This window comes from Tiliqua scincoides, chromosome 1 (genome assembly GCF_035046505.1).
Source record: "Tiliqua scincoides isolate rTilSci1 chromosome 1, rTilSci1.hap2, whole genome shotgun sequence".
NCBI classification, from domain to species: domain Eukaryota; kingdom Metazoa; phylum Chordata; class Lepidosauria; order Squamata; family Scincidae; genus Tiliqua; species Tiliqua scincoides.
The window spans coordinates 130945345-130998394 of NC_089821.1; the positions used below are offsets into that span (position 1 = coordinate 130945345).

At 42.4% G+C, this 53050-nt stretch overlaps 2 protein-coding genes across 4 annotated transcripts; both read right to left on the reverse strand.

The window, feature by feature from the left end:
- Nucleotides 1-1752: 1752 nt before the first annotated feature.
- On the reverse strand, nucleotides 1753-17049 carry ASB1 (ankyrin repeat and SOCS box containing 1). Its single transcript, XM_066636995.1, has 5 exons — nucleotides 16853-17049; nucleotides 12936-13077; nucleotides 11170-11472; nucleotides 4377-4762; nucleotides 1753-3221 (listed from the first exon to the last, which is right to left on the reverse strand). Exons 1-5 carry the CDS (start codon nucleotides 16986-16988, stop codon nucleotides 3091-3093), a joined length of 1098 nt encoding a protein of 365 aa, XP_066493092.1. The 5' UTR covers nucleotides 16989-17049; the 3' UTR covers nucleotides 1753-3090.
- A 7228-nt stretch (nucleotides 17050-24277) lies between these two features.
- TRAF3IP1 (TRAF3 interacting protein 1) lies at nucleotides 24278-51339 on the reverse strand. Of its 3 annotated transcripts, XM_066637055.1 has the most exons (16): nucleotides 51196-51339; nucleotides 48140-48208; nucleotides 46658-46819; nucleotides 45744-45869; nucleotides 44939-45400; nucleotides 42357-42434; nucleotides 40166-40241; nucleotides 39771-39872; nucleotides 37749-37769; nucleotides 36905-36995; nucleotides 33654-33737; nucleotides 32778-32895; nucleotides 32044-32080; nucleotides 29739-29809; nucleotides 27898-28121; nucleotides 24278-26797 (listed from the first exon to the last, which is right to left on the reverse strand). In XM_066637055.1, the coding sequence occupies exons 1-16, from the start codon at nucleotides 51316-51318 to the stop codon at nucleotides 26638-26640; spliced, it is 2004 nt and encodes a 667-aa protein (XP_066493152.1). In that variant the 5' UTR covers nucleotides 51319-51339; the 3' UTR covers nucleotides 24278-26637. The 3 variants fall into 3 exon arrangements, with proteins under 3 accessions (XP_066493152.1, XP_066493163.1, XP_066493172.1); XM_066637066.1 differs by lacking the exon at nucleotides 39771-39872; XM_066637075.1 differs by lacking the exon at nucleotides 51196-51339 and having other exon boundaries at nucleotides 46658-46758; nucleotides 48140-48205.
- Between the last annotated feature and the right edge of the window lie 1711 nt (nucleotides 51340-53050).

A 53050-nucleotide genomic window follows, 5' to 3' on the forward strand; every position in this document is an offset into this window, starting at 1 on the left:
TGAATTGTATAAGAAACATTAATAATTCAACCCAAACAATTTTTGTGTTACACAGTGTAATCAGGCAATGTAATCAGGCAATCAGGTTTAATTAAAAAACAAAAAACAAACCTGGGCTCCTGGTTTAACTCTAATAAGAAGAGTTAAGAGTCATCAACTAGCCTCTGCGCGTAACCCAAGTGCAGTTAAGAGATCTGGAGCACAATCCAAAAGAAGTGTTCAGCCAGTGCAAGTCCCTTGTGCCAGCCTGGGAGGGTCGCAAACGTGCTGTAAAGTACGCTTGCGCCTCCTTGTGTGTTGACTGGGCCAGCGCAGGATGCAGGAGGGGACAGGTAGGTCCATACCTCAGCCAGCACAGGGACATGGGGGGGCGTGGGGAGCGCGGGAAGGAGACATTTTGGGGTGGTGGAAGGAGGGCAATGGGCAGGCTTGTGGGCAGGCAGGCGGGGAGCTGGAGGCAGGGCCAGATCCAGCACTTGTGCGGGATCACATCCCTGATCCCAGGCAGCCAGAGGCAGTCCCAGGCTGCTTGGATTTATGCCACCTCTTTAGGCAGATCCTTGTAGCCCTATTGGGGCTGCTGCAGCTTTCCCCGGGGTAAGGGGAATTATTTCCCCATGCCTTGGGCCAAGCCACAGCCAGCTTCAAATGGCTTGCCTGCCCAGCATGATTTAGGATTGCACTGCTGGCCATCTAGTTATAGTAACTAACCTTTTACAAAATTTTAATCGATGATGCAGTGAAAAGGGCCCAGGGAAGAGATTCTGACTATAAATGGTTGCTTCCAATTTAATCATCCATTCCCAGTGTATGCTCTATGCAGAGACTACACTTCTGTATTTAACACTGCTAGAAGTGGAGGACAGCTGATTGAAAATTAAACATATACTCCAGAACTTTCCATAAGATTTCAAGCCCTTATAATTATCAGAGAACCCATGCCACTTAATGGTCAAGCACTCCATTTGAAATGGAAAAACGTGTAATGGGGAATGTTGTGTAGATTTGATCAAATACCCAGTAGTACCAATGATTCATCTCATCTATTAGTGGAGGCCTACAACATATGAAATGAAGGAATTGATCTGACTCATAAAGCCATGTTAATAGCAAGGAGGTCTAGTTTTTATTATGATGTACCAGTAACTGACACATTTTGGACATGAGAAATTCTGAATTTACTAGTGATAGTATTTCTAGAGACTTTTTAAATTTCTGGATTTCTTAAACATACAATGTACAATACATCAGCAATGCATCAACAAACTGTGACTCCCATGAGGCAATAATGGACAAGAATTTCAGTATGCCTTCCTCCTGTCCTCAGGTGCAAGAAAGCAAAAAGATATGCCACAATGACTGCTGCTCACAAAGACTGCAACCTTTGTCTTTTCAATGGAGGTGTGGAAGCAGGAGCCAGTGTGGGGAGACAAAACACCTTTGCCATCATGTCTTTTCAGTGGGCATGCATGATGATGATACAGACTAGAAAATTTTCAGTGAGCCAGTTTCCAGTCCATACAAACTTTCAGATTGTGTAAGAGTCTTAACCGTTTTGGGAAACTCTAAAACTAAGCTTTCTATTTCAGTAATGCAATTTAGTTCCAGGAATAGGAATTGAATAGGACAAAAGTATTCACATATGTACATGCTACAAGAGACTGAGGGCCCATTTCTATCCAAATTTCCAGCACCGGTGCAGCCCCAAGGTAAGGGAACAAATGTTCCCTTACCTTGAGGAGGCCTCTGCCTTCCCACCAGTGGATGCAGCGCATGCCCCATTGGCACAACTACACCGGCACTGGAAAATTGGATAGGATTGGACTCTAAATGTGGTATGGCTTGGGGAAGATTAAGCTGGGCTAAGGAAATATTCATTAGGAGTAAGGGCCCAATCCTATCCAACTTTCCAATGCTGATGCAGCCATGCCAACAGGACATGTGCTGTATCCTGCAGTGGTAGGACAGTCACAGAGATCTCCTAAAGGGAAGGAAGCATTTGTTCCCTTACAAAGGCTGCATTGTTGCTGCATCTGTGCTGGAAAGTTGGATAGGATTGGGCCCCAAGGCAGGCACTGTTGAAAGGGACCTGAATTGTGTGAGCTTGAAGCAAAGTACCCTTCATATGAAACGACTGCCATGTTGCCCAGAATGGCATCCATGTGATATTTGTTCCCAGTACAGAGCAACTTTCCATGTGGTTTGTTTTCATGAGACTGTGGCACATTCCAGTTGTCCTATAATGGAAACTGCACAGCTTTATCCAATCCACATGTCAATTGCTGTATAGATAAAGTCTGCTGTGTGGATAAAGCTGCTGCCACAGTGATGCGATTTCAACTACAACCATGTGGCAGCTGTTTCATGTCAAGACAGTTCATGACTGAAAGTCTGGAGTGAAAATTAAGAGAGGCAATTGTATTGTACTGCAAAGTTCTAATGCAAGGGTGGGTTAGGTTGCTTGGGTGGGCTATTATGAAGTTATAATTACTTCCTCTTGCTTACAAGGCTTATCCTGAGCCCTGAGGAAAGAAAATGCTATAAATCTACATAAACGTATTTGAGCTATCTTTGGGAAAGCACTATTTTTTTTTTATTTTTCATATTTTTACAACACACTTCCTCGAGCTCAAGGTGGTGTACATGGTTCCTCCTCTCCTTTTGTCCTCACAACAACCCTGTGAGGTAGGTGAGGCACAGAGATAGTGACAGGCCCAAGGTTACCCTGGAAGCTTCACAGCTAAGCTGAGTTTTGAGCTAAGATCTTCCAGGTCTAAGTTCAAGTCCCAAACCACTTTAACATCCTGGCTCTAAATGAAATCAATATCTAAATGCACTGTCTTCTCTAATTATAGAGCCATTCATACCCTATACTGTTATCAGATCATTCAACAATAAACAGAGCCGTTACCATCCAAAAAGCACATTGCAAAGAGTGACAAAAAAGCATAATGGCAAAGAACTTTTATGATATTAACCTAACAATAAATAATTGAACAGTACTAAAAAAGCACTTTCTCTTTTTAGCAGCTCACTCTTTTTCAGAAAACAAGACTGAAAAAACAAGGAAATGTCAACACCTAGATCTCACTATTGCTCATGAAGCAAAAATTTTACAATAGGCTCTGGGACTGGAAGAGTATGTATCAGATGCAGGCGGAATTTTCCAAGTCCCCTCCGGACTGCTACACGGCACAAACGCATCAGACTTCTAGGGCAGCCTGAAATAAAGCACACAAGTCAGATAATCAGGAGATAAAAGAAACCCTAATGCCAGATGTGGCACATGCATGTGTCCAGTTGAAAGCTGTATTCCGCTAAAGGTAGAGGGTACTTTTCCCTTGATCTTGATCATAGATCAAGAATCTATGATAAAAGTTCCAATTAAACCACCAACATACTTTCCAGAAGTGAATCTCTCAGAGCAGAACATTAGCTTTAACATTAAAAGAAATATTCATCAAAGAGCTTGCTCCCAAATTTTGATTATTTTATCATCCAGCCTGATCCTGTCCATTTTACTTATTAGCATGCTCTGTGACATGTAGCCAAGTTTACCCACTTGTTACATGTGCGTAAGAGTGCAGCCTGCACTTACCTTTTCCTACCCATAGGAGCAAGATTCAGCATGTCTATTTCCATAAGATCTCTTTCCTCCATTTTCCTCTTCTATATCTAAAGGTTCTGGCTATGCCTGATAAATGCTTTGCACTTTCACAAGCCACACTATGTGTGTGTCAAGAAAAGCATACTTTTGTTCATATACAAGGGAAAGCTTCTGAGGTACAACAGCTGCATTGCTTGCTCACATAGAGATGTGAAAAAGTTACTTAAATAACTGTTTTTAGCAATTAGGGGCTCAATCCAGCACGGGCATAGCGGTGCCAATGGGACATGTGCTGCAACCTGCAGTTGGGTGTCACTCATGGAGGCCTCCTCAAAGTAAGGGAATGTTTGTTCCCTTACCTTGGAGCTGCATTGCCCTTATGTCAGTGCTGGAAAGCACTGACATAAGGGGTTAGGATTGCGCCCTAAAATAATTACTCACGTTGACCTCAATCCTATTTTTAATCTGAGCTGAGAAGGAAAATCGAGTACTTGTTGCATTCAAACAAATCTATATGCTTAGTAAAGGCATTTATAATTCCAGCCAACAAGTGGGTTTGTCCAAGTTGCCCCCCTGAATTCTTGTATTGAGATAGTTTTCTAATCAAGTATCAGAAAACATTGTTTAATTTTTATCATTCAACAAAGAAACCAAAACTGTTCAACAAAGAACCCCAACCAGTAGGCAATTCTCATCCACATACATCCATTTAACCAATGACACCTTTTCTGGACAAAAAGTTTTAAGTCAGAACAATTGTTTCACTTACTCTTGGCTTTTTTGAACACCTCCACAGCTTCTGGATTCACTTTGATCCTTCCTGTTGCTCTTTCCCCCAGTGTTTCCCATTTCACCAGATTCAGGTTGGCCCCAAAGTCAATCAAGAGGCTCACAAAAGCCACGTCACAGCCATGTCTCAAGACTGCATCCATCACACACACTGCAGAGCCTCTGGAGAAGCCCTGGATGTTTACAGGACCGCAGGAGTTAAAATCAGGGTTGGCTCCTGCCTGTAGCAGCAGCTTGAAGCATGGCAGGTTGTGATATGCTGCACTAATGTATAAAGGGCAGACTACCAGGGATGTGAGTGGCCGGGAAGATGGACTAGGTAGTCCTGCGGTCACATGGTGATTAACATCCACATCAGCACCGTATCTGAGGAGAAAGAGCAAAACACATTTGGAAAGGTTGTGGTCTTATATGGTCTTATATCCTCATTTAAGCAGCTCCCTCGTGAGGATACCATGGCATCAGTTCAGGTGGTTATGTCGTACTTCCAAAACTAGAGCCAATCAGGGAAAACCAATGTCATTTTTTAATTCAGCACCCCCCAAAATATCCTAAATTTATTCAAACATTCTTGGCAACTAAAAAAAGTTTTTTTTGTAGGCCTGTCTTTTATAGATTATATTGATCTATTTATATGGCTTATAGGTAGAGGTTGCACAATCTGGTAAAGATGGAGACTGCTCATTTGAGCATATTAACATCATTGTCAAGTTTTGCTATCCATTACCACACTGATATACTATTGCTATACTGATTTCCTGTTGTTTCAAGCAGCCCAACCACCTTACTCTTTTGTATCCCAGTAACACTAATGTAGAGTCCTGCCCACTACAGATGACATCTGTTACAAGTTGCCAGGGAGCAAGAAAGCATTTTCATACTAGTGCTGTCACATGAGCTATTTAAAGGTACAGCAAGTGGGTGTTAGGCTGTGAATGCAGCATAGAAGTTTTGTTAAATTGCTCTCCAGGAAAAATCACAATGCTCTGCTTTTTACTATGACTGGTTACAAATGAGAAGAACTGTTTTCTAGTGACAATACTACTAGCAGCTAGCTTGCTAGGGCAACTTTCACATGGAGCAATGGAACAGCAAGTCCTTATTAATCGGAGCACATGATGCAATACAAAAGACCCAGGAATGAATTACAAGAACAGAATTCTGCTGCCCTCTATGGGGAAAAAATTGGAAAACAAGTCAAAACACCCACTAAATCCATGTCTGTGTGTGCTGGAGTGTTTCAGGCAGCATAGGACTACATGAGTGGTCTACACTGTGGCCAAAGAGAAGAATTAACTGATGCCTTAAAAGGGCAAGACAAATATGTTGAGTCATAGAATCTCGAAGCTGGAAGTGACCAAATGTATTGTGTCCCAAGCTCCTACACAAAAGAAGAACAAGCCACAGATGACCAGCCTACAGAATCTGGACCGTTGTACATCTTAAAGAGAGATAGACCCGATTCATCACATGGCGTTATTGCTAAATCTAAATTTGAGAAGTATCTTCTCAACTAGTCATACTGCAATATATAGCACTCTGCATCTTTCCTCCTCTCCCTTTTAAAATGGACATTGTGTGGGCTTAAGCCGAATCTCATGTTTAGATGAAAGAATGCAGAGGGAAAGGTTCCCGATCCATTTATATTCAAGCAAAAATAAGACGTATGTGCATAAGTGAACATGTTTGTGTTCTCTTGGTGCAACTGGGGTCTCTGCAAAAGGCATGTTGTCTCTGTTCACCTGACTGTGAAGAAACCAGGGTTTATGGCTAGTGGACACAATCTTGCTCTTCTCCTCCAAAGATTCATGGCAAACCATGTGACAGATTATTAGAGGTCAAACTTTGTAATTGCCCAAGTTTAATTGTCATGTTTCATTGCTCAAGAAAAAAGACAGTAGAAGGGATTTTCCATTTTTTTCTGGGCAGGGGCTGAGTTGGTGCTAATGTTGATATAGACAACTGTGTCTTCAATGTGCATGCTATGTATGAAATTTCATTTCAACAGCTGATTGGTCATGGGATACTGTTTCACAAACGCACACACAACCAGAAAAGAGAGAATTCCAGAAGAATAGGCTGAGGCACCCGATGTGTTCAGACTCACTGTGTATACCAGCAAAGGGAGCCCAACTCTGAGCTCAGGTGACCTTTGATCTCTTAGCCCTCAGCTTCCATTATTGCAGTATGGAATAATACCGGCATACATTACAGAGCTACTGATTGCCCAGAGCGTTTGTATGAAGTGTTTTGAATATGGAAAGCAGTGTATCCATGCCAAATACTCTTGATATTGTGAGGATCCTCCTTTCCCCATCACATTCCAGTTCAGATTTCCCTATGGGTCATCAGAGTGGGAATAAAGGTGATCAGGAGTGCCACTATCAGGCAGTCAAGGATGGATCCAATGAGTCAACAAACGTCCTGGCTCTTTGGCACTTTAAATGCAACTCTCTCACAAACACCATCTTCTTATCCCCTGACCTTCCAGAGGCCAATCTTCAGGCAACAGGGACATACATACTGTAAGAAACGGCATGTTTCAAGATAACAAGAATTGACAGGCTGAGTAGCAAGTGATGCGAGCAGCAAGAGGTGGCAGCTTGGTGGCAAATAGCCAAGAAAGTCCATTTCTTGTTTACTACTCAGAAGGCACCAGCCAAATCCCTGCACATCACTAAGTGCAAATCAAGTCCATTCTTCTCCTTTTGCTCTCTGATATTTTTTCTCTCTATGAAGGGGGCCAGTTACCCAGTCATGATGGCAACTTTTAGTGATATGTAAGCCTTAATGTTGAAAGGGGTGTTGGGGAGAGGATAGGTGGCAGGGGACTAATGGACTATGGATTCTTATTCAAGCAGTTGGAAAATGAATGTTTTCTGCTTTCCTAATTATACATTTCCATTTTTTTTCCTAGTTAATATTTTAGGCCAAGTCATTCTTGTTTCATCTACAGTACAAACTTGCCTTTACAAAGTTGTAAAATATTTTTGAGGAGCAAGACTTTCACACACTGTCTTACTTGATCTTTGTAGGGTTCAAGATAGAAAAAGAGGAAGCACATCTCAGAGCTGTCTGCCAGAACTCATAGTGTGAAAAGGGCTCATGGGGGGAGGAAGGAGTAAGTGCACTGAATTTTCTCTTGCTGTCCTTTTAGTTTGTTGTATGTGTATTATGATCAAGTTGAAGCAGTTTGCTAGGTAGTAGTTCCACCTGCTGCTTGCTTTGTGCTATGGTTCAGAGAGTGAAATGAAGAAACAAGAAATGTAGAAACTATAGGTGTAGAAACTAAATGTAGAAACTATAGAAATCACAAGGGTTTGGGGCTCAGGGGTGAGTGCTTGGCTATGGAGTGGGGAAGAACAGGCCAAAGCAAAAGGCCAGGGTATAAAAAGGGCTGAAAATGACTCCACTAAGTCAGCCACTACGATGTAATGAAGAGGGTGTTGTATTCTGGCTGAAGCTCATCTTTCTTCTAAAGGCCAAATTCTATCCTCGAGATAAGAACATAAGAACAGCCCCACTGGATCAGGCCATAGGCCCATCTAGTCCAGCTTCCTGTATCTCACAGCGGCCCACCAAATGCCCCAGGGAGCACACCAGATAACAAGAGACCTCATCCTGGTGCTCTCCCCTACATCTGGCATTCTGACTTAACCCATTCCTAAAATCAGGAGGTTGCGCATACACATCATGGCTTGTACCCCATAATGGATTTTTCCTCCAGAAACTCGTCCAATCCCCTTTTAAAGGCGTCTAGGCTAGACGCCAGCACCACATCCTGTGGCAAGGAGTTCCACAGACCGACCACACGCTGAGTAAAGAAATATTTTCTTTTGTCTGTCCTAACCCGCCCAACACTCAATTTTAGTGGATGTCCCCTGGTTCTGGTATTATGTGAGAGTGTAAAGAGCATCTCCCTATCCACTCTGTCCATCCCCTGCATAATTTTGTATGTCTCAATCATGTCCCCCCTCAAGCGTCTCTTTTCTAGGCTGAAGAGGCCCAAATGCCGTAGCCTTTCCTCATAAGGAAGGTGCCCCAGCCCCGTAATCATCTTAGTTGCTCTCTTTTGCACCTTTTCCATTTCCACTATGTCTTTTTTGAGATGCGGCGACCAGAACTGGACACAATACTCCAGGTGTGGCCTTACCATAGATTTGTACAACGGCATTATAATACTAACCGTTTTGTTCTCAATACCCTTCCTAATGATCCCAAGCATAGAATTGGCCTTCTTCACTGCCGCCGCACATTGGGTCGACACTTTCATCGACCTGTCCACCACCACCCCAAGATCTCTCTCCTGATCTGTCACAGACAGCTCAGAACCCATCAGCCTATATCTAAAGTTTTGATTTTTTGCCCCAATGTGCATGACTTTACACTTACCGACATTGAAGCGCATCTGCCATTTTGCTGCCCATTCTGCCAGTCTGGAGAGATCCTTCTGGAGCTCCTCACAATCACTTCTGGTCTTTACCACTCGGAAAGGTTTGGTGTCATCTGCAAACTTAGCCACTTCACTGCTCAACCCTGTCTCCAGGTCATTTATGAAGAGGTTGAAAAGCACCGGTCCCAGGACAGATCCTTGGGGCACACCGCTTTTCACCTCTCTCCATTGTGAAAATTGCCCATTGACACCCACTCTCTGCTTCCTGGCCTCCAACCAGTTCTCAATCCACGAGAGGACCTGTCCTCTAATTCCCTGACTGTGGAGTTTTTTCAGTAGCCTTTGGTGAGGGACCGTGTCAAACGCCTTCTGAAAGTCCAGATATATAATGTCCACGGGTTCTCCCGCATCCACATGCCTGTTGACCTTTTCAAAGAATTCTATAAGGTTCGTGAGGCAAGACTTACCCTTACAGAAGCCATGCTGACTCTCCCTCAGCAAGGCCTGTTCGTCTATGTGTTTTGAGATCCTATCTTTGATGAGGCATTCCACCATCTTACCCGGTATAGATGTTAGGCTGACCGGCCTATAATTTCCCGGGTCCCCCCTCTTTCCCTTTTTAAAAATAGGCGTGACATTTGCTATCCTCCAATCTTCTGGTACCGTGGCCGTTTTGAGGGACAAGTTGCATACCTTAGTCAAGAGATCTGCAACTTCATTCTTCAATTCCTTAATAACCCTTGGGTGTATGCCATCAGGGCCCGGTGACTTATTGATCTTTAATTTATCAATGAGGTCTGAAACATCTTCTCTTTTAACCTCTATCTGACTTAACTCCTCGGTCAGGAGGGGCTATGAGAGATAGCTTAACTCCTCGGTCAGGAGAGATATGACAGCATACTGCAGGTGCAATAACAGCCCTGCTGGCACAGAAGTCCTAATGCTGTTCCTTCACTGATACAGCTAAGTAAACAAATTTACAGCTAAGTATACACACTTCCTGGATCACATTTGGTATCTGTGTGTTAGCAGATAGGGAACCCCTATCTGTTCAAGCAAGACATGTTATTACTTTGTAGAAATGTAAGGAAGCTAAACAAAGGTAACGGAGCACAGGGAACAGCAGAGATCAGGTTCCTCCTTATCTGTGGTTTCTGGTATCCCATGCCAATATGGGGGGGGGGGATGCCTATACACAAATCTGTAACCCTCATGTTTAATATGAATTGCCTCCACTGTGATGAACTTCAGACACAGTGCTATTTAGATACACACAAAGATATCTATCTAATTACACATGGCAAACAGGTGTTATATAGATACACCAGTCAAAAAGCTGGGATTCACTTTGGCTGCCTGGAGAAGTACAGTGTACTGGTAGTAAATTTGGGTTTCCTTGTGTGACATGGTCCTGCAAACTATTGGACAATATGAGCAAAAGTTAAGTGCTCTTGACTAACACTGACTTCAATAGGGGAGTTATGCATACACTGAAATCTCCTCAGTGAAAAGAATCAGTCCTCCCCTATCCCCCCACCCCACTCATTTGATGCTCTACTGCATCCCAGCATCAGCTGGGGGTACAGCAGATGGGAATATGGAACTCAGCCTTCTATGGAGCTGTGGATCTAGATCCAGCTAGATCAGTTTGGGCAACTCTGAATGACAGCAGTTCTCCAAGTTTTCACTCAGGGGTTTCTCTCAGCCCTACTTGGTTATGGCCTGAATCTGGGGCCTTCTGCAATGCAAAGCATGTGCTCTACCACTGAGCCTTAGCATTTAGAGAGATGGTACCCTCTATAAAAGGGCATGGTTTAGCTAGAAAGGCAACTCATTTCAAACACAGTATAGCTGTTAGAGAGGATCATGAATTCCTATTACAGTGAAACAAGTCTTTGCATCTCTGATAATTCTTCTCTTGGAGAAAAGAAGACTCCCCATAGGTGTTTGCTACAAAGGAGAACTCAAGTGTTCCCAAAGCAAGCAGTTTGCTCCTTACCTGCTGCCCACCTTGCATTGCTGAATTAGAAATGTGAAATTAAAATAAGAGCGAAATCCTAAGCATATTTACTTGAAATTTACTGCTATCAAAATAATCATGAGTTACTTCAGCAAATATATGAAAGTCAATGCAAACTATAGTTATTTCTCTTTCAGAGTGGGACAAAGTTTGTCCTACCCAGAATGTACTTTGTCCCCATATATTCTGGAGCTGGTACTGACAGTCCCCCATCATACCTTTCCTTTCCACTGCCAATTACTACTTGTTGTAGCCTACAGATTGAAATAGCTGACAGATTTCTGGAATAGGATATATCCTAATTACCAGATAGGCAACCAGATCCAAAACCAAAATGAAATGAAAACAACCTGCCTTTACCTTATCAGTTCTTTCAGGAGGTCAGCCCTGCCCACCCGGGCAGCATGATATACTGGGGTGCTCCGATGATGGCGGCTCCCATTGGGGTCAGCACCAGCTTCCAGAAGGATCCGTGCACATTCCAGGTGCCCGTGCACAACAGCTACATACAGCGCAGTTTGTCCCTTCACATCCACCAGATCAATCTGTGCTCCTTTCTGAATGAGAAAGTCCACACAATGTTCGTGCCCTGCTGTAGCAGCAATCCGAAGTGGTGTGCAAGGCAGCCAACCACAACACCAAACCGATTTCTCATTGATGCGTCTGGAGACAGGGAAAAGTAACAGTTACATTATCCACTAACATGCTTCTGCCTCATTTTTATCCTGAGAACCTGCACTGCTCTACATAACTGTGGAGTAAAAAATAAGGGCAACCTCCAGATTTTCTCTCCCTAGTTGCGTAAGATGTGTGCCCTCTCTTTTCCTCAAGGTAATTTACAGAAAAATTGGGGAAACCACTGTGTTAAACTAGATACATCACACAGCCCCAAGATTTATTGTGCCTTGCATAGTGCAGGCATGTACACCTGAGCCTACTTACAATTGTTATGTACCCAAACCATTATCACAAGGAACCTGTGCACAGCCTGTGTTCTGCAAAAACCTGAGAGCACAGAGACTACATAAAGTCTGCAGCCTACAGATCAAGCACACAGAACAAACAGACCCAAAACAACTGGAGAGATACAGGCCACTGGGGGTGATCCTTCTTCTATGATTCAAATCACTCTTCTCCACTTGTTGCCTTCTGCACAGGGCTAAAATATACATTTTAGAGCCTTTGAGCCATAAAATAATTTTCTTCAGCTGAATCTCAGTTAGGCTAAGGGTACCACTCTAAAGTAAATAGTGGATATTTCTAATTATTTTATTTATTACTTTAATATCCTGTCTTTCCATTTCCAATTACAACACTCAAGGTAGGCCACATCAACCAAGAGAGGAGACAATAAGATGAACAAATAAGAGACAATAAGATAAGAGATAAGATAATAAGATAAGATAAGACAATAACATGAGAGACGATAAGATGAACAATGAACAACAAACCTAAGCAAGTTTACTCAAAAGTAAGTCCCACTGAGTTCAATGGCACTTACTCCCCAGTAAGTGTGTTTAGGATTATAGGCAAAAGCAATTACAAAAAACGAGGAGCAGCAGATAAAATAAATTATAATGAAAGAGCTAAAAAATGCCTAGACAGAAATGCAAGTTGTTTCACTGCAAGGTAGTTAGTGATGGCTGTAGATAACAGCCTGAAAAAAAGACCTGACAGGCAGCTGGTCCCATGAACCAATGAGCTCCAACTCATTCAGGGGCAGAACAAGGGCGAAGCCTCAGAGGCACCTGCTCCAGGCACTACACCAAGGGGGTAGTGACTGCATCTCAGACTCTGACTGCCCCTCAGGCTCTGCCCTAGATATAGAAGGGGTGCTGGTAGTTTTGTGCCCCCAGCTCCATCTCCTGTGGCAGCCGCCTCCACAGGAGAAGGAACAGGTGGCACAAAGCCATCACAGTGAGCAGCACTTTCTCCAGGGAAAACCTGAAAGTGATGTCACATGATGGGTAATTGAATATGCCATGAACCTACATAAATACTGATCCTTCAGTGGTCGACTACCAATCAATTTTGAAAAATATATTTGTGACCTGGGAAAGAAATCCATCACATGATGGGTAAATTTATGACTCGAGTTTCTGTTTAGCTTTAGCAAAATCACCTACCTTTGGAAGGCCTCTTCCTGCAACAAGCTTCTGATGGTCTGCAAGTCCCCCACATAGGCAGCATCATGCAGTCGGGTGTCCTCACAGTGCTCAATGGGATGGTCACAGAACTGCTCCTTCAACCACTCCTTCAGATTGCGACCTGTGCTAAAGAGAGCGTTGTTGTTGTGAGATCATGAACCTTAACAGTGGCATGAGTTAACCTTAACCCTCAGCATGGATTTTGTTACTGGAGTGACCCACTGATGAAGAGAGGGCTGCACAGTTCACTAGCAGGCAGATCCTCAGGCAAAACATGGTACAGACACATCCTTACCGATGATAAATGTTGCGATTGTCTAGTCTAGGTGTACTGTGGCTGACAGCATGAACAGTCCACAAACCCAGAACACTCAGAAATCATGTGGGATATTGGGAAAGCTTGGAAGATACAGATACCAACTGCTCATAAACACAGCTTTTTCACAGCTGTGCTGGGAAAACACAGTTCTTAATTTTTTTTTACAAGAAATGTAGTAAATGAAGCATGCTTACAAGATCATCAAAGTCTGGTGTGATGAAGAAATATAAACAAGAGAATGGATTAGCAAAAGGACAAGCTTGATGTGCAGGCTGGAGTCACTGCAGCTACCAGAGGTGGGGGAGCAGTGGCTTCAATAGGATTTGTTACCAGATGTGGGAGACCAGCATATCACCCCCATGATGCACCTTCTCACATGCAGTGGGCAGGGCAATGCCATGGGTGGTGCCATAGTGATATAACATTACCCTGCCCTCACTGGTTTTTTGGTTATACCTTCCGATAGAACACAAATATTTCAACGGGGTTTGTTTCATTGCATTTGACATGAAATTTACATATTGACTGATATATAACATGAAGTTATTATTCCTACAAACCATGATTATAGCTATTTTGGTCACTAGTGGTGTCACTCCCCCCCCTCCCCGAGAGTGTCACTATACTAACACCTTATTGATTAGTATAGAGTATGCTGTGTTATAATACAGGTTGAGCCTCATTATTTGCATGAGTTCCATTCCAAGCACTCATGTGGATGGCAAAAAGCGCACTATAGCAAATCAATTTAAAAAACAAAGTTTCTTTGCTCCGGTGATTTAAAAACAGCCTTGCTGAACTTTGTGATGTAAGATAAGAGTCATTAAGAAGAAAATCCATCAATCAGTCGTCCTCCAAGCACTTAGAAAGAAAGGCACTTCAATCAGAGCCCGATGCCGCAGACCTCAGCTGCAAACGTACCACAAGGCATGTTTGCGGGGCTTACCTCCGGGCTCCCACCAGTGTTAGCCTAGCTCTGGCCGGTGCTGAGCCAGTGCGCGGTGGGCACCTGGGAGTGCTGGGGCATGGGGGAGGCGTTCAGGGGAGGGGGAGGTGTGGCCGGGGGCGCGGGGGAGGTGTGTCGGGGGAGGGGGAGAGGCGGGTCTGTGGAGCAGAGCTCCACAGGATCCAAGGCGCTCGGGTAGTGCTGCTCACCCTAAACGAGCGCCTTTACTTTAGTGGTGACTAAAAGGTCGCCGCTAAAGTGAGTAGCCCCATTGCGGGGCTGCTTCCCTTACTTGGGGGAAGGGGACAAATGTGCAGGTGCAGGATCCGGCAGGAGCCCTCTGTGGAGCCGCCGGGTCCCGCAGCTCTGGGCAGCTCAGGATTGGGCTGCCCACCCCTCCCTTCACCAATGCAAAGCGATCACCTTTCTTTCAGGAAAGAGAGAGAAGGATGATGGATTATCAGCCAGCTGCCCCTCCCCCCTCATGCAGGAGGCTATTGTTAAAGGACAGTTCAGTTTTTAAAACTGATTTTAAAGGGATGCATTTTTCCCCTCCTCCAGTGATCAGCACATTCCTTCTCATTTGTAGGGGCCATTTGTGTTGAATAAAAAATCCATGTATAAATAGCCTGGACCTGTACTGTGTTATACTGTGTATACTGTGTTAACACCGTATGCTGTGCTATAATAACATCTAATTGACTGTCAATCAGTCTCATTGGTCCATTTTGAATTAAGGAAATGTACTTTTTTTGTTATATAAGACAGCTGAATTTTTGTTTTCTGGTTTTTTGGCCATAACATTTGATAGAATGAAAATATTTCACTCTGGTTTTTTTCATTGCATTCTTCTGTAAATTACGCATCAAATTGTATATAACATGATGGTATAATTCCTAGAAACCGCAATTTTAGTTATTTTGGTCACTAGAGATGTTACCCTCCCTTTGCGCATCACCTGGTGCAGCCTGCAACCGCCATATCCCCCTAGTGACGCCATGGGGGCGGGGGGAGGTTGTTTCCCAGTCCAAGTGAACACTTTATTTTTCCTCATAGGAATGAATGACCAACCATTCACTTTTTATGGAAAAGCTCACAGGGTGCACTGTCACTAAATGCACCCTGTGAGCTTTTCTATAAGAAGTGAATGGTTGGTCATTCATTCCTATGGGGAAAAATAAAAAGTGTTCACTTGGAAACATGGTTGTAGTAAGGGAAAAACCTGATCTTTAACCCAACCAAGGGTCCTCATACAGGTTGGGCATCCATTATCTGAAGTGCTTGGGACCAGCAATGTTTTGCATATTGGATTTTTCCGTTTTTCAGAATACTTGCTTATACGTAATGAGAGATCTTGGGGATGGGGCCCTAATCACAACTCAAAATTCATCTATATTTCATATATGCCTTATGCACATAGCCTGAAGGCAATTTTATACATTACTTTTTAAACATTTTGTGCATGAAACATGGTTTGTGGCATGAAACACAGATTGTGATTTTATTTCATTAGGCAAAAAAGTAAAAGAAGGAGAAGTCATATTGCACTCAAAAAACTTCCATATTTCAGAAGTCTGCATAAGGGGTACTCAATTGCAAATAGGTATTCAGTGAGGAAATGGGATGCAGACTTGCATGTATGCAATGTGTCTCTGTACTGCCCTCTACTAGTACTATCTATATTGAAGTGGGGTTTTTTGTTTGCAGAAAATCAAAGCACCTGCCAGTGCACAAAGAGATCATTATATAGTGACAAACAGCAAGATAGAGAAGAGCATTTCCCCCAGATTCATCTGGCACCTGAGTTGGGAAAACAGCTCCAGTCTCATGACATGACAGGTGCTGAGTGTTTTAAAACAGTTAAAAAAACATTAATAGCTTCTTGGTTCCTATTATGATATACAGCTTTCTTTTTCGTCACAATCAAACCAGCAGCCACAGAGAAGAAGAATAATGAATATTAGCATAGTGCTATTTTTCATGCTGTTGAATAAATCACATGTAAAGAATTAATTCCTATGGCCCCAACTGTGAGTGCCTGAAAAGGGTAGTTCAACAGGTTTGGAAATAATGAAGTGTAATTATATAAAGAGATTGCAGAGAGTGGTGGTGGACTCTCCCTCACTGGAGACATTCAAGCAGAGGCTGGACAAGCACCTTTTGGAGATGCTGTAAGAGGATTTCCTGCCTAAGGCAGGGGGTTGGACTAGATGATCTATTAGGCCCCTTCCAACTCTATGATTCTAAAATGGCATACATCTTAAACAACGTGAATATCCAGGGATCTACTAAGCCCTCTTAAGGATCCTAGTGCCTTCTCATAGAAAAACACCATTTGTTCTGTTTTAAGGTTTTTAAAATACTTTTGTGTTGTTGCTGCATAAACATAAGACTGACCACAACCTACCTGACAGCTTCTTGTGAAAAAGCCCACCCACTCAGATACAGCCCACCAAGAAAAAGTTTCATTGATTTTCCCTTCAGTATCAGACCCTTGTAAAAGCACATACCTGTATACTGTACATACAAAACCCAAATCCTTTGGATATTGGCAGATCAGAAATGAAAGGGTGGGTGAGCCCTGCCTCCTTTCCTGATGGATTTCAGGTAATCCTGAACTCCTGACATTACCTGCATTCCCACTTGTGGCACTGAGACGAGCGCTGTGCCTGGCCAGGCTCTCCCTAGTGTCATTTTCAGGTGTGTCAGTGCCTGCATGCTCCTGACTGCTGGGTGAGTTTGCATCAGCCATCAAATGCGAGCCCATCTACCTTCCCTGCAGCTACCCTGGCACAGTCACAGTATCAGAGGGAGACATCTTTCCTTGTCCTGGCTTGCGCAGTAGTTCTCCCAGCCCATTGGTGGAAACCACCTGGCCTCTGGGCTTCCTGATTCTAGTTAAGGTGGTTTGGCAGAGAAAGTGTTTGTTAAGGGTGCCTTTAGCAGCCTGGCTGGCAGCAAAGGGCACAGCGTTCTGCCAACACATAAGGGCTCTGGGGGCTTCTTGGTTTGGAAAGATGACCCAGGGCCAGGGAGCTGTCATTTTGATGCATGGTGTGGAGCTAGGCTGCAGGCTGAGGATGTTTCCCCACCCTTTGCGTTAGTAAAATTGATTGACAGGAGGTTAGGGAAAGACAAAAAAAAAGCACCTTCCCCCACTCACCCAGGGTGACCAAATGTCATGACCGCAAATGTAGGACATCCAAGAAAAATGTAGGACATGACAAAGCTAAAAACACTTGTATATTGATTTCATGTGGTTAATTTAAACACTATATTACTTGTTATTAAATTTAAAACTATATTACGTAGAATTTATTACAAATAGGGCACAATCCTAATCAACTTTCCTGCACTGACATAGCTGTGCCAGTGTGGCATGCACTGCATCTTGCAGTGAGGAAGCATTCAAGGAGGTCTCCTCAAGGTAAAGGCATGTTTGTTACCTTACCTTGGGGCTGCATTGTGGTTAGGTCAGTGCTGGAAAGTTGATTAGGATTGCACCCATAATGCATTAATTACATGAAGGATATGCGCTGCCTCCAGGGGTCTGCTCACAGGGAAAAGGAGAACATTTAAATTCTTTTCCAGGACACAAGGCTAAAAAAGAGGACTTGTCTTGCAAAAGAAGATGCCTGGTCATCCTGCCAGCTCCAAATGTGATGATGGACCCTGGGATAGCTCACTTTGAGACAAATGTGCTTTGAGACAAATGCAGACTCTCCCTAGGAAGAAGCAAGCACACTACTGAAGGGCCAACCCTAGGGAAAGGACTGGACTTCACTTGAATGGGCAGGGAGACCAGATGTCCTCGTTTTCCAGGACATGTTCTTTTTTTAGCCTTCTGTTCTGGAAAAGAACTTAAATGTCCTCTTTTTCCTTGTGGGCCGGTCCCTGCAGGCAGTGCATAGCCTTCTTGTAATTAATAAATTATACATAATATAGTTTTAATTTAATAAGTAATACAGTGTTTACATTAACCACACGGAATCAATTTATGATTGTTTTTAGCTTTTATTTTGTCATGTCCTACATTTTGGGGGGCCTGGTCCTCTTTTGCTGTTAAGACATCTGGTCACCCTGCTTCCATCTCTAGGACATCCTGGGAGATTTTATTGTCAGCACTGAGGAGGTAGCTGACTGCTGCCTGTTTGGTCCAGCGTGTCCGTGATATAATGTATGCTTCGCTCCTTCCTTCTACTCAGGGCAGAAAGTGCTGGCACATTTTGGGGTGAAAAAGGCAGCTGCCATACAAAGAAGTCAAGCTTGTGCATCATTTATGATAGCAAGAACGGGACCAAGTATCTCTGCAACCTGTATCATTGCTAAAGTTCATCTTTGCAGTGCCCACTCTCTTCAGTAGTGTGATGTGCTGGAGCTGGGATCAGTCTGCCCACAACAGCCCTCTTCCTCAAAGAGCTCCTAGTAGAATGTTGGTGTGCTGTGGCCTCTGGCTCTGATTTCCCAAACATGTTGCCAATGTTTGTGGAAAAGTGTATTTGATTTTTGTTTTTATGATCAGTGATTAACAAGAGTTCATTAATATAATTAATCATTTCTCTAATTAAATCATTTGATTGTTTGAAACATGTCAGACATACTGTGTATGGTGATCATGTTGTGATCCCTACAGATCCTTACAGTTTGATAGTCACATATTGCAGAGAAGAGGCTAAAGTGAAAGATGGAGCTTGCCTAAGCTAAGAATGTCTAGTGAGATCATCTAGTGGAGCAAGATTTGAATCAGGAAGTAATCAAATTTACTTCCTTTGTCATGGAGTGCTGCACAATTCTATTTGCTTTTCAAGTCAACTAGCAGCCAGGGAGAGCAAGATTTGGGACTATAGACTATGTAGTTTGGGAATGTGTGGAGGGGAGCGGCCGCTGTCATTTGCTTTCCTACGCATTACAGGCCTGATGAAAATGGCATCCCTAAATCACACAATGAGAGACACCACCTCTTGGGTGGTGCTTGTGATAACAGAAAAGAAAAGTCCACATAGGCGTTTTCTGTGACTGCAGAAATCAAGGCATTTCTCTGGGGTGCGTACAACTGGAAGAACCAGGAACAGGGTTGATGAAAGAGCTCCTTTTCCTGGACCCTGGAGCCCTGTGCAAACCTGTGTCTGTGTCTATGGTGCAGTCAATAAAACTGCATCTCTGTAGTGTTGTGGAGTGTGCAAGTTTCTGACTGTCACCGGACTATTTACCAGACACCACAGCCTTGCAAGCTGACACTTGACACTTTGGGCAGCTGAGTTGACTTCTTTGCCAGTTCATTTTCTGGCCGTTTTCTTTTGTGTTGTATCTCTCAGACTGTACATCTCTAAGTTTAAGTTGGTCATTTTTAAGCACTTTGTAAATAATAATGATGTATTCTGTGGAACTCAGAAGTGGGCATGCTCTTGAGTCCATCTAAATCAGTCCAGTGCTACCAGCTTCCCTCCTTTGTCACTCCAGAGATCAACCTTGAGATCAGTCACACAGTTGCTCTCAGTTAAGTATCCCCTGGCACTGCCCACTGCTCCTACCTGCCTGCCAATGCCCCCCCCCAACCCTTGAAGAGATGCACCAGATGCAGCATGAGACCTTCACCTTCAAGGTCTTCCTCTTCTCTTTAGACACTTGGCCCAGGAGAATTGACCTCAGAAACCCACTTTGTTCAATTTCCCGACCCCCTGGGACTTGAACAGAGATTGGGGTGTGGGAGTCTGTAGGGGGGGGGCCACATTGTCAGTCTGTGTCCACCTTGTTTCCACTCAGCTGACAAGCCTGTGTTCAGTCCTTGCTGGCTTATACCCTGGGCTATATGTACTATCTTAAAACCTCTTTTCACTTAACAGAAGCGGGGCCTAGCCTCCACCTGTCTTCCCATCCTCAGGAGCAACTTTCAGAGAGCTTTCTTGGTAATCACAAAGGTGCCTCACCCCCTTTTCTGGGCTGCTGCCTACTGGTGACCCTTTGCCCAGCAGCTCTGCAAGGCTCCCATGCCACGTGGCCTCATTTGAAGTGTGTTGCCTTCTTCTGTCTGGGCTGGCAAGTCCTTTTCCCAGAATAAGCATGGAGGCTCCTGGCACAAACCTCTTTCCAGGATGGTTGGGAAGGTTTCTGAATCAAAACAGCACCTCTCTTCTGGTATACAGAGAAAAATGCCTACTGCTGGTTAATTCCTGCAAAAAATGTGTCTATTTTACAGGATTTGCAGCTACCCAATTCCCAAACACCCACACACTGAGGAAAGAATTGGTGGGGAAGCTGGATATAAGAGAGCGTATGTTTACCAAACATCTGCACCATGCTCAGGGTGCATTTGGTTTCAGGTCAAGTGAGGGTACCTTCCATATGAACTTCAGTGACTTTTTGGCATGTGTGTTTTATCTCATTTTGGTTTCTCAGTTTGCAGGCCAAGTTGGGGAAAGGTGAGAGAGCCCCCTGCCCCCCCAGGTGCTTGGTTGCCCTCTCCATGTGTGATTGCAGAAGGAATGCTCTGTGTTGGTTGCGCATTAGAATATGCCCCCCCCCACAGCTCCTTGTTTCCCTCTCCCAAGGGTGAATGTTCTTTTGAATGGCAAGCACCCATCTCTGCCCAGCATGTGTGTTCACTCCCCTCCTGCTCTAAAGAGGATCCACATCAGGTCATGGACAACTGCTGGTGTAAGAAGTGAAGTTCTCCCCCCCCCCCCCCGTGACTTGGGTGTGAAGCAGAGAGTGGACAATTTTCACAATGGAGAGAAGTGGAAAGTGGAGTGCCCCAAGGATCTGTCCTGAGACCTGTACTTTTCAACCTGTTCATAAATGACCTGGAGGCAGGCTTAAGAAGCGAGGTGGCCAAATTTGCAGATGACACCAAACTTTTCCAAGTGGTGAAGACCAGAAGAGCTCCAGAAGGATCTCTTCAAACTGGGAGACTGGACAGCAAAATGGCAGATGCGTTTCAGTGTAAGTAAGTGTAAAGTCATGCACACTGGGGCAAAGAATCAAAACTTTACATATTGGCTAATGGATTCTGAGCTGTCTGAGACAGATCAGGAGAGAGATCTTGGGGTCCTTGTGGACAGCTCGATAAAAGTGTCGACCCAATGTGCGGCAGCAGTGAAGAGGGCTAATTCCATGCTTGGGATCATTAGGAAAGGCACTGAGAATAAGACAGCTAATATTTTAATGCCGTTGGTTAGGCCGATGATTAGGCCACACCTGGAGTATTGTGTCGAGTTCTGGTCACCGCATTTCAAAAAGGATATAGTGGAGATGGAAAAGGTGCAAAAGAGAGCAACCAAAATGATTACTGGGCTGAGGCACCTTCCCTATGAGGAAAGGCCACCGCATTTGGGCCTCTTCAGTCAAGAAGAGACACCTGAGGGGATACATGATTGAGACATACAAAATCATGCAGGTGATGGACAGAGTGGAAAGAGAGATGCTCTTTTCCCTCTCACATAACACCAGAACCAAGGGACATTCACGAAGGTTGAGTGTTGGGAGAGTTAGGAGAGATAGAAGAAAATATTTCTTTACCCAGTATGTAATTAGTCTGTGGAACTCTTTGCCACAGGAAGTAGTAATGGCATCTTGCCTGGATGCCTTTAAGAGGGGATTGGACAGATTTCTGGAGGAAATGTTCATTACGGGTTCCAAGTCATAGTAGGTATGTGCAAGCTTTTGTTTTTAGAGGCAGGCTGCCTCTGATTGCCAGATATAGGGGAGGGCACTGGGACGCAGATTGCCTCTGTTATCATGTGTGCTCCCTGGGGCATTTGGTAGGTCACTGTGAGATACAGGAAGCTGGAGTAGATGGGCCTTTGGCCTGATCCAGTGGGGCTCTTATGTTCTTAAGATGAGCTTTGCAGACATTCTCACCTACAAAGAAATGCTATATAAATTTCATTAATTTTCTGGGTTTGTTACTGTTCCCCTCAGTTCCTGATGAATTTTTAGCCATTTAACAAATAAAAAGGAAAAACTGAAAACTGACTTGCTGTTTGGATGCGTGTTCTTGGAAGAATTGGGGCTGTTTGCATAGGTGGGGGGGTGGGGCACTAAGTTTTGCAGGGAGCCACCCCACAGCATGCAAGCAGCTCCTCCCCTCCCCTCCCGAGCCATGAGGGGGGCAAAATGGAGGCAAATGGCTCCCAAGGGGAGGGGAGAGGCTGTTTGCATGCTGCAGGGAGGCTCCCTGCAAAACACAGCAGTCCGCCCAACCCAGCTATGCCAGTGATTGGGACCACCCCAGTTTGTAGCCACTGATGAAATGACCCTTGTCATTCCTGGTCTGGAAAGGGAGGGTGGTAGGAGGGGGGGGGGCATCAGTCCTTTTCCAGTTGCCATAGTTCAGTGGCCCCCAAACTTTTTAAGCACCTGGACCCACTTTTAAAAGTGACACACTATCAGGATCCACATAGCTTTATGAGACTTTTAAAGAAGTTTCACTATACCCGTTGCTCAAGCCTGTTTTAATCCTTTTTACCTTCTGGAGTGTTTGCTGAGCTCCATTTTCATTCCGGGATCCTTGCATTCCCTTCACCTGGCCTTCAATAAGAGCAAAGGCATAGATGCCTACTCATGAGTAAATGCACACATGTGGCTCAGTTTCACTTTCCATAGGGCTCAATACGTTTTTCTTGTCAGCCATCAGCTTGTCAGTTTCATGACTTTCCAAAAATCAGATCCCGACCCAGTTTGGTTTAACTGCCGCTAGCTAAATTTTTTAAACCTACACCTATGTGAGGGAGTGAGTGATACATCCTTATTAAAAATGTCCTCCATCTAGGGCAGGGTTGTCAAACCCATTTCATACAGTAGGCTGAATAGCATTCATGGTGTCTGCTGAGGGCTGGAAAGTGATGTCATTAAACAGGAAATGATATTATGCAGGTGATGACAATAAGAATTAGCTCATAACTCATTCGCTGCAAATAACTTGAGAATATACACATCTTGATCATATTTGCAAGATATAAAAAAGCCCACATGGACTTTTAGCAGTGCTGATTATCCTATGGCATCACTTCACAGCTCAGCAGCTGAGAGATGTTCTGCAAAAGTAATGGCTTGACAGAAGCAGTACTGTTGAAATAATTGGGCTCTCCCAGCGAATCTGCAGCTTGTCCCTTTCTCATTCTTCTTGGTCTGCCTCTTCCCCTGTACTGATCCTTGTCTTCAGATGTCTCCTGCCTCTCCATCCATGTGCTTCAGCAGCAGTGCTGCTGAAAGGATGGCGCTGGGAGAGATCAATTGTCAAGCAGACTTCCCTTTCAGCAGTGAGACTTAGCACTGCTGAGTGACCTGCATAATTGGGTGCTCCCAACGCCACACTTTCAGTGGTGCTGCTTCTGCCAATCCATCACTTTGCAGCTCAGCAACTGATGGTGCTGCTAGTAGAGCCCAACTATCATGTGGAGTGGACAAGGAGCTTCTGTGGGCTGCATCTGCATTAATGCAAAAACAGTAGCAGGGCTTCTGAACACACATTTACAGCACATTCCTATGCATGTCTACTCAGACATAAGTCCCATTGTGTTCAGTGAGACTTACTCCCAGGAAAGTGTCCATAGGATTGCAGCCTTAGACTCTAAAAGTGTTACCAGAAATCCTAGCCCTACCTGGGTATACCAAGGATTAAAGTTGTGAATGGGACCTTATTCTTATTACATTTCCTTGAGATGCTATGACTTTTGGGGTGGTACTTTTTGATGTTCTTTCTGCTTCCCAGTACAAACTATGAATAATTTTGTTCATATGTCTCACTTCCTTCAAGGAATTCAGGGAAGTGCACATGGTTTGGCTCCCACTGCTGCTCATTTTTAGTCACAACAATCCTTTGGGCTTACCAGCTTGGGCTAAGAGATGATGACTGGCCCAAGCTCATGCAGGATTTGAACTTAGTTCAACACACTCACCTCCAGCTCTTTTTTTGCATACTATCATATGCAAGGACACACCAATATTTATTTTTATATATATATGAGAGAAACTGAATTATTGGTTTCACATTTTATTGACTTTCCAAAATAACTGTACAATTCAAACATCTATTCATAGAAAAAATAAGTCATTTAATTTATTTTTATATAAAAACAAAAATATGATACAAATTGTATTTTATACTATACATTTTTCCTCAGACACACAATGTTTGATTCTAATGTAGATGGTTCTAACCATACAGAACCATACAGAAATGACAGCAGACTTTAGATAGTGAATTAAATTACAAGTGTATGATTACCAGTGTCCAATGGCTGCAATGTAATGGCTGCAATCTATATGGCATACGTTTTCTCATACATGAAGATACTGAAGCCTGAACAACCTAATATCATTGCTAATGCCTTATGACATTCTGCCAAGTATCCTTCTAGTACTGCTTTTGCAGAAGATTGATATTTTATTCAAAATGGGTCAATTCTACTCTTACCACCTTACAAACATCTGCAATGCTTTGGAAATATGTCACAACAATTGTGACAGAAGTTTGGGAATGGCATCTTGATACAGTCAAGGAGTCTCATAAAGGAAAAGCAAGAACTAAAACTGTATCAGTTAGTACACATGGACCAAACCATATGCATTGATCAACAAGATTCAGGCAGTGAACCTAAGCACATTTATTACCTGGAAGCGAATTTCATTACTTTCAGCAAATCAAGACATCAGGGCTGATAAAACTGCACCACAAGCTATGAGATTTTCTCCAAGCATTTTTCCCAAGCTTCCCAAACAACAAATGCCCAGTACAGAGATTATCAAATTAAATTCCTCATTTGTTAAATATGGTTTACTAGATGTTGTCTGAAATGTAATATTAGAAAAACCAAAATATTGTAGACTTTCACATGATATAACAGTGGGGTTATGCCAAATTACAGCTGTTGAAAAAAGCTGGAAACTCAAGTTTCATTCACTGAAACTATATCACTAAAAATTTTAGACTATTCGTACTGTATAAACTTTGTGTAATGCTGGACTACACTTGAATCTACAGGAATAAGCAGGCACCCATAAATCCACTTACCTGGCATGTGACTCATTCCCCATTTGGCAAGGATGACAAGTCCTAGATTTCCTCCCAAGCTTGAAGCTGTGAAGAGGGAGGGGGAAGAGAATCTCTGCAGTTGCACTGCACTTTAAAGGTTCTCTAAGAGCCTTGGAAGTGCAATGCGTCATGGGGAAGTCTCAAATATCAACTGGAAGCTGGGCAAGGATGTGGGGGATTGGCACAGCAGTTGCATTGTTTTGCAGAGGTGCTAATGGCACTGTAGAAGTGCTAATGGCACTGTGCAGCTGTGAGGCAGTTCCTCATCTCTTTCCCAAGTCTGGAATGCAGAAGAAGGGCTGGAGCTTGTCTGTGTTGCATTTGCTTCCCAGACACTTGAAGCATTCTAGAAGCAATGCACAAGGGCAGACTTTAGAGGGTACAAAATGACTGAGCTCCAGCTTCAAGGTTATGAAAAGAGTTGGGGCTCAACCATCTGCATCCTTTGGAGTCACTCCTAGCAACAAAGAAGTGCAAAGCAACAGGCACGAAGTTCAGACCTCCTCTGGAAATCAGAAATGAAAAGAGCTCTGACTTTGAGCTGTGGAGAGAGAAACTAAAGCACTTTCAAAAATCAGCATGAGGTCAGAGAAAAGATCTTGCCTCTTCCCCCACAAATGAGTATTGCAGGGGTTCTTCAGAAGAAGATTAGGGGGTGAAAGTGGCAAGAGACAACAAGCACAGGCCCCAAACACATTCCCACTCCCACAAATTCACTCAGAATGATTTAATTTAAATTTGTAAATGCATTTAAGAGCTGCTTATAAAAGGTGCTTATACCAGTTCTTTTCAAGTAATGAAGGCAATTCAAATTGAATAAATAATGCTTGGGTAACCTTCTGTCCTCTTCCATACTAAATGACTTACAGAAGCATGAGCAAACAGAATTGTGTTTCTTGGTGTATAAAGATTTTTGAAAACAACTTGCCAATACATGTAGTATTTCAGGCCACCAAAAACCTCAGTGTTTCCAAACTTTATATTACTTTTATAAAGGAGCAGAATAGCTGCTATTTGTTCAAAAGCCACATATACATGAGAGGTGAAGAGCGGTCAGCTTGATTCTCATGTTGCATATATTCGAGGATCCATGAAAGTGAACTCTGCCTACAACATCAGAAAACCTACATAAAGTTATTAAATATGGTGGATGTTCTTCACTGATTTTTTTTAAAAAGCTACAAACATCTTAGGAATGGCTAATTTCATTTAATGAAAATCAATCTTCAAAGTAAGCCATACACAATCACGGGAATAAATTAACTTGAAATTGTACAGGTTGTTGCATTCAGTTTTTATATTCATATTTGCATCCAATATAACTTTGTTTCTTTTCTATTTTGTAGATGAGAAAATCAGTTTCAGCCTTTAATTATTGCGCTGTTCACCTTCTTGAGTTGATATTATGTATCATCTTCTGAATTTTCTCATTGTTTTTTAAAATGTTAGCCCTTTTAGCACAAATCTTATCTTGTTCATCTTTGATCAACTGGTCCAACTCTGCAAGTTCTGCTTTCAAGGGTTCCACAACACTGTCCGTGATACTAAGAGACACAAGCAGCAAATTACATGTTGCAGAATATTATGCCTCTGTTCAGGTTACAGTTACATTTGAAGCAAAGCATGAAGAAAGGGGAAGGCAGGACTCGCAGAAATATAACACTAAAAGAAATTTGACTTTGCCTATGGAGGAAAATTGGGAGAAAGCTTCATCACAAAAGCTTAGCCTGAAAGCCAGAGAAGCTCAACAGACTGTTGCACTGGGGTCTGACAAAGCAGCTTCAAGCATGTTTATTCTAAGGTAATTCCCACTGAGTTCAGACAGGATTACTCTAAATTAAGTGTGCATAAGATTGCAGCTGAGAGTCTTATGTTTAAATCCCAGTTCTGTAATAAACTCTTTGGTAAGTCTCAAACCAAGTCACAAATTAAACAGAAATAACAGGGATTCATCTTTCAAAACTAATGTCTTAACTTATTTTAAGCTAGTGCTAATCACTTATTTCAAAAGAGACCTGCCTCCAGATAAAATATGTTTAGGATTATAACCTAATCACAGATATTTTTATCGGTACATTGAAGAACTGTTTTTTTACTGCCTACCTTGTCATTAAATACCAGTGGGTAGAAACTTGTTAAAGCAGGCTGTTTTAGCTAGCTAATAGGCTTCCTGACCAAGATGAGATAACTCTTGGCAATGAAGAGAGCAATATCATACTTAACTTTTGTCCAACCTCCTGGCACTCCATTGTGTAGCCAGAGATTGGCCCATTGCACCACTGAGTGACAGCCCTCACACAACTATGGGAAACATGTTAGGCTGGAGAAGTTGCTTGCTTCCAGGAAGCAGCAGCACACTTAAATATAATGGACATTCTTAGGAGCATGAAAGATGTGTGTCAGTGCACATATCTTCCCACACTACTAGTTTGGGGGTCATTCTGATCCAATCCATTTTTTTTTTTTGCGCATGTGCAGGGAGTCTTAACTGTTGATACAGACCTCTCCTACTGTTTTCCACTAGCAGATATCTCAAAGAATTTTTAAGGAATAAATTAAAACTCAGTTTCCAAAACTCCATGTAGATTGTTTTGCATTAATCAAGTCTTACATCGCAACTGCATAAAGTTTTCAATATCCTCACCCCTGTTCTTTCTGTAAGGACTCCTCAAGTTGTTTATTTTCATTATTCCATATCTGGAGTTCATTCTTCATGGCATCCACATCTTCCTGAATGTAGTCCATGATTTTTCCAAGAGGAAGTACACTCCGACAAAGGGCCTGAATGGATCCACGAAATTTCTCTATTTCTTTTGATACTAGGTCCTTCTCCTTTCGCTTTGATGCTTCTGACAAAAGTGGCTTGTCCTATTTATTTCAAAAACAAAGAGACTGGGGTGAAGGAAAGGGATGCACTATTGGAAGGAGATAACCAAATACATGGGACATATTAAAACCAAGAACAAATAAATGTGAAACTGTAATATCAAATTTACAAAGAAAAACACAAAGGTGAAAAGTAATTTTCCTCCTAACAGAATTCTATCATTAGAAAACAGCACAATAACTCAAGGATAATCCCTCAAACATCAAATCTGGAAGTAACTGGGTAAGAGGCACTTTTTAAGTAGGTGTCCATTTAGCAGGGGGAGAGTAACTGGCCCTCCTCACCCCTGCAGTATCTTTCCTAGTGGCTGCCTGCTGGTGTTCTTTCACATCTTTTTAGATTGTGCGTCCTTTTGGGACAGGGAGCCATTGTTTGATTTTCTCTGTAAACCGCATTGTGAACTTTCTGTTGAAAAGCGGTAAATAAATACTATTATTATTATTATTATTATTTACTCTCTGTTACATTCTATATTCTAAATATATTGGTGAATCACTGAAATTCATGACCACACTTTTTTTTGACTGACCTCAATATTTGCAGTTTGACTGGCTGCAAAACTCTACTAATGTTTAGCTGGACTATGGGTTTTGAGAACTAGTGATATCATTGAAGCAAACTACAATTTTCTTTTGTTTTCTTCTTTTTAAAGTTGGTTTTAACATTGTTTTTAACATACCCTAATTGTAAAGTGTTGTAGATGTAAATTAGCAGGGGGAAACACATTTTATTTTTACTGTTCTAAATATACAGACCCTTGAGACCAGTCTTGAGGTGCATGTTTATATTCAAATGCCACCTTTTAGCAAGTTGAGTAGCTCAATTAATAAAATACTAAATCTGATTGTAGCCACTCTCTTACTAAAATATTACAAAAAGGACTCACAACAAAATGCTGCAGCCCTTAAAATAGGGTTACCAGATACTGAGACAGCCTATCCCTTTAACCATTGTACAGAAGAGGGAATTTTGGTAGGTGTAACTCAACATGGAAGGGTTTATAAAGCTGCACCTGGCAAAATTCCCTCTTCTGTACAATGGTTAAAGGGACAGGTTGTCCAACTTTGTATCTGGTAATCCTAATTTAAAATGAATTTCTTTGTTTTTATTAAATGGAACATAAGTCAAAGCAAGTGCATGTCCTACCTTTCAGTATACCGTTTTCTGTTCATCTTACCCTTTAATTTTCTCTCACAAATCTGTTTTAGTTTCTCGGTTATCTCCTCCCCTTTTTTGGTTTCTTAGTGTTCCTTCTCTTTTGTATCTTCTTGTTCCTCAACATACAAGACTTCAAAGAATCTGGCTACTTTCAGCCTACTCTAACTATGTTGCCACCTTAAGACAGACATTTAAATACTTCGTTGGCTGGTTGCCCAAACATCCTATCCAGGATACCAAGCCATTCTCATGTATCTTGAGAATTTCAGCTGAAGAAAATGTACTTCTTCCCTATCTTTCTCCATCCAAGAGAAACTATTCCTATCAATGAGGGTTGCAGAACAATATTTCAAAAATTGAGACTGCACTATGTTCCCAAAACAATCATTATTATGTAGCCACTGGATCACCAGTTTTTTCGAAGATCATAAGCACATTACCTTCTCAGATTTTGGCAACTGTGACAACTCATAATCTTTCTTTGTTTCCAAAATTCTTTTGACAAGCCCGCCTGTTGAAGATCAAAATTAATTTACAATATTAGTAGTTAATTGCAAAAGACTTCTAAAAAGTCATACCTGATCTGTTATGGCAACTCAGTTCTGGTTTGTGAAACAAAGCTGCACATCATAAGTGAAATAACCTTTTTGAAGTCTGTATGATTTCTTTGTGACTACTAAATAATAAGAAAGGGAAGGAATCAGGGAATATTTCATATTCTAAGTGTTGGGCGCAATAGATCTATAAAACACATATAAAGACAATTCCCAGGATCAGAAAGATTATGCCAAGTTTCAATAAGAACAAAAGAAGATGGAGCCAATGGTAAGTACAGTGTCAGAATTCTTTTCAGCAGTCAGCAGGCATGGGAGAAGCAGGAACTGGGACAAGTGCAATAATACTGAATGTGGAGACTGAAGAGAAGGCAGACTAGGACTGCAGACTGCAACAGGATCGAGGCTTAATCAGAACCAAGCAGAAAAATATAGAGGTGAAGGAGAAGAGATGAAATACACTCTTCCCTCTTCACTCATACATTCACTATATGGATTTTCACTTGTCCATATTCCGCCTGTCAAGAACATCCTTCTTTATCCTTAACAAAATTTTCAACATAAGATGTGGGAATGGTGGGGAAATAAAGGCTCAGGTCCTCACGGAGGCAACGTCTAGCTCCCATTTTACCCAATGGGCAGACTTCCCCTCCACTTTAAGCTTCAGAGACAGAGAAAGGGAAGAATTTTGCCTTATACATCCAGGAAAGAGTTCCAGGAGGTTAGATCAAATTCTGAATTTTGACCCCAGGAGTGCCCCCTTTCTTGAGTGCGCTCCTATGAGCTTTGGGGAAGGGCTCTTCAGGGACATCAGAGGATAATATCCTCCTTTGTGCGAGTTTCATTGCTAGTGCGACCCCATGCTTCCAAGGAGTGTGCATTAAATGTTCCCTTTTACAATGTATGTACTGTATTTCTAAAAATTACTATGAATATGGGTCCTAAAGAATAGATGATAAAAAAACACATGGGAAAAGTGGACAAACAGGTGAAATATAAGAGAGTTGCTCATAGTTTGTAACTAAAGTTTGAGGTGCCAAACCTCTTTATGTGATGCTAGAACTTCTGAAGCATTTTAATCAACAACATAATAACACTTTACTAATGTTGTATAATGTTGTTGTTACTTATTCTATTTTACCATGCCACACAACTTTTTCCTTAAGGTATTATGGCTTTTAGGGTGTTTTTTGGGTGAATTTGGAATGGCTTTGGAATGAGGTAGAATTTTCCCCACTGAAATAAATGTAATAATTATACAGGTGCAACCTATTTATCCACAGATTTTTTTTCTGTGGAGATATCTGTTTATCTGTTGAGATATTGTCTCAACACAAATCAAAGAATGGGGTGGAGGAACGGAAAGTCACACACAACTTTGTCTCCTTTGTCCTGCGCTGGCCTCTGCTTGTTTCCAGGTAGCCCGAAATGATGCAAAAAGGCTCCACCTCGCCCAGACAGGGAAATAGCCCTGGAGCCATGGAAGAGGTTCCCCTTGCCAAGGAACAGTAACACTCTTGGAGCCCCTAAGCCAGCAAAGAGGCTGAAGAGGGGAAGGGGGGGGCGGAAAACCTCTGTAGCTAGAGCAGGTGCAGCAAGGTGGAGCTCTCTCTCTCTCTCTCTCACACACACAGGGGCAGGTGTGGTAGCAACAGAGGGGATTGCTTTAAAAAACCCAGGTAGTGTTTGCCCAATTCCCCCCCCCCCCCCCCCATGGTGCAGGCTGCTCCAGCCAACACAAACAAAACAATCCACACTTTCCTGGGAGTAAGCCCCATTGACTACACTGTGGCTTACTTCTGAGTAAAAACGCAAAGGACTGGACTCTTAAAAGCTCAGCATCCCACCTGTGAAAGAAGTGGGACAGCTGGCAACAGGAGGGCTGAGGGGAGGGGATTGATAACAGCTGCCTTAGTTTCCTTCCATCCGGAAGTGTCAGGCTGCTTAACTCTATGGAATTTAGCACAATGTGTTTTTGGTTAATCTCGCTGAGTCAGCGGTGGAATGGAACACGGATAAATAGGTTCCGCCTGTATTAGTTACCTGCATTTTTGCTATAAGGGCTGTTTTAATGAACTAATTAGGTATGGATAATGCGTGCAGAATGTAACCAATTTCAGAAAAACTGAGTCAGGCATACACTGACAAATGAGAAAAAATTAAGAAAAGGAATCCTAATCAAAATGCTTACCATGCTTCTCATCTCCTTCCAGTTCCACTGTTGCCTCCTATGTAAATACAATTGAAGAGAAGATGGAAAGAAGTTTTATATTATTGTAATTAAGAGTTTGCAAACTTCTTAAAGTAGGAGTTATTTAGACAATAACCCTTGAAGTTAGCAGTTAATTTTCCCTGGCCTACAAAGGGCAATTATCTTAGCAGCCAAAAAAAGAGATTATCTACTCATTTGGGAAGAAATGCTGTATTTTACAACTAAATAATTTGTCTAATGTGAATTAAAAGGGGGTTGTTTTAGTTCAAAGATCACACTGAGTGTGTACAGATTTGGGTGAAAACCTGCCAAACCCTGGTACATCAAAGCATACCATATTCCTATGAACTAAAGTATTTGCAACCCTGCAGCATGCAATTTCACATATCACGTGAGGTTCATATCATATTCTAGTATGATTTGAAGGAACCAACCATGAGGTATGAAATCAACATGCTTAGGCCTCCAGGCTACTTCCAACTGTTAATTCTAGCATAAGCATTTACATTTATCCCATAAACACTTTCTTCTATAATATAGTTGGAAGATATTTCTATCTCCAGGCTGACTGCCATCATTCAGATGTCTGCCTTCAATAGCCAGGCATAAAGCCAGCTACCTGAAACTGTACTTGGGACAAGATACTGCAAAACAGGAGAGAGCACCAAATTCACTTTCAGTTCACACATGAGTGAAAAAATTCATCAGCCAACCATTGCCATTTCTGTAATTTCAGGCAGATGCAGTGTAGCCTCCACAACAAACTGGTCATCGTCATCTTCCTCCTCTTTATCTACAATGACATTTGACACTATTTTTGCACTGCCATTCCTGGAAGAAAGCAAGGACAGAGACACAGTTCAGAAGTGCTGAATGTTAACATGGCATTTGATAAATTCAGGCTGTTCTAAAGATGTAAAATTGCACAGGTGGCTGCATTTTTTTACCAGAGGAAAACTGGGGGGGGGAGGGGGGAGAGAATTGAAGTACATGGAAAGCTGATGTTCTTTACAAATCCAATTAAAGATAATTATGTCTAAGTTAGCACACAAAATTGAACTATTTTGTACAATTGTGAAATTTTTACAAATATAAATGCCTTTCATTTACTTAAATAGTTATAATCATTCTTAGAGATGGAGCTGCAAGCTAGAGCTCCCTAAGATTCTCAAATGCACCTAAGGTTTTCTCAGTATAAGATACAGGAAAAAATAAATGTGACAATGATCATCAATATTGGGCTGGAATTCTAACTATTTCTTCTGAAAACATAAGGATCGTTCATGCAAGGAGGAAAGCGATTTTTGCAGATTGCCCTTTTCTGCTGCATCCCCAGCTCCATGCTACATACCATCATGTTCCTGAGGGTCCCCAAATGTCAGGAACAGATTTTCAGGGATACCAGGGAACTGCAGAGGGAAAGGGGGAATAGGCAAAAATTGCCTTGTCTTGTCTGTTTTACATAAGCACCTTCTGACTGCAGAAGAAATAGTAAGGATTCAAGTCCAAGCAGGACTTTGGGAACCACCAAATTAAAATATGTAACAACAATATTAAGAATACTCATTTCTACTAAAAGTTGTTCTCACCTCTCTGGCAGTAAAACCTCTGTACTTTCTTGGCTTTTTATCCGGGGTGGAGCTGGCCTTGCACTGCTAGGTCGTGGCAACTTTCTGAAAAATTGAGTAAAACAGGCTTCATTAATAATTCCTAACAGTTATTTAATACAACTCAGTTTATAGAACTGTTTAGTCAGAGCAACGTATCTGGAGAAATACTGAAAATAAACATCAGCAAGAGGTCTGGTCTAGAGGGTAGAGCCTCAGTTAGTCCGAAGATAACATCAGAAGGTCGCCAGTTCAAGGACACCGGCAGCTCCCTGAACGGCTGAGCATGGTGAGACCTTGAAGCAGCTGACAAGCCAAGCTGAGTGATTCCACCTGGTCTTGGGTGTGAGCAAGAAGCATCTTGACTGCCCTCCATGTGAGAGATGGAGCTGCTTGTCAGTATGCGTGGGAGAACTGGAGGCCAGAAGTGAGACCAAACGAGGAAGATCGATTCTGAAATGTGGTTGGTTCTTGAAAGAGAGAACCTCTATGATTTTAAAAATCCCCTTGAGGGTAAACCGCCTTGAATAAAGTCAGAGGAGTAATCAGATGACGAGAAAGGCAGTATATAAATACCTAGTTATTATTATTATTATTACTATGAACATAAATTTAGAAGTCCAAATCTTAAGAAATGTTCATATTGCTATGCATTTCTGATATTAACAGTAGTACACAGAGCTCATGTGCAGGGCTTTCCAATTTATGCCAACAGATGAAGTCATTCTACATGTGTGGAAATGCCATCCTCATTCACTTGAACACAAATCAGAAACCCCAATCCAGACAGTACTGCTAAACTGGGGAACACTTAAGTAGAAATGAGGAACACAAGACTCACCTTGAAAAGGGGAAGTGTTTCTCTTGCTGAGAAATGATGCTTTATTAAAGGGATGTCCCCTTAAAAAAGGGGAGGAAGGGAGAGACAACTCTTCACAAGAGGCCCTCCCAAAGGGTCCACTATTGGCAAAGTTCTTTCCCATCCCTTCCACACCTAATCCAGGGGAAGCCCTTTGAGAAGAGCCTCAGAGCCAACCAAAGTTCCTCCTCCTGCAACTGGAGAGGGCTTTCATGGTCAGAAATGGGGGGGGGGGAGAGATTGCATTTTCTCTCCTTTACTTTGTTTTCCAAGGGTCACCACTTTAGAAAACTCTGCTGTGTCACACCATTACATTAAATGGGGGCTGAATTATAATACCCAGGGGCAAAAATGTAAAGGAAGCTAACTTCTTCCTGGTTATCCATGGAAGGCTGGCTTCCTCACTGAGTTACTAGGGCAAAACCTGAATTTGCTTCCTATTTCCTCAGGGACCACAGAGTTTCACTACATTAAATAAGAGGTGACGAAAATATTAAGTTTCTGCTTACCTAGTGGAGAAGAATTTGGGGGACTGAAAGAGTTTGCCTCTTGTTGCAAGAAAATTTTAATAAGACCCTGAAATTCGTTTCTGAGCTTGGCTCAGAAGAATTTCACTGGCATTGCTGCACAGATATGCCTAGTCTGAAATTTATGTAGAGAAGCTATTTTATTCTTAGCTGCTGCAATGTTTACTCTTTTCAGATATAATGCATATTATGAGAATAGTACATCTTATGACTAGAGGTGTTTGTTTTCAGTGAGTAGGACAGCATTACAGCCTAAGTTTTACTGAACACAGCAGGATTATTTCTGAACAAAACACTGTTTTCAAACATCTCTCTGATTTTTTTTAAACACCAGAGAGAGAGAGAGAGAGAGAGAGAGAGAGAGAGAGGAGTAAAACTATATTTGAGGAACACTGTGGGCCAATACAGGTGCAATCTTGACTCCCAGAAAACCACAGGTCTGTAAATGAGGGGCCAGCTGATTGCTACCTCAGCAATAGCCAGTGGTTATCTTTAGGTTTGATACTATGCAGGTTTTCCTTGCAGTTTTCAAATACAAACACACTTGGTTTTAAACTTAACATAAGAAGAGCCCTGCTGCATCAGACAAAGGCCCATCTAGTCCAGCTTACTGTACCTTCCAGTGGCTCACCAGATGCCTCAGGGAGCACACAACACAACAAGAGACCTGCACCATGTTGCCCTTCCTTGCATCTGGCATTCTGGAGCAGTCTACTTCTAAAATCAGGAGGTTGCAGATACATATCATGGCTTGCAAGCTGTGGTGGACTTTTCCTTCTGAAATTTGTCCAATTTTCTTTTAAAAGCATTTAGGTCAGATGACACCACCACCTCCTCTGTCAAGGAGTTCCACAGACTAATTACATGCTGGGTAAAGAAATATTTTCTTTTGTCTGTCCTAACCCTCCCAACACTCAATTTTAATGGATGTCCCTTGGTTCTGGTGTTGTGTGAGAGGGAAAAGAGCATCTCTCTATCCACTCTATCCATCCCCTGCATAATTTTGTATGTCTCAATCATGTCCCCCCTCAGGAGCCTCTTTTCTAGGCTGAAGACGCCCAAATGCAGTAGCCTTTCCTCATAAGGGAGATGCCCCAGCCAAGTAATCATTTTGATTGCTCTCCTCTGCATTTTTCCATTTCCACTATATCCTTTTTGAGATGTGGCAACCAGAACTGGACGCAATACTCTAGGTGTGGCTTTCCCGTTCATTTGTACAATGGTATTATAATATTAGCTGTTTTATTCTCAATACCTTTTCTAATGATCCCAAGCATGGAATTAGCCTTCTTCACCACCACTGTACACTGGGTTGACACTTTCATTCACCAGCACCCCAAGATCTCTCTCCTGATCTGTCACAGACAGCTCAGAACTCATTAGCCTATATATGAAGTTATGATTTAAAAAAAAAAAACTTTTTAAAAATCTTTCTAGTTTAAAAAGGGAACTTGGTTAGCATTTGTGCGCATGCAACTCTAAATCATGGTTAATAAATTAATGGGGAGGTGTAAAACTTTATTCTGAAAAGGGGAGAGAGAATGTCCCTAGTTTGCAGGAAGCTACCATTGCATTTCTGTCAGACCTTGACTTTTCATAGCATCTGATGAATTCTCTTACTCTAGTCAGCTTTCTCCAATGTGACCTAAACAGTTTTCAGTTCAAGTACATGAGGTACATACTAGCCAAAGTGTTTTATTTACCACTGATTTCAAGGGAAGAACTAAGCACATATTTAAATATCTTCTCATTAAAAGTGACAGCACTTAACCTTGCTTTGATTGTTCCTCAGTCATACTCAGTTGTACTATTATCATTGCTATATGGAAGGATACAGACTGACTGACCTTTGGGTAATTTGAGGAGGTTCGTTGGTTATTTCACCACTTTCAGAAACCACTATTTTTTCAGGGGCAGGAGTATTCAGAACATCTCCTTCTATTAAACAAACAAATGAATTGCATTACATGTTGCATTAAATTTACTTACAAATTTGTTTATATCACATCTCATCATGTGTTTATATCATATGACATTATATCATATTCCTGTAACACTTTTTTTCAAATCCTACTGAAACAGACACTCTCTTCCTGCACAATAGTTTTTATTAGTCTAATCAGTTTTTTCAGTATTACATGTGATAAGACCAATTTGCAATTTCTTTCTCTTTCACTACTTGTACAACCTTTATTATACTCTACTGTTTTCAACCAGTGGTGTGTGAGGTGTTGTCAGGTGGTAAGCAAGGGACTGTGACACCTGGCCCATAACATTCTGAGTTCAGCAAAGAAGTAACCATTCCAAGCAAAGCTGAGAAGCAGTCACTGCACTCTGTTCCGTGGCTGCTCTGAGCTTTGCCAAATCTCTGTGCCCTGTCCTCGTGAGAAAAGGGCACAGTGACTGCTTCTCAGAGTGAAGACGCAACCGCTCTGAACTTTGTGAACTTGGAAGTGATGTCAAGTCCCCAAGTATTTTAAGTACTGGTGGTACTTAAGATAATTACAATATGAGAAGTGATACATCAGGAGAAACAGGTTGAAAAACAAAGCTCTAATCTGAAGAGCTATAAGCATTTTATTCATATTAAACTACCAATGTGAAAACAAATCAACCCATTTCCCAGTTTCACATTACTGAAAGTAAAATGTTCAAAAGGTATACTGTGATAAAATTCAATATTTATTTTACCTGCATCACTTGCCGATTCACCTAAGACAGAAACACATATTGATTACTCTTCTGGATCACAAGCAATTATGAATTACTCATCCCACTGTCTGTATGAAGGACAGAAGTAGAGGTAGGAAAACATCCTTATTAATTACTGGCTCTGTTACAAACCTGTCAAACGGCACAAGCATGTGCAATTTAGGCTGGAGAGAGGGGCAAGAAGGTGAAAGGATGAATTGATACTGCATACTCTGCCCCAACCATAGAAAAACAGCACATGTCTCAAATAATTCAGGCAGTGAATTACTAACTAGGCATAGGGAGACCTGACATTACAACTTCCTCTCTAGAAAAAAACTGTCATGAAATAAAGCAGTGGTTCTCAAACTGATGGGTCACAACCCACCAGCTTGTTTAAAGCTCCCCTGGTCCCTTTAAGGGGCGAGGGAGGGGGCAAGGGCAGCAAAATGTTCCCCAGGATCACGTCGCTAATGGGGGTACTTTTACTTACAGGTGGCTGCAGGAGGTGCGGGGAGCATTGCGCAGCCCTCCGCAAGGCTTTCTGATGCTTAGAACCTTGAAAAAAGCAGACGCAAAGAACTTCCCCATTGCAAACACAAAGAGGAAGTGCTTTGGCACTCCCTTTTTTCTAACATTGTAAGCTTTTTTCAGCATTGTAAGGAGAGCTGCGCAGGGCTCCCTGCACCTTCTGCAACATCCTGCAGCCACCTGTAAGTAAAAGCACCCCCCTTCCACCACCATTAGCTATGCGATCCTGGGGGTTGCATCACTGCCCTTGCCTCCTTCCCTGCAAAGACTTACCCTGGTAATAAAACTCCTGAGAAGTTTGAGAACCACTGAAATAGAGAGTATTCTTATAACAAAAGATTATCATGCAAAAAAAATCCAAACATTTTTTGATAATTATCCAGAATGTTTGGAAATCTAGTAATCATTACCTGAACAAAGAACTGAAAGGCGCAAAAAAGATTGAATAAAAGCAAAAACAATATTGAATCACATTAATTTAAAATATAGTTTCAAAAGACCACATCAAAAGGTTGCCTACTATTTTGCTTATTTCTCTGTTTTACTTCAATTTGGGGTTCAACTTTCTCATGTAAAACAGTTACAGTGTACCCCCATATCTGCAGGGATTCCATTCAAGAACCCCCCATGGTTAAGTGAAATCATGGATATGGGCAAATGCCTCTTCTCCCCACCACTGTTCTAGAGGGTCCTCCAAGCCCGGCAGAGGCCACGGACATCCTCCTGTGGCCTCTGCTGGGCTCAGACCGATCCTTAAGGAAGCTCTGCTCCCCTTGCTTCTAGAGCAGTGTTTCTCAAACTATGGGTCAGGACCCACTAGGTAGGTCGCGAGTCAATTTCAGGTGGGTCCCCATTCATTTCAATATTTTATTTTTAGTATATTAGACTTGATGCTACCATAGCACGTGACTGCAAGTGTAACAGACCTGTACTTTTAACAACCATGTATATGCTTTTAACAATGATAGTAAACAGAACTTACTCCTGGGTAAGTGTAGGTAGGATTGCAGCCTAGGATTGTTAAAAATTTCCCTGCTCGATGATGTCACTTACGGTCATGACATCACTTCCGGTGGGTGCCAACAAAATTCTTTTTCTAAAAAGTGGGTCCCAATGCTAAATGTGTGAGAACCACTGTTCTACAGGGTCCTCCAAGCCCGGCAGAGGCAACGGACATCCACCCGTGGCCTCTGCTGGGCTCAGACTGAAGCTTAAGGAAAAAAATTCTACTTCTGTTTTCTCTGTGACATTTTTAATGCCTTATAAGGCATAAGGAGGCCCGGGGAAGCCCTTAGGCTTTTGATATGCTTAGCGAATCTTTCAACTTGACCACTTGATACACTTTTACTAGTTTCCTTTCCTTTCCTAAAACACTTAACAACTCCTCTGTTATATGCTACTGTTAACACCAATAAAAGACTGTATTGTTTGTTATACATATTGACACCTACTTAGCACTCAGACCAAGCAAGAGAGCTTTGCTTTTCTTACCTGGTTCTTGCGCTGCAATAACTGGCTCAACATTCTTTTTTGATATGCTAGCTGTTCTTTCAACTTCACCACTAGATACACTTTTACTAGTTTCCTTTCGTCCTGACATGAAAGAATTGACATTGAGATGTCTACTGTAAACTATTAAAAATTATTTTAAATTAGTAGTGTTATGCAGACTCCTCCAAGGTTTCCAACAACTAGCCATTTACTCATATGCTCAGTGTTATTCCTTCAAGCTGCCAAGTCTGTATGCTACTGTTATTTTTCTCATGCTACAAGACTATTCTCTTCCCATGCAAGCAAAACATCCCAGGAACACTAGCACATATATAGACTGTGAAGTGCTCCAAATGTTCAGGGTATAATTAAACAGAAAGGCTCTCTTTAACTACCTTCATTGCCAGGCTTGGGTCGTTGTCTTGATCCCTTTGTCGAATGCTGCTTGGATAATTTTGCTGAGTTTTCACTCTTGAGAAAAAGATATACAAAAAGCAACGATAAAAAAAATTAAGTACAATTTTTCATATGGTTGGCAACCTTCAGTCTCGAAAGACTATGGTATAAGCCTACAGCACCTGGTATTCCCAGGAGGTCTCCCATCCAAGTACTAACCAGGCCTGACCCTGCTTAGCTTCCAAGATCAGGGATGTGCAGGGTAACAGTTGCTGCCACTTCCACTATATTTTTCCCTTGCCCCAATATACAATAGCAACCAATAGTCATATAGGCAGACAGTTTTTAGTGAGACACACGCTTTAAAAACAATATGATGAGCCACCACCAGTGCTGGTGCTATGAACAGCATGGTCAAAGCACTCCTTCTCCCCAATAGTAAGAAAGGAGAGAAGAAGGGTGGGCACACACACCTGTCTTTTCCAGACAAGAAGCATGAAGCTTTCACAGTAGGGAAGGAGAATATATGGTGATGGTGACCAAAGGCAGAGAAGGACAAAGATTCCCATACAACTACTACAGATACACAAGAAAGAATTTTGGAAGAACAGCCTATGCAAGGAATGTCTAAATAATTAGGTACAGTAGCTTGTCTTTTTATGCCTGTGGATCCCAAGAGCCACAATGTAGAGATGAGAATCTCTTCAGACCCCCATTTCTATTGGTTTCCTTGACTGCACAAAAGTACCTTTATTTATGGGGCCTTGGCATCCGCAAGGGATCTGTTCTCAGACCTCCTGTGGATACCAAAATCTGCTGTATCAGCTCTTTAAACCCTCCAAAGGCTCCAGTCGCTCTGGAGAACTGGCCACACCTGTGGCCTCTGTGGGCTTCAGATTGTCCTTTATAAGGGAAACTGGAAATGACATTTTTATGCCTTTTAAGGCATTCTGAGGTTGACATGCACGGCCTCTGCGGGCTTCAAAAAGCCCTCCAAAGGTGACCAGAGTGCAGCCCAACATGGCTCAAGTTGGCTTAACATAAGTCCAGGGGACCTGCACTGAACCAGATCCGGGGATATAAAATCCACAGATAAACAGGCTCCACCTGTAATTTTTTTTTGTTATGCAGTATAGCTTCAGTACAGTAGTCCATAAAGCTCTGAACACAAAAAATATTAAGCCCACATTTTTCAAAAATATAAATATTTAATGGACTTTGCCCAAAGACAGTGAAACCTAACTCAGCATCATTGAGCATCAAATGAACAACTTCTTAGCCGCCCTGGGTCCCTTCAGGGAGAAGGGCGGGATATAAATAAAGTTTATTATTATTATTTATATATATTTATTCACTTCAATGATGCTGAGTCAGGATTCACATTCTCTAAATACAACCCATCAATTTACCTAAAAAATCTAAACGATCATGAGATTTTCATGTATTAACCAGTAACATAATATGAAAAGGTTTACATTAGGACTTCTCCATAACACCATTTTACTGCCCGACAACAGTTGAATAATTAAAATCAGAATGACCATGAGGACAACTTTCAGATGAAGTAGTCTGATCCCCATCTGCAGGCAACCTTATTTCCCCTTTATTTTCCCCATTGGCTTTTGACTGTGAAGGCTTCATTTGAAGGTAATACCAAATCACATGACCAAGATTGCCTTGCCCATTTCATCATCTCTCTCTTCTTTCATGGTCTATTTGAATTGGCTACTTTGAGTTCCTGGAAAGCAGAAGTGGGCAGCTTGGCAAATTAGAATTTCTGCAAAGAGGAAGTAACCAATTCAAATGGAGTATGCAAAGATAGGTGGGGAGAGAAAGAGGGAGTGTGCAAACACAAATCTTACTCATGTAATCCCAAATCATAATTTGAAAATCAGCCCTCAGTCATGTACCAAATTTAAAAAACCCAGATAATTCTTTAAGTGATTTAGCGTTCTTAAGTGGTAAGTGTTCCTGTCTGGAATCATAGCAATGAGGTATTTCAATAATACTGTGCTTCCCAAATGTTTTAGCACCAGGACCACTTTTTTAAATGACACTGTACTGGGACCCACCTAGTTTTACTAGACTAAAAATAAAATTGGGTCTCGACCCACTGGTTGGTCCTGATCCACAGTTTGGGAACCACTGCTACAATTTGATTCTTTTTAAAACATATTTTCCATTACTTACTTCTTTATCTAGATCAGCCTTGTCTTTTAAAGATCTTTCCACTGGTTTTTTTATTACACATTCATCAGATCCTGTGGACTAGAGAGAGACAGAGTTCAAGAGGAATTCCCAAGCGTGAATTTGATTCTTCAGGGGGAGTGCAATACATTCAGAACAGGCTGTAAACCAAACCATGACTCCACTTTCTACTGTGGATTCCAGCACCTCTGTCTTGCCTGGATTAAGTTTCAGTTTGTTAACACACACACTGCCTTTCAATGCAGCTAGGTAATGATTCAGAACTTTTACAGCTTCACCCACTCCCAGATAGAAAGGAGAAATAAACCAATGGCACCCAGCACTACTGATGATACCACATTCCAAATTACTGGACAAACTCTCCCAGCAGCTTTCATATAGGTATTATATAGGATGGGGGAAAAGACAGTCATTATTATTATTATTATACTTTATTTTTACCCCACCTTTCTCCCTGAAGGGACTCAATGTGGCTTACAAAACAAGGTTAAAACAGTTAAAAACATAATTTAAAAGCATATAAAAACATTAGGGTCCTGTAAGGTTCTAAAAGCCAAGAGAGCAAATAGCAACTCCCCATTGTCAGTCTCTGTAACCAACTTGACAGGTACAAAAGTAGAAACACTTTAACACAGTGTCTCCCTAAACCCATTCTGCCAGGTGGCTCTGAAGGACTCTGTGGTCACTAGTATCAAAAGCTGCTGAGAAGTCCAATAGAAGTAACAGTACACTCCTTCTTTCTAGTTCCCAGTGAAAATCATCTACAAGGGCAACCAAGCTGTTTCAGTTCCAAAACCAGATTTAAATCCAGATTAAAAAGGATCCAGATAATCAGTATCACCCAGAAAGAACTGGAGTGATACTCCACTCAATCACAGGCAGTGATACTGGAGTGATACTACCCACTCAATCACAGGCAGAAATGGCAGCTTAAAGACCGACTAAAAGCTAGCAGGGTAGTGAAGTTCAGAAAGGGCTTCTTGTCTTATAACAGCTTCTTTCAAAACAGTTAGAAGCATATTCTCTTTCAGGTAAGCATTCATAACCATCCTCCATCCATTCAGGCAATGGGCAAGGACCAAGAGGACACATCATTGGTCTTAGACCTTTGATCAACTCATCCACATACTCAGGTTGAAAAAAAATAAACATATCCATCAAAATTAGACAAATAAGTACTGAAGGGACATCTGACACACTGTCCAATGCAGAGATATGCAATGCAAGATATCCAACCCAAACTGGAATGTATGCAAACAACATTTTTAATCAATATTTTGTTGATAATGTCCTGTGGGCCACCAACAATTTCTCTTTTTTACTCTGGGGACCTAATCTGGCAATGAACTGCCAATGATAAGTGACATGACCACAGATCACCCACCATCACTGAATCCAGAAGAAGGTAACAGATCCAATGTGTGCACAGAGACTATCACCTCTCTGCCTCCCAATCCTAGCTTGCTGCTGAACCCAAAAATCTGGTGGACCAAGCTGGGAAAGGTTCCACTATCCCATCCTTCCAAAAAGCTCTCTGTCACACACATCCCAAGTCAGCTTGCTCATTATTATGTCCATCAAAACTTGGTGAAATCAAAACACATGATACATGATCCCACTAACTAAGTACTTCTTAAAAACCCATTCAGTTCACAGGGAACAATTTAAACACATACTTAACAAGTCCCAGGATCTAAAAGACCCTCGGCCCAAGCCCCTGTTGTGGGCCACTGCCACCCCCACCTATCTCATAAAGAAATGTTACTTCCTCAACATTCCAGTGGTATGGAGAAAGGAGCCCTCACCAAGGTAATTAGGTTCTCCTTTCCTAACCCAAACAGGTCAAAGAAATAGAGTTACTGAAGGAGCATCCAGCAGCCTCATCTCTTACCCTCTGTTAAAGGACTTCCTCAGACATCTCTGCATCTGCACAACGACCTCTGAGGAAGTTCAGTTGCAAACAGAGGGTAAAAGGAGGTAGTCACAGCGCTAGTCCCTCAGCCAAGTCACTTCACAGCTGTTGCCTGTAGCATGGGGGACTTTAGGGGTTGGCCAGTTGGGCCCACAGGAGCCTCTGATGCTGGCCCTGTGCTCAACTTTCTAACTGAAATTCATGGTACTTAGAAGTAGAGCCATTCCCTTGGAATTAAGTTCAGTTCTACAATTCAAACATGCCAGTAGAATTCCCAATATTGAATTGTTATATTCAATCCCTAAAATCAGTCTCCACCTTTACTAACATAAGGGCAGTCCATAGCTACTACTTCCCATGACTGGAAAAATAAAGTATGCAAAATAAGCAAAAGGTGTGAATATACATTTATTCAGGTCAGAGAATTTGGCTTTTCACAATGCTTAACTTTTCAAGTGGGAAACATGCAGCCCTGATTGCAGTCGTTATTCTACACTGAAGTCCCATGTGCAGAAAACACAAAACACAAGTACAAATGAACCACTCACCTAACATCCAGACAACCTATGCCTTGTTTAAACACGGATTTGTTCAACATGTTTGTTAATCACAGTTATCAACTCTAATATATATATAATTTTTAATCCCATACCTTTTTATCTTTCCCATGTTCTCGTGAGTGCTCTGCATCTTTGCCTCGTTCTCTTCGCTTATCTTTTTCTCTATCTTTTCCTCTTTCCCTGTTCTTCTCATGTTCTTTGTCTTTCTCTCTACTCTTCTCTTTGTCTTTTGATCTGTCCTTTTCTCTTCCTCCCTCATGTTTTCTTTCCCTTTCTTTATTGTGCTCCAGATCTTTCTCTGCTTCTCCATCTCCTTTTTCTTTATCTCTGATTTTCTCTGTCTCTCTTCCCTGTTTGGTCGATCTATTCTTATTTCTTTCTCTTTCATGCTTTTCACCTTCTTTAGAACTATCTTTATCAAGATTTTTGTGCCGGTTCTCATAATCTTTACGTTTATCACTCTCTTTGCTCTTGCTCTCTTCTTCTTTGAGCTCTTCCTTGGATTTTTGGTCTTGATTTACACTTTTTTCTTTTATTTCAGATTCACCTCTTTCCTATAAAATAAGATACAAAAAATATAGGGTTTCATCCAAAAGATCCTCACCAAAACACAAAGGTACTTATGCTCATGCATGGTAGTTCTCATTCCAGAATCTTCCCTCCCACACTGTAGCCCCCAATCATGCCTCTTCCACAGTGTTCTGGAGGATCCCCCATCCCATAAGAGTGGATTTTCAGGGAATACATGAGGCTGCAGAAGACAAAGAGTTGGGAAAGCCCTATTCTATTTGTACTACTTTGGGGACAACAACAGCACTATGCTATCACACAGTCCCTTGGTTTTCATAGAATAAGCATCATTTATTGTTCCTTTAATCTAAAGGCTCTTCACAGGACCTCTTTATGGGATTTCTGTTCTTCTGCCTTAGATTCTCTGTTCTGGAATTTCGAAGATGAGGATTTTCCTTTGACATCTGCTTTCTCTCCAGCAAGGACCTTTTGAACAGCTTCATCACTGGATAACTACAAAGAGAGAAAATGCAAGTCAAACTAACCTAGCTCACAATAGTCACTTCTACTTTTGTAATCCATTCAGGACCCACTTTTTCTTTACAGTCTTAATACTCCCCTGTACCTTGCAATAACTCAGTTCTCCCTGTGCCCATTCACAGCCTGGAAAGTGCTTAATGCTTCCTTCCCCTTCCCTTCTGTCCCCAGATTTTCAATGTTATCCAATGTTACTGAGCTGTTGTTTTTCCCCTTCGCTATTTATAAGGGGTTGCTATTTTCAAAGTTACTTTGTAAGCTTCCATAGAAAGCCTGTTTGTAAGACAGACGTTAATAACTCAAACTCTAAGTTGGGAGCCTTCTGTATCTTAAAACAGGAGCTGGCATGAGGTTCTGCCCCATGTGGTTAGCCCCCTGCCTTTGCAACCTCACATTGCAGATTCATCTGCCTGGGGAAGAAGTTTTCAAACTGTTTTGGATGGCATTGTGCTCCTGCTACAAATCTGTTGTTCACAGATCCAGCTTTGTCATTGGAGCTCTTTGTGGCATGGCATCCTATGCCATTCAACTGGTATGCCAGCTACCACCCCTCCTGGACAGGGATAATGTGCCATTGCAATAGGTGCTTTGAAAACTCTGATTCAGGGTAAAGCAGTTTTGGGAGGAGGGATGCCTAACCCTTTCCTTGAAGCATGCGCCCTCCTGAAGCTGCTTTCCCTCAACTGGGATTCCAGTCCCGAGTCTAAAAATGAAATTCAGAAATATTAAAATACATGAATCAAAAGTGTCTGTTGGGATCATACCTTATTGAGACAACATTTGGCAATTGCTTGGAGCAGTTCATTGGTTCTTTCAGGTTCATGCCCAGCAACGATACGTGCTGGCTTCACCATCAAGGATTCCCCTGTCACCATGATGACAACATCAATTGCTTTTTGAAGGAAGGCAATTTTTGCATCTTTATCCTGGTAGAACAACACTTTATTAAAAACAGTTCTCCAGATTTCAATCTGAATTGGTTTCAACAGCGTACAATCCTAGGAACATACCGATTACTCAACATTTTGGCTCAATTCAAGAACTACACTAAAGCATTGTTAAGAATTTGTGTGTGGATATTTGTGCAAGTGTGAGGTATATAAATACAGCCAGTATGATGTAGAATGTTGGACCAGTATAATTAGAATGTTGGACCAAGTAGACTCGGGTTTGGATCTCCACATGGCCATGAAACTTACCAGGTGCCCTTAGACTAGTCATGCTTTCTTAACTTAACCCACTTCATAGGATTGTTGTGAGGATTTAAAGGGGGGGAGCCACTGATCCCCTGCGGTCCTTCCAAGAGGGTAGAATACACTCTTCCCTCATTATTCATACCTAATTTGTTCCAGAAAACAGGTTGGATTTTATAGGAAAATTATGATACAAGTACAATTATTACATTAATTTCAATGGGAAAAGAATCTAACTTGTTTCAAAGCCATTCCAAGTTCACCCAAAAATCACCCTAATTGCCTTATACCATAAGGATAAGGTATGGCATGATAAAATTAAAAGACAAAAACAGTTAATAGCAACATTATACAGCACCAATGAAGTGTTAAAATTGATGATGAAAATATTTCAGAAAATCTAGTACCACATAACAAGGTTTGGCACATCAAGCTTTAATTGCAAACTATGGGCAACTCTTATACTTCTCTTGTTTTTCCACTTTTTCCATGAATTTTTTTTTCCCCATTTACTTCTGTTCTTAGTAATTTGTTAGAGAAAGAGCATAAAAACAGATACCAGATGGCCAAAGCACAAAGTAGAGGAAAAGTCTAACCCAGCAGTTCCCAATCTGTGTGTTGTGACATCCTTGGACATTGTGAGGCACTTGGCGGGGCATTGCAGGCTACCCTCTGACCAGTAGTGAGACCACAGCATGAGCCTCCAGACAGTGGCAGGCAGAGCTGAGGCACATGAAAACCACATGCTGCAAAAAGCTCTCCAGCCTGCGCTGACCCTCTTACTGCTTTCTAGAGGCTCACGTTAGGCCTCAGAACCAGGAAGTGAATGGTGGTTCCAAGGATATGACAGCCCCAGCAAGTTTGGGTCTAACCCACTGGGAAAAATGGGAGATAGCTCTTGCCTTTACAAGGAACTTGGTCCTTTTTTCCCCCAACAGTTCTTGGACTTTATATTGAAAAGTGGGATGGTCTTAATATGCACAGTATGGATAAGTGCAAATCCTATAGCAAACGTACTGATAAAGAAGGGAAAATGTTAAAATCTGTACGTACCTTAACATTATCAGACTTCATCTCTGCTTCCGTGTACAGACCTTTCATGAATCCCGTTGATCTAATTACCTTTAAAACAAACAAAACACTTTGTTTCTGGATTTGGTAGGAAGTATGGATGATGGTTTGACTTCATTTCCATGATAATTTTGATGCTTTCAAGTTCATTACTTTTCAACTGAGACTTCCTTTTTATTGCAATTTTTTCCTATGAGTTTTCCCAATGCTTACAAAATTGCCTGAACACACATTCAGATAATAAATCTAGAGATAATAATAATAATCTCCAAAGAAACTACTCTTTCTCTATTACAGATTCTCTGTACAGAATCAATTGTTCTTCCAGCAAGTGAATATTGCCAGTACAAGGGCAGATGTGTATGCTTCAGGTAACTTTTGCATCTAAAGTGGGTAGAACATTTACATAACAAGAACCAGAAATTTCCATGGGACTCTATTGGTACAGGAATTCTATTTTCTGTATGGTTCAGATAAAATTTTACAGATTACTCCCACAATAGTGACTAACCTTTCTGTGTCAGTTTACAGACATTTAGCTTCATTTGCATCAGTATTATTCTTGTACTAAGGTACTGAAATAGTTATTCAATACTGGGTAAAATAAATTCAATTGACTAAAACCATCATCTTAGCCCTGTAGCTGGTTTAAAGACAACAGTCAAACAACAAAATGGAACCCACAAAAGGGTTATGAATACAGGTGTTTGTTTCAAGTGAGTAAAACAGGATTACAGCCTAAGTCTTACTGAATACAATGGACTTACTTCTGAGTAAAATAAACACTATTTTCAAATACCTGTAGTAATGGAAATTTCCTAGATCAACCACTATGTTGTCCTATACAATCACCAAATTCTCAAGAAGGCTCCACTGCAAAGAAGGGGGATTTTAGCAGATGCAGCTTCTTCTTGCATCGTGCTCTAAATAAACTCTTGGCAGCTGCATATGTTAACATTCTTCTTTAAACATATATACCTGTACAGTATTTTTAGACCTTTTTCTCTTGCTACAGAATGCTTACAAAAAGGTTCAAGCCTTTTCTCTTGGTTTGAAAACCACTACCCTAGTAAAAATAAAGCCTCTCCAACTTTGAGGAAAAGAAAGTAAGAAATTGCTGTCTAATGGAGAACATGAAGCATATAAAAGGCAACGTAAAAATACACCCAACTAGAAATCTGGATCTTTAATTTTCAATAACAGGTTTAAGACCAAATGAGATGTGATATTCAGCATACTGTTTGTTTGTTCATAAACATTGGCTGTGTCCAAAACTGGATGAAGACCACAGTGGGGAGACACAAAAGAAGACGGGGATTTAACTCTGTTGCCTCATTGTGATCCTGAACCAGACCAGTGGGGTGGCTACTGACCTGGGGTGAACCAGATCAGTAGTGGGGTGGACAACACAACTATTATTTAACAACAGAATAAACTGAAAGACAAAGACAGAAACAATCTATGCTGGGGTGGCCAACTTTAGGGCTCCTGAACCTTTAACAATTGTTAAACAGGAGGAAATTTCAGCCTGTGTAGCTTGTCATCTGTGAGATGACAAGCACTGCATCCTGCAGCAGAGGGGAATAACAAAGGCCTCCTCAAGATAAGGGAACGTTTACTCTTCTACCTTGGGACTACAATTCGACTGCATCAGTGCTGGAAAATTGGTTAGGACTGAGGGCCCAATCCTATTCAACTTTCCAGAGCCAGTGCAACTGCAATGCAGCCCCAAGGTAAGGGAACAAATGTTCTTATACCTTGAGGAGGCCTCTGTATTACCTCCCCACCACAGGATGCAGTGCACATCCGTCTGGCATAGCTGCACTGGCAGTGGAAAACTGGATAGGACTGGGCCCTCAAAGTCATGCCTAGTTTGGCCCTCCTTCGTTGTGGCATAAGCCAGAGTGCAGCCATTTTCAACCACTGTGTTGAGGCACATTGGTATGCTGTGGGTGGTCTGCAGGTGTGCAGTGGGAGTTTGGGGGAGGATCATTTGTTAGTAGGCTCACTGGGGATGCAAGCCCCTTCTGGCAGTGCAGTGTGCCTTGTCAATTGTCAAAAAACTGATGGTGTGCCTTGACTATTTCAGTGCCTTTTCAGTATGCTGTGAGAAGAAAAAGGTTGAAAAATCACTGCCTTAGTGTATCAGAGGCATTTTGAAAGAGACATTAACTGGTTACCTAAGCGGATAGGGGTTTATCAGCCTGGCCATCCCTTTCACGTTACCACAAGTGGTTGTCACCTACATACTGGCCTATGTAGCCATGCTTTCATCAGCATCTTGATCTGCATAAGGCACATTTTTCATCCACAATTGGAAGAGCCGATCAATATCTTTGCTTCCCTGCAAAGCTGCTGTTAAAAGGCACAGAACCCCACCCCACTCCTTGCAGAAAACTGACTTTCCACTACTAACCAGCAGCAAAAAGGGAAGGCATCTTTATATGCCTTTTGCATGAGCAGGACTATTAGTGACTGTCAGCCCAAGCCTCTGCAGTAGTTACTCAGAAGTAACCCCATTATAGTCAGAAGAGCTTCCTCCCAGGTAAGCGTAGACAGGATTGCACTCTTAGGTAGACCATCTCCATTTCTCCCCCCCCCAAGAGCCCAGCCCTACGCATGTCTACTCAGAAGTAAGCCTCATTATAGTCAATGGGGCTTGCTCCCAGGTAAGAGCGGATAGGTTTGCAGCCTTAGGCACCATCGAACCCATTGGGACTTGGAGCCTCAGCCTATGCATGTCTACTCAGAAGTAAGCCCATTATAGTCCATGAGACTTACTCCCAGGTAAGTGTGCATAGGACTGCAGCCTGTGTGTCCCCCTTGCTCTTGTGGTGGACTGAGAGGGCAGACAGGGCTCCTCTGAATCCCAAAGGCACAGCTGGGGGCCCTGCACAGACCTGGGCCTGGGGGAGGGGAGGACAGAGGCACAGGGAGGAACACGGGGCGTGACCACCGCTCTGCCCGCTCTTCTCGTTGCCTAGCAACAAACGACGCGATCCCCATACCCCCCCAGGCACCCGTCCGTCCAGCCTGACCTCCCCTATCACGTCATGGAGGTAGCGGAAGGGAGGCTTGCTGAGAAGGCGCTCGGTGAGAGGCGGCTTCCGAATCACTCGTCCCAGCAGCTCCTGCGTGCGCCGGACCATGGAGCCCTGCATGGCGGCGAAGGCAACGGCAGCGCCCCCCCGCCCCAGACTCCCAGCACGCCCCGCGTCAGACAGGCGCGCGCCGGCCTCCGTTGCTACTCAACTTGTCGCGACCCTAGCAACAAGACGGGCCAGCACGGGCGCGACCGGCCCCGCCCCTCCGCCTTCTTATTGGACGCCGGGGGGAGGGATGGCGTCAGACACGCCCACCGCGAGGCGGGGACTGTGATTCCAGGGCTGCCTCCGCCGCTGAAGCGTAGCTTGGGAGGGGAGTGTGGAGGGGAGACTGCCCCGGAGGGGCTGGGTCCCAGGACGTGCGCCCTAGTCCTCCGCCCTGGAGGCGTGCAAGGACTCACAACCCCCTGGCAGTGTGGTGGTGGGTGGGGAGGCTGGCAAGGCAGTGCCTCCCTGCCCTAATCCTCTGCCCTGTGAGGTATGCAAGCACTTACAACCCCCTGGCAGTGTAGTGGGTGGGGACCCCATCCCACCCCAGTCCTCTGCCCTGTGAGGCGTGCAAGCACTCACAACCCACAGGCAGTGTGGTGGGGGAGGAGGCAGGTGAGGCAGGGCCTCCCCACTGGAGTCCTTTGAGTACGCCCAGACACTCAAGTCTGCACACGTGGGGAAGAGTGTCGTATTGGGGGGCCCTTGAGTATTTTTCCAAGTCTTCCACGTGCCAACTCATGAGTCAGTGAGTCAACAAAAAACACTTTTTTGCGACTTGAGTCCGAGTCCTCCGAGTCCAATTCCCAACCCTGGATACCGGTGGGCAGGATGCACTGTTTTCCCAGAACTTCTGTGTACAACATGGTCAATAAAGACACTAAGGGCCCAATCCTATCTAGCTTTCTAGTGGTAATGCAGCCATGCCAACATAGTGAATGCTGCATCCTGTGGTGGTGGTGGTGATAATTATGGAGGCCTCCTCAAGATAAGGGAATGTTTGTTGCATTGCAGCTGCATCAGCACTGGAAAGTTGAATAGGTTTGAGCCCTACTTCTCTGACAGGCAAGCCATGTTACTAAAGGACTCTGGTCAAGCCTCAAACTCTTGTGTATGTCATATTTCCCTTCACCCTTCTCAGACAAGCACATCCTGGAAGGAAGAAGATAATCCCACTTCCCATCTCCATTGAATACAGTCCTGTAATTCTTTATATGCATCTCCTATCTGTAGTTACATTTTGTATTTGCCTTCAATGGGTGAAACCTCAGTAATCTATGTTTTGTATCAAACCACCTGCATTTTCCTGGTTTTATTGTACATGCAGTTTTATTCTGCATGTAGACTATGTAAAACTCATTTTGACATGCTAGATATTCCCCTGGCACCTCCTCTTGGTGACCACTGCGTATCTACATTTCAGCTGACAGCTGAAGCAACACTGTTCACCTACACCCTGATTTTAAAAATTCTCTTACTATTCATATATGATATGCCATACATACATAAAACGGAACACCCCAAGCCCTCCTTATCACTCACTTATCATTCACTAATTAGCCTATCCCCAGTTCTGCACATAGCAGCAACCACAAAAATCCCAGTAAGGGATTTTGACCAGCAAGGTGTCACTCTACCCTGATACAGCAGTCCCTGTGTGCTGTGTTAGGATTGGGTTTTCATGTGCTAGCCAAACAGCCTCTGGATCCCTGCAAGGTAATCCACTTCAAGAATACAGTATAGGTCAGGGGTGTCAAACATAAGGTCTGGGGGCCAGATGTGGCCCATAGAACCTTTTTAT

What these genes read in the sequence shown, in the direction of transcription:
- ASB1 (XM_066636995.1), bottom strand. Translation starts at nt 16,988, where the DNA reads ATGGGCTCGCATTTGATGGCTGATGCAAACTCACCCAGCAGTCAGGAG. An exon ending in TGCCACAAGTGGGAATGCAG is followed by an intron (nt 13,078 to 16,852) that starts GTAATGTCAGGA and finishes TCTTTAGCACAG; the next exon opens with GTCGCAATCTGAAGGAGTGG. An exon ending in GGTGTTCAAAAAAGCCAAGA is followed by an intron (nt 3,222 to 4,376) that starts GTAAGTGAAACA and finishes GCTTTATTTCAG; the next exon opens with GCTGCCCTAGAAGTCTGATG.
- TRAF3IP1 (XM_066637055.1), bottom strand. Translation starts at nt 51,318, where the DNA reads ATGCAGGGCTCCATGGTCCGGCGCACGCAGGAGCTGCTGGGACGAGTG. An exon ending in ACCCAAGCCTGGCAATGAAG is followed by an intron (nt 39,873 to 40,165) that starts GTAGTTAAAGAG and finishes CTTTCATGTCAG; the next exon opens with GACGAAAGGAAACTAGTAAA. An exon ending in TCCTTACAGAAAGAACAGGG is followed by an intron (nt 26,798 to 27,897) that starts GTGAGGATATTG and finishes TGTGTCTCTTAG; the next exon opens with TATCACGGACAGTGTTGTGG.